General features: G+C 41.4%; 3 protein-coding genes and 3 long non-coding RNA genes across 6 annotated transcripts in view; 5 read left to right on the forward strand and 1 right to left on the reverse strand.

Annotated features, from left to right (window-relative positions):
* LOC138963580 (threonine-rich protein-like) overlaps positions 1–4,591 on the forward strand; it is an 18,448-nt gene extending 13,857 nt beyond the window's left edge. The window contains exons 4-5 of the mRNA XM_070335433.1: positions 3,807–3,853; positions 4,338–4,591. Coding sequence (XP_070191534.1) covers positions 3,807–3,853; positions 4,338–4,382 — 92 coding nt within the window. The 3' untranslated portion in view covers positions 4,383–4,591. The remainder of the gene's footprint in view (positions 1–3,806; positions 3,854–4,337) is intronic.
* An 8,033-nt stretch (positions 4,592–12,624) lies between these two features.
* LOC138964815 (uncharacterized) lies at positions 12,625–13,927 on the forward strand. The gene is made up of 2 exons (XR_011455224.1): positions 12,625–13,288; positions 13,618–13,927. It is a non-coding gene; the product is annotated as an uncharacterized lncRNA (long non-coding RNA).
* Positions 13,928–27,031: 13,104 nt separating this feature from the next.
* On the forward strand, positions 27,032–29,102 carry LOC138964816 (uncharacterized). The gene is made up of 3 exons (XR_011455225.1): positions 27,032–27,208; positions 28,354–28,528; positions 28,964–29,102. It is a non-coding gene; the product is annotated as an uncharacterized lncRNA (long non-coding RNA).
* Positions 29,103–29,206: 104 nt separating this feature from the next.
* LOC138964817 (uncharacterized) lies at positions 29,207–32,527 on the reverse strand. Its single transcript, XR_011455226.1, has 3 exons — positions 31,896–32,527; positions 31,133–31,296; positions 29,207–29,346 (listed from the first exon to the last, which is right to left on the reverse strand). It is a non-coding gene; the product is annotated as an uncharacterized lncRNA (long non-coding RNA).
* A 138-nt stretch (positions 32,528–32,665) lies between these two features.
* Positions 32,666–57,316, forward strand: LOC138963678 (sodium- and chloride-dependent glycine transporter 2-like). Its single transcript, XM_070335526.1, has 10 exons — positions 32,666–32,825; positions 34,696–34,831; positions 36,417–36,551; positions 40,892–40,995; positions 42,202–42,311; positions 51,012–51,124; positions 53,456–53,584; positions 56,114–56,213; positions 57,154–57,254; positions 57,299–57,316. Exons 1-10 carry the CDS (start codon positions 32,683–32,685, stop codon positions 57,314–57,316), a joined length of 1,089 nt encoding a protein of 362 aa, XP_070191627.1. The 5' UTR covers positions 32,666–32,682.
* A 455-nt stretch (positions 57,317–57,771) lies between these two features.
* On the forward strand, positions 57,772–60,575 carry LOC138964821 (uncharacterized). Its single transcript, XM_070336857.1, has 4 exons — positions 57,772–57,949; positions 58,522–58,842; positions 59,464–59,562; positions 60,095–60,575. Exons 1-4 carry the CDS (start codon positions 57,785–57,787, stop codon positions 60,293–60,295), a joined length of 786 nt encoding a protein of 261 aa, XP_070192958.1. The 5' UTR covers positions 57,772–57,784; the 3' UTR covers positions 60,296–60,575.
* Positions 60,576–66,430: the final 5,855 nt, after the last annotated feature.

The following is a 66,430-nucleotide window of genomic DNA, read 5'->3' on the forward strand; positions in this document are numbered from 1 at the left end:
TCTCTCTCTCTCTCTCTCACTTATTTCTTTCACACTCAAGCATGTGCGCGCGCACGCACACACACACACACACACACACACACACACACACACACACACTACTCCACTCTCGTTAAACAGATCATGGCAGGTGTCAAGCGACTTGAGGGCTACTTGCCCAGGGAGCGGTGAAGTGTGACGATGGGGTGACCCAGGGCGCTCCATATTGTCTGTGAGGAGCAGGGTAGCCAGGTGCATAGTACATGGGAGGTGGGTAAGGGAATGGAGTATAGTAGGGATTATACATTGATGAGAAAGGCATATGTGGTGATGGGGGCATGTGCTGAGTGTGTCTCACAGGTTCATCACTCATTGCTTGATGTTGCAACCACATGGGGAGTGGCGGCTGTCCGGTTGACGGGTGTCGCTGTGGTGCCTGCTGCATCCGCTCCTGGGTATGCAGAGTCTGCCACGGGGCCGGACGAGCAGCAGGCTTCTGGTTGCGCTGGTCCTGGTCGCTGTGCTGTCGCTCGTCTGCCATGTTAGAAGGGGCGACTTGGGATGGTTGCTGCAGGCCTTGTTCAGATGGCGACGTTCTTGTGTTCTGTTTGGTCACACTGGCGTAGGATGCGTGTTCCTTTTTAGTGTCAGTGCTTGCTTCATAAAGCACCGCTTTTGCGTCTCGCAGCAACAATGACAGTCCTCTCGCGGAATAATGGACTTTGTCCGCAAGAAGGCCAGGGTTTATCTTCCCTTGTTGGTCTCTTTTCCAAACGGACTTCAGAGACAGAAAGGATACGTTCTCTCCACAAATGTTTGCCAGTTCACTGTTTATCTTGGAGATTTTTTCATTCCTTTTGTGGTGACTCTGCGGTGGGATGGCTGCGACAAACGTTGTGGCTGTGGGGAAATGGGTGGCAATGGCTTCTAATAGCTTTTTGTACTCCTGTACAATGTCAACATCTTGAGCCCCATAGTCATTAGTGCCAACATTTAGGAGAAGTTTCCCTACTTGTGGGAAGATAGCTCCTGTACAAATAATCTGTGTTAGCTGTGCTATGTTTACTCCTCTAAATGTTCTAATCTGTGTTTGGCCTGATCTGTCTAGCCGTCTCCTGTCTATGTGTTTCAGGTTTGAGTCTCCTATCAGTAATGTCTTACATGACGGGGGGAGACGCAATGTCGGTGTATGGGGCACATAGTCTTTCTCTGACAGAAGAGCATTGTAAACTCTTTCCTGCTTCGGGGAGGTGGGCGGCGACCCAGTATCAGACACTGTCCGGTCCAAGGATACAGTTGGCACGGTGGAGCGACCCGAGGGTTGAGCGTAGCGCCCATTGTTGATCAATGTCTGAATTGGCTTCGCATCAGATTGCCCGGAGACGTCACGGTCGTCTGCTTGCGGGTGGTTGGGCGAAGTTTCATTACGGATGGACTTTTTATCCAAACGTTTAAGTTCTTTGATTTTGTCTTCAAGTGACTGACATCGTTTGCGGAGAGAATCTGTCTCTTTGTCACTGGCCTCTTGACGTTCTTGCAAATCCAGCAGCTTTCGTTCATGCTGCTGTTCAATGACACGGAACTCGCGTGACACTTGCACTTTGTAGTCACGGAATTCGGTGACCAGTGCGTCTAGTGTGTCCCGTAGATGCAGAAGTGATGACGTGTCCGTTTCGTTGTTGTTGAGGTTGGTGTTGGTACTGTCAGTGGTACCCGTGGAAGCTTCGTCATCAATAGCAGCGCTGTCAGCACAGCTGACCCCTGGATCGGCACTGCCGTTGGTGATAGCAGCCGCCCCGACACCACTGACACTAGTAGTACTGGTACCGTCCTCGCTACTGACAGTGGGGGCTGTGCTGAAAGCGGAGGTGTCAGTTTCAGCATTGCAGTTGTCGGTGTTGGTACCGCTGTCCCCAGCAGTAAGTGGAGGGGGGACAAGGGTGTTGGTACTGTCAGTGGTACCCGTGGAAGCTTCGTCATCAATAGCAGCGCTGTCAGGACTGCTGACCCCTGGATCGGCACTGCCGTTGGTGATAGCAGCCGCCCCGACACCACTGACACTAGTAGTACTAGTACCGTCCTCGCTACTGACAGTGGGGGCTGTGCTGAAAGCGGAGGTGTCAGTTTCAGCATTGCAGTTGTCGGTGTTGGTACCGCTGTCCCCAGCAGTAAGTGGAGGGGGGACAAGGGTGTTGGTACTGTCAGTGGTACCCGTGGAAGCTTCGTCATCAATATCAGCGCTGTCAGGACTGCTGACCCCTGGATCGGCACTGCCGTTGGTGATAGCAGCCGCCCCGACACCACTGACACTAGTAGTACTAGTACCGTCCTCGCTACTGACAGTGGGGGCTGTGCTGAAAGCGGAGGTGTCAGTTTCAGCATTGCAGTTGTCGGTGTTGGTACCGCTGTCCCCAGCAGTAAGTGGAGGGGGGACAAGGGTGACGTCCTTGAAAGCTGTGGTCACGGCCTCAGTGGTGACGGAGGACAGCTCGGCCATAATGTGGACAACAGCCTGCAGGCGTTGGAACTCGTCCTTCACCCACGCGATGCACTGCTTTCCCTGTACCAGTATTGTGTTTGTGGCGTAGATGTGTATCACAAGTAGCTTGTGACCACCACTGTACAGACGCACTGTCGTCTGCACAACATCTGGAGGGAAGGACACCACAGTTAGTGACTCGGAATCGTCGTAGTCATGATGGACTGGGTGTAGTTTCTTTTCAATCCTTGAGAAATCCTCCCAGGTTGCTTCATAGCCCTGGGATCGTAAACTAACAAGGTATCTGTGTCGCAGCACAGCTTTCCAAACTGGAAGAAGCTTGCTGTCGCTTTTAAAAGTTATTTCATTAGGGTCTCTTTTCAGTTCAATCACTTCAAGTGATTTGTGCATGCGAGACCTAGTAATAACGCTAGTCATCTTGGCCGGCACGTTGTTCCCTATCCCATACTTAATTAAACATCTCGTGTCGAGTTCTGAATTGGGTCGGTAGTACGAATAAGTTTTGCATTGTTCTCCATGCTGACAACTGCAGCAGAGGATGCCGCAATTCAAGTTGTCGGTTCAGCACACATTAGCACTTGTACACACTACACAGTACAACACCACAGACATAAAAAGGGTAGACCGCGCGTGCTAGCCTCTCGCTAAAGAAACTGACTGCCATCTTTGGCACCGGGGGACAGAATAGCGGAGCGAAAGGCTTGTAGCGCGCGTGTTGCGCTTATCTGATCACGGTGCTTGAGTGGAATGTGGCTCGCACCACTTGTTCCCTCCGACTACTAGTGGTAGTATAGACCCTCAAGCAGTAGGATCCAGGTAGAATAAGCACTTTATCTCACAAATCACACAATGTTGCCATATGTATCGTTCACATTTAGATAATGTGCACAATAAGGAACTTTTAGCATCAAAATACACTGTTGTACATATCCTAGAAACACAAGCAATCCATTTTGAAGCGGAGAGCAACCTAGGCACGTCCGTACCGGTTGGTCGTTGGCGAGAGAGAGAGAGAGAGAGAGAGAGAGAGAGAAACTGTAACTGATCTCGTGAGAACGGTAATAAAACGAGACATGTCAGCTCTCCGAATGCCTTGCAATAGATGACCGCTCCTGCGGCCATCAAAAAATAAAATACAGAATACATACATTAAAATCTGTCCGTCTGCACCGCTGGCTGGCTTTTTGTCTCTTTTTTGTACAGTATGTCTCAGCATGTGCACGCGTGGGATGTCTGTAGATGTGAATCTAATTTATATGTGTGTTCGCCCGCTCTCTCCTCCGGCAAGGCTTTGCTTGTTGATTATCTGTCTTATTGTATTTTTCAGAAATTCCCCTGAAGTATTTCGACAGCCTTATGAACTTCATTTTGGCGGTAAGTGACGGCATTCACAAATAGATAAAATATTTTAAAAAAAGCTTTACATTTACACACAAAAGGCAGTGTCACACGCACATTCCGCAAATCAACACATAATAAGATATAATACCGACACATGCACAGCCCACCGGTGACCTTAACCTTCACCGTGCTTCGTGGGTCGTGCTTTTGAATTGTGCCAAAGTTTATACAATACTAGACGATTAAGAGCAATAACTCTGTTGGTATCCAAAGGCCTGCGTAAGAGTTGCGCAGCTTGATTCCGAAGCAAACATAGGCCTATCTAATGGACTTTTTCATAACTGGCGTGTGAATCCACAAATTCAATTTTTGGGGGCATGAATCAGTGTTTTCCGTCAAATCTATTTTGAGATTTTTCAGTTTGCCTCGAGCTCGGGTGAAAGCGAGGTAACTTCGTCAAACAGTGTTGAATACGCTTGATCTCTGATCAACATCAATATTCTAAATTTTGTTGCAGAGTATTCAACGAGAAAAGAGCATCAACGCTGCTATGACATCATAGAAACAAACTTCAGATGCATGTGCATACACCGGGCATCGTTTTCTGATTGCCTCGTCGACACTTTGCGAAATGAAGTCATCAGGATTTGTGTATTTCATAAAAATTTAAAAAATAAACCGCATATTCATCGTTTTCTCCTGACGTAGGCCATCTAATCAACCGTGAAAATTCATCGAATATTTATTATGAGTGTTGTTTGTATACCTCTGGCAATAAAGTATTACCAATCCAAGTGTGTGTTCCTTGCATGGTCTTATTTGCGTTGTGATTTTTCTGACGTCCTCATCTGATATGAGTAGGGGAAGGTTGCATGCCTATGGCCAATAAAAAATATATGTTGGTGTTGGGTAATGTGATCAAAACAGATAGAGTCGGTAGGTCGGCTTTTTTTTTAAATTTTTTTTATTTTTTATTCAGTCTATTTTAAAGGAGGTTACTTCCCTTAGTCTCGGTATGGTTCGTAAAATGTGCCAAAAGTTGTGAATTATTTTTAGAAATGAAAAAAAGTTTATGGGTCGGCGGGAAAAAATAGGGTCGGTCGGGTTACCCGAAAACAACATATATTTGTATTTGGCCTAATATTGACCGGCGCCTAATATGGACCACCTCCGGTTCTGACAAACTGACGGTGCCCTAGCGCTCAAAACAATTCCATTCGCTGTATTTACCCTCTCCGGAAACCTTGCACAAGTCAAAACAGTTGCAGAAACACAAACCACAAAACCGTCAGGCTTTTTCTCTTTTTATAATGATAATAATAACGGGTATTTATATAGCGCCTTATCCGAAGTTCAAAGCGCGTATGCCGTGTGAGATGGAATTTTTTTTACACAATATATCACGCATTCACATCGACCAGTAGATCAACAGCCTATAGGCGCTGCATCCACCTTTCACGGCCTATTATTCCAAGTCACACGGGTATTTTGGTGGGCATTTTTTATCTACGCCTATACAAGTTTGCCAGGAAAGACCCTTTTGTCAATCGTGGGATCTTTAACGTACATACCCCAATGTAGTGTACACGAAGGGACCTCGGTTTATCGTCTCGTCCGAAAGACTAGCACTTGAACCCACCACCTAGGTTAGGAAAGGGGGCAGCGTTCACTCTAAATGTGACTCAACGGACTAGTTTCTGTCCACATCCAAAGCTGTTATCACACACAAATTGCTATATGTATGACAGCTAGTACTGTATTTGTTACATTTTAGCGGTGTTGACCCCGAGTTTCTACTGCAAACAAAAAATAATAGCAAAATCTCAAAGTATGTGTATGTCCCCTAATATGGCGAAAAAAAAAGACAAGCTAAACGCTGGTTTCATTAATTCATTATGTCTGAGCGAACGACGAAGAAGAAGAAGAATTAATTCATTAAGAAGCTTGCTAAAAGCAACCTATAACTAGCCCTCGAGCTTTCACAAAATATGACAAACAGTCTTCTTTTCGTGGAAATATGACAGCTAAGACCGCATTTGTTACATTCTAGCAGTGTTGACCCCCTGTTTCTACTGCAAACAAAAAACAATAGCAACATTTCAAAGTATGTATGTGTCCCCTTATATGGTCCACCTTCAACAAATCCAAGAAAATAAAAGCTAAAGGCTATTTTCATTAATTCATTAACAAGCTTGCTGAATGTAACCTATAACTAGCCCTCGAGATTTCAAAAATATATACCAAATAGTCTTCTTTTCGTGGTAGTTGATAATTTCACTTATTTTCCCTCTTTTTATATTTAGTCAAGTTTTGACTAAATATTTTAACATCGAGGGGGAATCGAAACGAGGGTCGTGGTGTATGTGCGTGCGTGTGTGCGTGTGTGTGTGCGTGTGTGTGAGTGTGTGTGTGTGTAGAGCGATTCAGACTAAACTACTGGACCGATCTTTATGAAATTTGACATGAGAGTTCCTGGGTATGAAATCCCCGAACGTTTTTTTCATTTTTTTGATAAATGTCTTTGATGACGTCATATCCGGCTTTTCGTGAAAGTTGAGGCGGCACTGTCACGCCCTCATTTTTCAACCAAATTGGTTGAAATTTTGGTCAAGTACTCTTCGACGAAGCCCGGGGTTCGGTATTGCATTTCAGCTTGGTGGCTTAAAAATTAATTAATGACTTTGGTCATTAAAAATCTGAAAATTGTAAAAAAAAAATTTTTTTATAAAACGATCCAAATTTACGTTTATCTTATTCTCCATCATTTGCTGATTCCAAAAACATATAAATATGTTATATTCGGATTAAAAACAAGCTCTGAAAATTAAATATATAAAAATTATTACCAAATTTTTTTTTTCGAAATCAATTTAAAAACACTTTCATCTTATTCCTTGTCGGTTCCTGATTCCAAAAATATATAGATATGATATGTTTGGATTAAAAACACGCTCAGAAAGTTAAAACGAAGAGAGGTACAGAAAAGCGTGCTATCCTTCTCAGCGCAACTACTACCCCGCTCTTCTTGTCAATTCCACGTGCACTGCCTTTGCCACGGGCGGTGGAGTGACGATGCTACGAGTATACGGTCTTGCTGCGTTGCGTTGCGTTCAGTTTCATTCTGTGAGTTCGACAGCTACTTGACTAAATATTGTATTTTTGCCTTACGCGACTTGTTATATTTAGTCAAGTTTTGACTAAATAGGGGAATCGAAACGAGGGTCGTGGTGTATGTGTGTGCGTGCGTGTAGAGCGATTCAGACCAAACTACTGGACCGATCTTTATGAAATTTGACATGAGAGTTCCTGGGTATGATATCCCCATACGTTTTTTTCATTTTTTTGATAAATGTCTTTGATGACGTCATATCCGGCTTTTCGTGAAAGTTGAGGCGGCACTGTCACGCCCTCATTTTTCAACCAAATTGGTTGAAATTTTGGTCAAGTAATCTTCGACGAAGCCCGGACTTCGGTATTGCATTTCAGCTTGGTGGCTTAAAAATTAATTAATGACTTTGGTCATTAAAAATCTGAAAATTGTAAAAAAAAAAAAAAATTTTTTTAAACGATCCAAATTTACGTTTATCTTATTCTCCATCATTTGCTGATTCCAAAAACATATAAATATGTTATATTCGGATTAAAAACAAGCTCTGAAAATTAAATATATAAAAATTATTATCAAAATTAAATTGTCCAAATCAATTTAAAAACACTTTCATCTTATTCCTTGTCGGTTCCTGATTCCAAAAACATATAGATATGATATGTTTGGATTAAAAACACGCTCAGAAAGTTAAAACAAAGAGAGGTACAGAAAAGCGTGCTATCCTTCTTAGCGCAACTACTACCCCGCTCTTCTTGTCAATACGGAGATTTAATAAACGAAACGTCGGGACGTTTCGTTTTGAAGTCGTGGTAAACGTCATCATTTCGGGAGTCTCTCGCTGGAAAGGTGAAGGTCAACTGAAACGGAACGTGGAACGTCAAAACGCAGTCACGTTTTCCACCCCCAAAAAACGAACAATATTTCGTCAACTTTTGTGAGTATTTTTGCACACTAACAGTTTTATTTGTTGGCCATTTTATGCATTGCTAGATTCATCAACCCTTTCACAGTCTTTCAGCGCTGAGAATGTGTTCATTGGAGGTAGACAACTGTTGTGAACTGAAATATTTTGAAGGGTGCTGATCCTGGTACATTTATCCAACTTCATGGTGAAGAAAGCAAATGGTGAAGCAGAAGTAGGTCATCGCATCGAATTTTTATTCTGGCTTCGTATGTGATTTTGTATAAACAAAGTCTGTGTGATTTATTTGGACTGAAAATAATCAAAGTATGCCCGATTCTGGACCACCTCCTAGGGTTTTTTTTCCCCATTCTGATCGAGGACAGACGTGATAATTTCACTTGAAGATTTATCGCCCTTCCTTCATTCCGAAACGAAACGTGAATACATCTAAATCTTGTCTGTGGCCTATGCCGTCTCGTTTCACGTTCCGTTTCGCGGGGTGACTCATTCACCAAACGAAACGAGCTGCAAAACGAAACGTGCTGTCTTTTGAATCTCCCTAATTTCACTGCCTTTGCCATGAGCGGTGGACTGACGATGCTACGAGTATACGGTCTTGCTGAAAAATGGCATTGCGTTCAGTTTCATTCTGTGAGTTCGACAGCTACTTGACTAAATATTGTATTTTCGCCTTACGCGACTTGTTACATTTAGTCAAGTTTTGACTAAATGTTTTAACATAGAGGGGGGAATCGAGACGAGGGTCGTGGTGTATGTGTGTGTGTGTGTCTGTCTGTCTGTGTGTGTGTAGAGCGATTCAGACTAAACTACTGGATCGATCTTTATGAAATTTGACATGAGAGTTCCTGGGTATGATATCCTCAGACGTTTTGTTCATTTTTTTGATAAATGTCTTTGATGACGTCATATCCGGCTTTTCGTGAAAGTTGAGGCGGCACTGTCATGCTCTCATTTTTCAACCAAATTGGTTGAAATTTTGGTCAAGTAATCTCCGACGAAGCCCGGACTTCGGTATTGCATTTCAGCTTGGTGGCTTAAAAATGAATTCATGACTTTGGTCATAAAAAATCTGAAAATTGTAAAAACATTATTTTTTTATAAAACGATCAAAATTTACGTTCATCTTATTCTCCATCATTTTCTGATTCCAAAAACATATAAATATGTTATATTTGGATTAAAAACAAGCTCTGAAAATTAAAAATATAAAAATTATGATCAAAATAAAATTTTCCAAATCAATTTAAAAACACTTTCATCTTATTCCTTGTCGGTTCCTGATTCCAAAAACATATAGATATGATCAAGTTTTGACTTAATGTTTTAACATAGAGGGGGGAATCGAGACAAGGGTCGTGGTGTATGTGTGTCTGCCTGTCTGTCTGTCTGTCTGTGTGTGTGTAGAGCGATTCAGACTAAACTACTGGACCGATCTTTATGAAATTTGACATGAGAGTTCCTTGGTATGATATCCTCAGACGTTTTTTTCATTATTTTGATAAATGTCTTTGATGACGTCATATCCGGCTTTTCGTGAAAGTTGAGGCGGCACTGTCACGCTCTCATTTTTCAACCAAATTGGTTGAAATTTTGGTCAAGTAATCTCCGACGAAGCCCGGACTTCGGTATTGCATTTCAGCTTGGTGGCTTAAAAATTAATTATTTGTATTTTCGCCTTAAGCGACTTGTTTGTTTTTGTGTTTGCTTGCTTGTTTTTGTTTGTTTGTTTGTTGTTTTCTTTGATTGTTTTCTTTGTTTGTTTCTCTGAGTGTCAATGGTAAAAAGTATATGGAATTGAGAGCACGTCAAAAGACATACCGACGTGGTTGTTTTTCAACTTGCACATTCACCCATGCACGCGCGCACGCACGCACGCCTGCCGTTATTGTTTGCGACTTAGCAGTGATAATACACCAGTTAACAGTGTCGGCGTTTACATGGAACGAAGAATGAAAGCGGAAGAGGAAGAAGTACAAAGCGGAAGAGGAAGAAGTACAAACACACTCGCAAAAGCGATCTGCGCACGCGTTCAAATCAAAGGAGAGAAAAAGGAAAATCGCGTGTTTGTATACCCGATGTAATCCTTAGAACCTTTACACTTTTTCTTCGAACACTCAAAAGCAACTTCTAATGGAAGGGCGCTGGTTCTGTGCGACGCTTATTTTTCGAGAAAGGTGTGACTGACGAAATACAGGACGTCACATTCCAAATAAGCACAACTATAATTATTGCAGGTGGAAGCCGCTGAGATTGCATTTCTTCGGGAGGTTTCCGCAAAAATAGATATTACGCCGCTAGTGCAAAAGGCAGTGAAAGTGACGAGCCTGTTTGGCGCGGTAGCGGTTGCGCTGTGCTTCATAGCACGCTTTACTGTACCTCTCTTCGTTTTAACTTTCTGGGCGTGTTTTTAATCCAAACATATCATATCTATATGTTTTTGGAATCAGGAACTGACAAGGAATAAGATGAAAGTGTTTTTAAATTGATTTCGAAAATTTTATTTTGATCATAATTTTTAATTTTCAGAGCTTGATTTTAATCCAAATATAACATATTTATATGTTTTTAGAATCAGGAAATGATGAAGAAAAAGATGAACGTAAATTTTGATCGTTTTATAATTTTTATGTTTTTTTACAATTTTCAGATTTTTAATGACCAAAGTCATTAATTAATTTTTAAGCCACCAAGCTGAAATGCAATACCGAAGTCCGGCCGTTGTCGAAGATTGCTTGGCCAAAATTTCAATCAATTTGATTGAAAAATGAGGGTGTGACAGTGCCGCCTCAACTTTTACAAAAAGCCGGATATGACGTCATCAAAGACATTTATCGAAAAAAAAATGTCCGGGGATATCATCCCCAGGAACTCTCAGGTAAAATTTCATAAAGATCGGTCCAGTAGTTTAGTCTGAATCGCTCTACATACACACACGCACAGACAGACAGACAGACAGACAGACAGACACACACACACACACACACACACACACACACACACACACACACACACACACACACACACACACACACACACACATACACCACGACCCTCGTCTCGATTCCGCCTCTACGTTAAAACATTTAGTCAAAACTTGACTAAATGTAAAGATAGCAAATTGTCAAAGTATGTGTGAGTCCCCTAATATGGACCACCTTCAACAAATCGAAGAAATTAAAAGCTAAAGGCTGTTTTCATTAATTCATTAAGAAGCTTGCTGAAAATAACCTATAACTAGCCCTCGAGATTTAAAAAAAAACATAACAAATAGATTTATTTTTGTGGAAGTTGATAATTTCACTTATTTTCACTCTGATTTTGATAAGCTTCTTTAGTTTCCTGATGTGCTCCAAATAATGCTCTCATCAACCCGAAACAGATCAATCTAAAGCATCTTTTAATTAGTCTGACTTGCACACTAAGTTGTAGCATGTAATTTTGAACTATAGGGGGCTTTTTACAGTGATTCGTGAAGGCCGCTTCACTTGTCCATATTAGGAGCCTCGGCCCCTAATATGGACCATTTGTGATTTTTTCTGTATTTAATTTTTGCTGAATGTCTATCAAAGCTATTTTACTCTCATTAGGCCCAACGGTTAACCAAAGAGAGAAGGACTACCAAACACAAAATGAAACTTCTTCGCAAGAAAACAAGCCAGATATCAGCATGAAACAAAAAGTGGTCCATATTAGGAGCCCTTCCCCTATGTATTTTTCAAATGGTTGTGAAATAAGTCTTGTCTTTATCACCGTACTCAGGCCCTGTTCTGTTTTTCGTCACACATAAAACCGTTATTTCTTGTGAGCGACGCAGCATTATTCAGGGCTGGAAGACTACAAAATACACCGATTAACAGTTCCGCGGCCATTTTAGATTCGCACATGCGCACATCTTTTTCTACAAGCACTTTTGCTCCTTCTTCCTCTTCCAGTTTCCTGTTTTTGAGAAAATGCGCATCCGCAGACAGTTTTTTCGAAAGTTTTTTCTTCTTCTTCCTGTTCCGATTGATTTGAGAAAGCGTAGATTCAGTCGACAAAAAGTGCCATTTTGTAGTCTTCCAGCCCTGAAGTTGCTTTTGAGTGTTCGAAGAAAGAGTGTAATTAGGTTCTAAGGATTACATCGGGCACACAAACACGCGATTATCCTTTTTTTCCCCTTTGATTTGAACGCGTGCGCAGATCGTTTTTTGCGAGTATGTTTGTACTTCTTCCTCTTCCGCTTTCCTTCTTCGTTCCATGTAAACGCCGAAACTGTTAACTGGTGTATACACCAGTTAACAGTTCCGCGGCCATTTTAGATCTCGCACATGCGCACTTCTTTAATCGCGAGTAGATTCGACCCATTTCCTTTTCCGGGTGATGCGCATATCGTTTTTCGGCATGTTTATGTATTTTTCCTTTTCCGGTTGATTTCACCGCATGCGCAGATCGTGTTATTCGCCCACGTTTCTACACAAGGGACACTACTCCGGCGCACTACTCCACCCGTTGAAAGGGGAAAACATTTTCTTCAGTAAAAGTAGTCTTTATGAATAATCAATTAACAAGAAGGACGTTGTAAATTCATTCAATGCAGGTAAAATAAGAAAGGCACCCGTTTAATGAACCAAAAGAAGAGATGGTTCTACCAAAAAAATAGATGCTTTCACCCAAAGAAAAGATGGCTTGAGTGACAAAGAATTAAAGTAGGCTACCGAAAAAAAATATGATCCGCCAAAAGAATTGCTATCTGAACAAAAAATAAAATAAACTGGCAAAAGCAAATATACTCCGTGTTGCGAAAATGTACGCAAGCTATTCAGGTCCATACAAATACCGAGCACCGTCAGGCACCTATGGTCTATTTAATTAGGTGATGCAGCAAGTGCCTATGAATCGTCGGGAAAACCGAAGTATAATTACGTCAAAGTTTTGCTATCAGTTGACGTCATTTTGTTTGTCGTCAAGGAGTTGTCGTATTTCTTGAAGGAGTTTCCTTCAAAGCTTATTCTTTTACTTTCGATGTGATCGTCAGTTTACTTTGTTCATTAGTATTGGGAACATAAGGAGTTAGATAATAAATGAGGTTATTATTAGGTACGAAATTCTTGATCGCTATTTTCGCGAATAGACAAGAGTTTCCATTGGTCTAGGTTAGCTAACAACGCAAAGATGAGTTTCGGTTAGCGATTAAGGAGTTTGCGCAGAGAGAGAAAAGAATAACGATCGAAAAGAAAAGGCAACGGAAAGTGGAAGAAAAGGAGCGAAAGCATGAGAGGACCACAACAACACCGTTCTATGCCCATGCCTAGAAGCAAAACCCATCGCCAAGGGCGAACGAAGTTGGCAAGAGCTTACACAGAGGAGACACCCTATCTTTCACGGAGCGACCAGAGATCTGGCAGTGAGCGACAGCGGTAGCCGGTAACCGTCAGGGTGATGGAATCTTTTCTCGGTAAATATGTTTTTTAGATCCAAGTTGATTTTCCCAAGGTTACCAAGTTAATTTTTATGAGCACTGTATTGGTCACGGTATCACAAGTGTGATCAAATACCAAGATTTTATGTGATCACTGTAGATCAAACGTAATACATTGTATGAACGTTGAGCAGCATGAGGAACGAATGTGGATAATTAATTGTTTATAAAGTGCTGTAATGAATGATATAGTTGGATCTCCATTTGAATAACAAGATGTGTTTTTATCACACAGGTCTCAGGGGAAACGGTTTGTATGATGATAGAATAATTCCCAGTTCTGAGACTTGTCATTATTTCGACAGATATGTTGGTGTTTCGAGTTACGACTACGAGTTTCCAGTTCGAGATCTGAGGGACGAGTTTTTTTCACGATCAACCCTCTAACTTCGTGCGATGTTTTCCTGATCATCAATGATGAACTTTATATAACCGTTCGACGATAACCAGCCTGGACCACACGACGTTCCGACTGTCAACATCATCACTGCGTATTTTCAAGATGAGTGACTTTTAGAATTAGATCCAGGATATATGAACGATACAGAAATGAAGAATAACCCGTCGACCACGGAACAAGCCAGTAAATAAAAGTTGAATCTATAAATTTACAAATACGTCTTGTGTGTTTTGTGCATGAATCTGCAATAATGGTGTGATAGAATTTTTTTTAGAAACAAAATTCATTCTTGTTCTGATTTATAACGTAAAAGGTGAGGTCTTCGTACCCTCCGAGTACGCAACAGACAGGATCCGCAACATTTGGGGGCTCGTCCGGGATAGTTCCAAGACATTCTTGGTTTTGGGATTATTTCCAAAGACACGAGCCAAAATTCTAAATTTTTTAGTTGGGTATCACACCATTGTGCAGGTTTGTCACAAAACTCATTCGGAGGTCTGGCTATGGTAATTCATTTTTGTATTTGTACATTTTGCACGACTGCATGTGCATGAATAGGTCAGTTGGATAGGTATGTTGTAACACGTAGATTTTTGTTTCACATACGAACTGTCAGTATTTGTGAATACAGTAGGTGATACCAGTAGAAGTGTATGAGTGAAAGAATTGTGATTGGTTTCCTTGGGAAAATTATCTTGGACGCGAGGTAGGTTTTCTTGAGATAGCCAATTTACGAATTCTAAAAGAAAAGGGAAACATTGTAAACCGAACTGAAACATCAACATATATTCTTTTGTGCGAAGGCACTATTCCATTTTAGTCAAGCAATACTTGAATGTAAGCGCACGCTTGGACTAAAATCGTCCATGACTTTGTATTTCTTGGTGGCATAAGAAATATAGTTGTCATAGATTAAAGTAAAGTAATTCAACTCAGGGAAGCTGAGTTTTGAATGAAGATTCACCGGAACTATTGTAAGAAGTGCAGTAGGGTCTGATGAGAGTTTGGATGATAGGTAGAGAATTAGCATGGTATTGCTGAACCTATAAAACTCGAGTTTACCTAGTAAAGCTTAACTTGGATGGATAGACATATAAAAGCATTATGGTTGTTTTTGTCTAGGTTCTGAAAGTCAGAATTGTAAAATCCAGTTAGCCGATTTCCAATTTCGAAAGTCGATATTGGTTTAGTATAGTTGGGTCAATGTGACACTATACTGAGACTAGGTAAGGAAAATAATCTTGTTGTGATAGATTATTTTAGTGAAGCTGGTGTGTTTCCTGTGTCAGTAGTGACTAGGTTTTGTGCTATTGAATTAGTGTCAAGGTCACTCGGAAGCCAGATCACGTTGTGGTGATTGTGTTATCAGTTGTTATAACCCTTCACAAGGAAGTTTGATATAGCAGTTAACTCGGGAGTCGAGTAGGTCTAGGTTAAAGACATAACTACTATAGTCAGTCGGTGTTCTAATCTGGTAGTGATTAGAGGTGTGCTCTTATATTCCTTACTTTTGTATACCAGGGTTACGTGTAGACAAATTAGGATTGAGGAACTGAGTCTTTAGTGTGTTTTGGCAAAATAACTGAGACTAGTTGTTGCACCGACAAGTTAAGAAAATGCCGAGACGGCAGGTTATGGAGGCGGATTCTCCGCTGTTGGCATTCAAGCAGGATGGGATTATCCTGGGTCTGTCAGGTATAGAGTTGGCAGACTATATCGAAAAGCGACGTCTGGAAGAGATAAATCGAGAGGAAAAGAAACGGGATGCGGAAGAAGAAGACAGAAGGGAGGAAAGAAGGGCGCGAGAAAGACGTGAAGAGATAGAAACGCAACAAGAATTCGAACTGAGGAAAATGCGGGAAATGGTTGACCTAGGTTTAAATCAGAATGTAAACCAAAATAATCATCATATGCCCAGAGAGTCAAGTAGCAAGATACATATCAATCTGCCAATTTTGGATGACAAAGATGATATAGAAGCCTACTTCAAACAGTTTGAACGCATTGCAAAACTATCAGATTGGGATGAAGATGAGTGGGCAATTCGATTGTCAGGGCAATTGCGAGGTCAAGCACGACAGGTGTACATCGAATTGTCTGATGAGGAGTCAGTAAACTATGACGAGGTGAAAACAGCGATCTTGCAGCGTTTTCAGCTGACTGCTGAATCTTACAGGAAGAGATTCAAAGAGGTTAAGTGGGAAAAGGAAGAGAGCATCAAAGAATGCCGAAAACGCATGAAAACCTATCTAGATAGATGGAAGGAGTTGTCCGAAAAGGAAGGGAAGTCGGGTGACTTGGAGGATTTAATTCTCACAGACAAACTGTTGGATGTCCTAACTCCGGACCAAAACAGATTCGTTAGGGAAAGAAATACGACAACTCCTTGACGACAAACAAAATGACGTCAACTGATAGCAAAACTTTGACGTAATTATACTTCGGTTTTCCCGACGATTCATAGGCACTTGCTGCATCACCTAATTAAATAGACCATAGGTGCCTGACGGTGCTCGGTATTTGTATGGACCTGAATAGCTTGCGTACATTTTCGCAACACTCCGGCAAAAAAATATATAATCAGGCAAAAGATTAACTACTTCGGGCAAAACATAATATAGTTTCAACAAAAGAATGGATAGTCATTCTCCAACACAGTGAAACACAGTGTGAGTGGTGGTCATTGTTTTGACTCACTGATTTCGCTTAAGCAGAGGTGATTTGTGATCACAAATTCAGCTGAATCAAGCAAGAACACAGATTCTGTCAGTTGAAAATGGAGTTTGAAGGTGGAGAGATGGATTTTGAGAGGATCGATCCAGTGAGATTTGATAATGATACGTCGGAGTCTGACAGTGAGCCACCAGCTACAAGACGACGGGGAATTGGAAAGCAGTGGACCAAAGACCGAGAATTCACATCGTGTGAAGAATCAGCAATGTACATGAAGGAGGTATGTTTTCGGTTTTTGTTGTTGTCACGTGTCTGTATATCCGTCCATATAGCAGTCCATTTAGCCTCTTACTGAATACATTGTGCCTGCTTGTTTATCTGGTTCTTCTGTAACTGTTTTTGTGTGTGTTGTTCTTGTTACTTGCGCTCATATTCATAATTATGACAAGTTACTCAGATTTTAAAAAATAAAATCTGTTTTTCATACAGGGTGGCAGATGGAAAGTGTACACTACAACGAAGACTACAGATGGACGGAAGGTCTACTACCAGTGCAATGAGGGCGCGTGTCGAGCTGAAGTTTTTGTTCTGTACAAGGCAGAAAATGACGCCGTTTTTCTCTACTCATCAGGAGAACATGACCACTCTCTTTGGACGTACAATGGTGCGGGCATTCAAGTGACACTATTTTGTCTCTGAAAGTACACTAAACTTGGTATGTTTTGCTGACAGTAGCTATTTTGTTGTTGAAATAATTCGTTTTTTTGTTGAGAATTCTTTTGCACGTCTCATTTCTTTTTTTGGTAGACCCAATCGTTTTTTTGCTAGAAGCATCTATTTTGTGGGTGGAAACATCCGATTTTTTGTTGGAATATCTTTTGCTAACTAAGCAATTCTTTTGGTGAAAGCATCTATTCTTTTGATGATTTAATTTATTGCCAATAAGAAATATGTTTGACGAACTTGTTCTGTTCTTATTCAAATGACAAAATATGTGAAGATCGAGAGATGTTATTAAAAAAACCGTGTTCCAGGCAACTCGCAAACAGATAACCGCTGTGTATTTCACCACAACCCAACGCAAAGGAAACATGACACACTACTATTTGGCATACCTTTTTGCATTCATTGAACTTTCCCCAATAAATTCGGCTCACATCAGTCGTACTAAAAGTTTGTCAAAACACGACACACAGGCGATAACAAATGCCCACCTGAACTTGTGGTTCGCAACCACACACTAACGACCGTCGAGGCACGTAATGAATTTTGCAATCTTCCGACCACCATTTTTTTTAAGTCGGTTACTCCCATTACTGCAACCAATAACACAGCATGTTGACGCCATCGCTAATTTGGATGTAACGTCAGGTTTTTGTTATAACGTAGAGGAAAACACACCGTCCCGTTCAATTGCTTCCATCACGTTGAGCAGACGATGCAGCGGTTGCTCGTCGAAATTTCTCGTCCAACCAGAATCGCTTTGGGTATCACGTGAGTTTTCCTTCTTTGTACCATGTAAGTGCCGAAACTGTTAACTGGTGTCTACATCACGTGAGTTTTCCTTCTTTGTACCATGTAAATACACCTGAGGCCATATTTCAAAGTGGTTAGGCAGTTTTAAAGGTTTGTTTTAGCGAACGACGAAGAAGAAGAAGAAAGGTTTGTTTTTATGTTAGTTCAGTGTTTTGTTTATCAGGAAAAAACAAAATGAATAGAGCTTGTCGCGCAACATTTTGAGATAGCGACTGAAGTTTGAGCATAGGTATGAGATTTTTTCACGCAAACCCTACTGAAGAATTTGTGATATTGTATTGTTAATATGTTAACAAAAATACAATCAGATGATCACAAACTGAAGAAGAGAAATAGGGTAGCAAAATAGAACATCAAACATAGTGATTTTACAGGTGAATTTGGAAAAAACCCACTTATGTATCCATTTTTGAAGCCCAATTTGAAGCATGGAACACAGTCAAACATAAATTAAAAGTGTTAAAGTGGTTACAGTGTTCAGAAATAGTGTTAAATAACAAGTTGAGTTATCCCTCTTCACAAATTTTAAAAGAAATACACCTCTTGTCGCGCAAAACTTTGAACTGTGATGCTTTTACTACCCCCACCCCCTACTCATTTTTCAGAAAAGAGTGCATATTATCTTCCAAATAGACAAGCAAGGTAGTCAGATGATCAAAACTTAAGAACAGAAATAGGGAAGCAAAATAGAACATGCAACATAGTGATTTAACTGGTGAATTCAGAAAAAACTCACTTTTTTACTCATTTTATTAGCTGAATTTAAAGCTTGGAAGACAGAAATAAATAAATTAAAAGTGCAAAACTGGTTACAGTGTTCAGAAATAGTGTTAGATACCAAGTTGAGTTATCCCTCTTCATCACAGTTAAAAGAAACGCACCTCTTGTCGCGCAAAATCTTGAACTGTGGTGCTTTTACTACCTCTACCCCCCACCCATTCTTCAGAAAAGAGTGCATATTATCTTCCAAATAGAAAGGCAAGGTAATCAGATGATCAAAAACTTCAAAACAGAAATAGGGAAGCAAAAAAGAACACCCAACAGAGTGATTTAACTGGTGAATTCAGAAAAAAACACTTTTTTACTCATTTTATAAGCTGAATTTAAAGCTTGGATGCCAGAAACAAATAAATTAAAAGTGCTAAAAGTGGTTACAGTGTTCAGAAATAGTGTTAGATACCAAGTTTAGTTATCCCTCTTCATCACAGTTAAAAGAAACACACTTCTTGTCGTGCAAAATCTTGAACTGTGATGCTTTTACTTCCCCTACCCCCTACCCGTTTTTCAGAAAAGAGTGCATATTATCTTCCAAATAGAAAAGCAAGGTAGTCAGATTATCAAAAACTTCAGAACAGAAATAGGGAAGCAAAATAGAACATCCAACATAGTAATTTAACTGTTGAATTCAGAAAAAAAACCACTTTTTTACTCATTTTATTAGCTGAGTTTAAAGCTTGGAAGACAGAAACAAAATTAAAAGTGCTAAAAGTGGTTACAGTGTTCAGAAATAGTGTTAGATACCAAGTTCAGTTATCCCTCTTCATCACAGTTAAAAGAAACACACCTCTTGTCGCGCAAAATCTTGAACTTTGATGCTTTTACTACCCCGGCCCACACCCTACCTATTTTTCAGAAAAGAGTGCATATTATCTTCCAAATAGAAAAGCAAGGTAATCAGATGATCAAAAACTTAAGAAGATAAATAGGGAAGCAAAATAGAATATCTAACATAGTAATTTAACTGTTGAATTAAAAAAACACCTTTTTGTCTCATTTTTGAAGCTGAATTAGATGTTTGGAAGACAGAACAAATAAATTAAAAGTGCTAAAATGGTTACAGTGGTTACAGTGTTCAGAAATAGTGTTAGATACCAAGTTGAGTTTTCGCTCTTTATCACAGTTAAAAGAAACACACCTCTTGTCGCGCACAATCTTGAACTGTGATCCTTTTACTACCCCCGCCCCCTACCCATTTGAACACAAAAGAGTGTATATTCTCTTCCAATTAGAAAAATAAGTAATTTTAAGCAACTGGACATTTTTAAAATACATATGTTCTGTCAGTCCAAGGATTGCTTAGTCCATTAAAAACAAACAGACTAGGATTTAGCGCACCCATTTTAAGAAAAAGTTAAAATGATAATTGATATATCAGACTTTTTTTATGCAATTACTACTGAAGATTCCAGACCAGGTAAAACAATCATTTTATATTCTTTGTCACATTTTTTTTTTAAATCTATCTGTAGCGAGTCTTGTCTCTTTGTGTCATTTAGTTATTTTCAAGAATTCTATCCTGGCAAAAAAATTTACAAATCCCTACCTACCTACCCTATTTTGTTTACCCATGTTATTAGAAACAGACAATTTATTTTTATTGGCCTAAAGATCTTGAAACATTTGCTTTAATAGCGAAATAACAAGTACAGCCCTTAGCTGTGTCACTCGAATTTCTTTGTCAGGCTGAAACTTAGCTGTTGCGTTGAAGTCTGCTGTGTGTGTCTGGGTCCAAAGTAACTTTCACATTCTCATCTACACATTCTCATCTACACACTCACGTTACTCACACAATTCTACAATTCTACCCACAGAGGCGTTCGGGGATGGGGGTCTCGCACTCGGGCGAATCACACCACAAAATACAAAGTATAACGTACACAGATTTTTCTATTGAACCAAAAAGCAAATTAAATCATGAATAAATCAATCAAGCAAAACTTCCACACAATGACACACTCACTCTCGGTTCACACTGCGCTCTGGGCGTGCACACTTGGCAGCACGTATACCGTTCCGACGCCGTTTGTCTTCCTGCAAGTCCAGCACAGGCACACGATTGTCCAAGAATCACAATAATCCTCGTGAATGTCACAGCAGGCATAGTAAGGTTACGTAGAAAAGTCCAAAAGGGTGCGTTAATGGTGGTAATCCGGCACACACACACACACACACACACACACACACACACACACACACACACACAGTGACACTCACACACACACACACACACACACAGTGACACTCACACACACACACACACACTCCGGTTTGGTAAGTTACCTGATAAATAATGTAGCCTGTAGATTTAACGGGGAGACTGATCAGACAGGAAGAATACTTTCACATTTCCGATGTTCAGCGATAAACTTGTTTTCTTCTAGAGTTCGATCGTCGTGCGATTCTGGCACGTTGTCACCAAGAACGTTAAAAAAACACAGGATATCATCATGATGCCTCTCTACAAAAACCAGGTCTAGGAACTCTTCATCTAAAGTCAGTCAGTATTAACCTCCTCAACACAATCCTCATCTTGTCCCATAGTGATTTCTGCCGCCAAAGAACATGTGGTTCTCAACTCAAAAGACCGATTTGTCGTCTTCCGGCATTGCGAAATTCAGATCTACCCAAACTACGTGCATTGATCTGAGCAATAAAATGTAGATGCGATATTCTGCAAACATCTCTTCAACACAATCTGCATCTTGTCCCATCGTGATTTCTGTCGGCAAAGAACATGTGGTTCTCAACTCACAAGACCAATTTGTCATCTTCCAGTGTGAAATTCTGATCTGCCCCAAGTACGTGCAATAAAATGTAGAAGCGATAATCTGAAAAAATTCTTTTCGCGTGAACGCTGCCACGTTGTCATCAGTCCGATGTCTTTTATCCAGAGCAGGGACGAACACACTTTTTCATCAGCAGTTTGTTATGTTTATCCGCAGACTGCTTTCCATTACTTGTCTGTTTTAGATTGACTTGTATGGTTCTTCAGCCAGGCAAGAAGTGCTTGTTTACAGTGACACATTCTCACGCACGACATGTCGTAATTGCAAGTTATAACGATTGTTTTTTATGGCACTGATAGAGAATGTCGATAGTTGTAAACTTCTGCCATTTCCTGATGTTTATTTCATTATTTTGCATACGGATATGGCTAATAAGGCCACAAAAAAAGGTTTGTTTACGGTAACATAGGCCAAAAAAATAGGGTCGGTAGGTCGGGATTTTTTTTTTCTCCCAAAAACCATATTTTTACGTTATTTTGCAAAAAACCCAGATTTTTTTTTTTTTTTTAAATTAGGGTCGGTCGGGTTACCGTAAACAGACTTTTTTTTGTGTGGCCTAAGTGGATAATCTGTAATGACACGAAACGCGTTCTAAATCCGGGAAGGGAGGCTACTCCAGCGTACTTTCAGGTGTATCCTACTGCCTTAACTGGTGTATTGCACTTTCTGCTGACAGAATCTACTACGCGTTCTCAAATCAACCGGAACAGGAAGAAGAAGGAAAAAAACTCTCGAATAAACGATCTGCGGATGCGCATTTTCCCCCAAAAAAAGGAAATCGGAAGAGGAAGAAAAAGCAAAAGTTCTCGTAAAAAAAAATGTGCGCAACGAATCGATTTCTTCACCACCCACTTTCGTCTTGGCAGGCCGAGATTGAAAAAGAAATTTGAAAGCAGCCTGACGTCATCATATGAGGCATTTGCTTTAGTACGTCATGTTTTCACACGTCATACTATTCTACCTTGCAGTCAAAAGAATGTTCTTCGTGGACAGGTCTTGCCTGTCTCTTTACAAAACAACTCAAAAGGATATATTCACAAAATCAAATCACGCATAACTGGTATGTGCAAAATGACCGCAGGTGACAAAGAGTCTTCATTTGAACCCAGTGGAGGCGGTCATTCTTCGACTAATACATTGAAAGCAAGGTCATCAAAAAGATGGGTCCGCCAAGTCATCCTGCTAAACCAGCTGATTTGGGTAATACATGAAGATGTAGATATTGCTTTTTGGTAGTTCTCGTTCATTTTCACACTAGTTTCGACTTTCGGGCGATATTGTCGGATTTTTGTTTCTTTCATTTCTTCTTCTTTTTTTTTTTTTTAACACATTTCATAGCAGTTTGGAGAGTCTTCAAATGTCTGAGCACATGCGCACACACACACACACACACACACACACACACATACACACACACACACAAACACACTAACACGCAAACACTCACACACACAAAGACAGATGAACAGACCAACAGAGACGATTTAGGGAGTTCACAGTAGTATAGCCTACTTATTTCATGCTCGCGCGCGCGCGCGTGTGTGTGTGTGTGGCCTGGGATATCTTTGTACTTACCATCTTTGTGTGTGTGTGTGTGTGTGTGTGTGTGTGTGTGTGTGTGTGTGTGTTGTGTGTGTGTGTGTGTGCGCTTGCGTGCGTGTGTCTGTGTGTGTGTGTGCGTGTGTGCGCGCTTGCTTGCGTCTGTGTGTATGTGTCTGTTTCTGTGTGCATTTCTACTTTACATCTACTCGTTCTCTCTTCCACTCTCTCTCACATCCCTTACACCCCACACCCTAAAAAAAAAACCTCCGAAAATCTAGCGAGGGAGCTCCAGTCGTCACGCAAATCCCGAGGACAATGACAGCGAACGAGGCTACTGGAAAAACCGTCTGGAGTACATCACGGCTCTGGTGGCGGCCGTGGTGGGGCTGGGCAATGTCTTCAGGTTCCCTTACGTCGTTCAAGACTACGGGCGAGGGGCTTTCCTCCTAGTCTACTTGATCAGCAACTTCTTCGTGGGCGCGCCCCTCCTCTATCTTCAGGTGTTTATAGGTCAGTTCAGCAGCAGGGGCCCTGCTGAGTGCTTCTCCGCCGTGCCACTCTTTCGAGGTGAGCGTGTGTGTGGTTAGGGGGGGGGGGGGTGTGTGTGTGTGTGTGTGTGTGTGTGTGTGTGTGTGTGTGTGTGTGTGTGTGTGTGTGTGTGTGTGTGTGTGTGATATGTTGGTTCGTATCATTGCGTCTTCGTCGACTTGGCTTTGGGCTTGCATCGTCAGAAAACCGTGATGCAACATGGTGACGAGGACGACGACGACGACGACGACGATAATGATGGTGATGATGATGATGATGGTGATGGTGATGGTGATGGTGATGGCTTTGGGCTTGCATAGTCAGACAACCGTGATGCAACATGGTGACGAGGACGACGGTGATGATGATGATGATGATGATGATGATGACGACGACGATGATGATGATGATGATGACGACGATGACGATGATGGTGATGACGATGACGACGTCGATAATGACGACGATGATGGTGATGACGACGTCGACAATGACGACGATGATGATAATGTCGACGACGATGATGATGATGATGACGATGATGATGACAGGTGTGGGGCTGTGTACCGTGCTCTGGACCTTCTTACTTGGCGTGTCCTACGCCTCCGTGTCGGCCTACATCGGTTTCTACATCTACGCTTCCTTCGCCACCCCGCTACCCTGGGCCAGCTGCGGACCGGACTGGTACACCGACAACACGAGTACGTTTTAACCCCGGCCTCAATTGAGCACGAAGTCGACTTGGCGAAGCGTCGCGAGGGCTTTATACCGAAAACCCACAGCTACGGCAAAGTACTTTGTACCCTACTTCGCTTCGCAAGTTTTGACTTGCGAAGCTACGCCGTAGCTATGCGACGAAGTTGGTTTTTCTGACAGAAGAGTGCTTTTTGATTCAAGATAGACGTAGAAATCACACTCGAAAGAGCAGAGCGCATTCCCTTGGATCTATTGGAGTGGTGGCGGGGTGATCTTGAAGGGGAGGGGTGGGGTTGGGTTTTTTTTTAAAGGGAGGGAGTCTTCTATTGGGGGAGGGGGGTTTGTAGACGAGGAACCAAATCGGAAAAAGACGCTTAGTTAAGGAGTTTAAGGCACGGGAGGTACTCCCGAGCAAATTCGGTTTCATTTGACAGACAAATGCATATTGTCTCTGAAACAACTTTTCTTGGTACCCAAAAGTGGCAGCTGCTATACACAATTTTCAGGCAAAGTGGCCCAGGTTTTTTTGGAAAATGCACTTCAGAAAAAAACACTTTCTTGCAAAAATCGGTAATATCAGCTTAACCGCAGGCAGCAGAGTAACTATTTTTGAGTGAACGATCAAGTAATTGGAAGGTGTTAAACAGCAAGTAAAAAGATTGTTTGCGTGCAACACATAGCGGCACCAGGCGGCCTTGCATTTCAGAAATTGTGTTACGTCACGTCATTTTCACTTTTCTGGATAATGTCAAATATCATATGAGACGTTTTGTAAGCCACAATCTAATGAAATACATATCAGAGGGAAGTGCATTCATTGGGCTTTTAGTTGCAAGTACCTCCGATGAGATAGCTTATAAACACTAAGTGTGAGAGTTCATTTCCGAAGCGCACCCCCTAATTTTGTAAGTCAAAGTTATGTCATGAAAGGATTTTGAGAGGCACTATGACAGGTAAGGGTGGAGTGTAATGGACTTAACATGCACGTTAATGCACTGTTTTGATCTTATTCATTTAAACACACACACACACACACACACACACACACACACACACACACACACACACACACCACGAAGAGAGAGAGAGAGAGAGAGAGAGAGAGAGAGAGAAGAGAGAGAGAGAGAGAGAGAGAGAGAGAGAGAGAGAGAGAGAGAGAGAGAGAGAGAGAGAGAGAGAGAGAGAGAGAGAGAGAGAGAACGAACGAACGAACGAACGAACGAACCAACTTTAGTTTTCGAGGGTAATGGAGTAGATACATCAAAGATCTTTTTTCATCCAGCCTTCGCCCAAGAGGGAATTAACTAAGCAGTGCATAATATTAAAGCAGAAGAAGAAGCAAAACAAAAACATAAAAACATGGTTATTAAATCAGACAAAGAGAAAAAAAAAGAGAGAGAGAGAGAGAGAGAGAGAGAGAGAGAGAGAGAGAGAGAGAGAGAGAGATTCCAAGTGAATGTACAACTTATCCTGAAAATAACTCGCTTAAGCCGAACTGGAGAGTAATTTCTCGGGAAAGGTTTGGCTTATCCGAACTCGGATATGCACAAACTCGGATAAGCGAAACGATGTTTCATTCCCCGGGCGAGTTCGGCTTAAGCGTGTTTGACTGTATATGGAATAAATTGTACTTCTTTATTCTATGTAAATCATGTTACCCAGAGAGTTTTGTATAACACACTAAATTCCGTTTTTCCTTCAGTGAAACGTAAAACCGCCCAAAACGGTATGCACCCGATTTTGTCAGTGAATGTTCAATAAAAATGACGCACATTGTCAATCACAGTTAGATTCTATCTTCTTACTTTATATTGACGGGCATTTTTGAGGATCAAATGCAACTCTTATGAAAACCACCACTGCCTAAACATTTAAGGAAAAGCAATTAAAGGCGTTGTTTCACACTAAATGAGACTCAGCACACAGTTAACGTCTCGCGCATACATTTCTTCACAGGTATCTTTATATATTTTGCACCTACGCTTAGAGCAGGCATTTTTCTATTTATTAACGTGCATGTTAAGTCCATTACACCTGTCATAGTGCCTCTCAAAAGCCTTTCATGACATAACTTTGACTTACAAAATCAGGGGGTGTGCTTCGGAAATGAACTCTCACACTTAGTGTTTATAAGCTATCTCATTAGAGGTACTTGCAACTAAAAGCCCAATAAATGCACTTCCCTCTGATATGTATTTCATTAGATTGTGGCTTACAAAACGTCTCATATGAGATTTGACATTATCCAGAAAAGTGAAAAGGACGTGACGTAACACAATTTCTGAAATGCAAGGCCTCCTGGTGCCGCTATGTGTTGCACGCAAACAATCTTTTTACTTGCTGTTTAACACCTTCCAATTTCTTGATCGTTCACTCAAAAATAGTTACTCTGCTGCCTGCGGTTAAGCTGATATTACCGATTTTTGCAACATGTTTTTTTCTGAAGTGCATTTTTCAAAAAACCTGGGCCACTTTGCCTGGAAATTGCGTATAGCAGCTGCCACTTTTGGGTACCAAGAAAAGTTGTTTCAGAGACAATATGCATTTGTCTGTCAAATGAAACCAAATTTGCTCGGGAGTACCCCCGTGCCTTAAAGGAAAAGTCCAAGGTTTTGGGTCACTTTTGATATGTTGACCCTCTTAATTCATCAACCACAAATGCGTGTGTAAAAATGAACACAGAAATCCAAAAAGTATACTTTGATTCGTTTTTGGTTGTTCTGAATCGTTCCATCGCGCGCGCAGTCTTGGCTCATGACCTTGTGCACATACGTGTGCTACGTCACGAGCCTTGAACAACAAACATGGCCGACTCAAGCAGTGAGGAAGACAAGTGGAATACGGACCGGTTTTCAGCCAGCCTGAGGTTTTAGCGTGCCCGTTTAAGCCTCTTCGTCGTCAAAATGCTGGCGAGGCCACAAGGAACAGAGCCAGCATAAGCGGCAATACGAAATGGTATGTGATTCTCTTTGTTGTGATGTTGACACACTACTACTACTAGTCCGTAGTCGCTACCTCTTGCATGCTAGATCGAAGTCAGGTGTGTTTTTCACAGATCAGTTGATGTGCTTCCACAGATCTGTAAGCATGTAAAGATAATTGATTTATGCTATTATTTCAGGCATCTGGTGTTGTTTATTTTCCTATCTTTAATCAAGGATTTCGTCCTTGAACTGCCCAGTTTAGAATAAATGTTTCCCGGCACAGTGATGTTCACACACGACTAAGCTATCCTTATTTTCTCTTGGAATTCTGAGTAATTCTTCAGTCACACAACTAAACATGTAGACAGCAAGTTAACATTGCGCAAAGCCTGTTTCTTGCGGACAAAACTGCAATTATCCTGGTATTTTTATTTGCGACAGTAAGACACTACATGACATCGACACCATTAAACAGTGAAACTTTTTGAAATGGCAGTGGGCTGCTTTCATGTGCTAATACTAATAGTGATCCTGACATTTTTCTTGCGAAACGGTCAAAGGGAAGTAATAAATGAATTTCGTTTGTTAAACGAGCACACGTGATTTCCGATCTCAAACTAGATCTGAAATCATAAGATTTTCTGAGCAGTGGCGAAACGCTGATGGCTAGTAGTAGTGATATCGCAAGCCGTTTTGGAAGCAAATAAGCACTGTCAGACATATGCTGAAACACGATTACAGCAGTTCAAACTTTTTGATCATTGATTTTTAGGAGTACGCAATATCGGACAGTCACACTACAAAAAGACAATGCGTTAGTGCATAGATCGGTATTCTCAAACGTCACGAACAGACAGTACGTTGCTACTATATTATTTTACTGTATTAACAAAACCTCACAGTCCCATTAAAAATGTGTGGTGTGTGCCGAAAAACAACCATATGAGATTCAGTCAGTGGGACCCTGAATCTACCTGGGGTTAAATCGGGTTATAGACTCTCATTGCATGAATTTTTAAACTGAATATACATTACATGTACTACTGTTCGTGTTGTTTTTGTGATCCAGTGCAATTTCTGTGTATACCTTAGAATCTCAAGGTAATTTTTGAACGGGGCATACAGATGATACATGTTGCCATGATCACAGAGTGATACGTGTATTTTGCTTATCAGGTGTCAGTGCAGAAACTCCAAGAGGGAACGAAATTCAAATATCTGAAAAACCTGGATGAGGAGATAGACAGCCTAACAGCACATCTTCCTATGTTTGCTCGGACATATACTACCTTCAAACTGCATACTATGCGTACACACAGGAATATGGACGACCCAACCTTGATCAAAATGGGTAAGTAACACAACACAAACAGATGATTTCCATTATGATAGATTTATTTATCTGAAAGTAAAATTGACAACAGAGTGTACAATTTGTTTTCAAATACGAAAATATCACATTGGGTTAAAAAAAAAAACACCACACCATCATATATCATTAAAACTATTCTTTATTTCTAAACACAAACATATCATCATAGTTTATTCATGTAAACATCCTCATTTCGGTTCCCAGTCTATCTGAAATCAAGGTAAGATATGCCAACAAAAATAGCGATCACACAGTGCTTCAGCATGAATTTGAAAACCTGCTCTACGTCACATAGACACAGCATGTCTTATGATTCTATCCACCCTCTCCAAACAAACACGTACACGTTTTCTCTTGTACGAATGTCTTAAAAGCTCAAACTAAGCTGCTGTTTTATTCTGTCTTGCTTTGCAGGAAATACAGGCACGTCGCTTACCCATAACAGGCAGCTGGTGCGCTAGCGAGTGGGGTTTCTCGGCAGAAGCATCAGAGTACCATTACCAACCTGTGCAGTCAAAACAATCAGAAATACTTTCCCAAACGGATGAAGAGTGGGGTTCAAACTCCCTGAGCTACAGAAGGCTGAAATATACTTTTACAAATCGTGTGACTGTGTTGAACAGATTCCTGCATGGTTTGAAGATGATACTGGGTTGTCACGTGGTCCGGTACATGGTTCACATTCTGCAACATTTTGTTCCAGACTTTTTTCACTGTTGGTCTACTCCTGCATCAGGTAGTCAGTCCATGAGCCGGTCAGCATAGCCTGTGTCCAGTATTGTCCGTTTGCCTGTTGCCTGAAACATGGTTGTTTGGAAGTAACTAACGATCTCTGCACACATTTTAACAGAAAAAGTTTGTCAAAAGTATACATAGTTTAATTTGCATTTACTTCAAGGCCAGACTTTCTTCTCGTTCATTATTTCTTCATAAAGATTCTGGAAATTAACAAAATGTTTCCCCTATCAAGGCCTCCTAACTTTTTTTTTAAATGCAGGTCGGTTTGTTGTCATCTGTGCATTACTACCTCTTGCCACCCGTGCGGTCATTGCCACCAGGTATCTCAACAATCAAACCGTCTATACAGGCTTAAAGGCACGTCCTTTTTCAAAACAGGATTGCTCACTACACAGATCTGCGAAGACTTTTACATAGAAAAAAAATCTCTTGACTTGAACATATACCAGGAATAAACATCCTGACTGGTTTTTGGAGCTGGATTTTTTTAGGGAATGTTTTACACGTGTGGCGTTAAAGAAATTAATTCATAAAATTCTACATTCGCAAAGAGAGTACCCATACAGAGTGTTCAGTTCTGGTATTTTTCAAAACGGAAGGATGGCCATATCCCACGTAAAAGCCTGGTAAGATTTGAGATTTTGAACCCAATCGTTTACACGGGAAGGGCTGTCCATTTAAGAGGACGCATCCATGCCTGGATGAGAAATACACTGATAACACAGAAAAAGCACGAGTTTAACCTGCATATTCACAAAACTGGTTCAGAGGCCCGGTAAAGGGAACACATGTTAGTTATTTTAAGAGAACATCATGAAGACCTAATTATTAAATTAAAGCTTTTCTGCACGAATGTACATCTTCTATGAATTATATTCTAAAACGCCACATGTGTAATTCATTCCACACACAAAATCCAGCTCCAAGAAACAGTGAGGCTGTTGATTATTGGTATGTGACATTGTGTTCAAGTCGACAGATGATTTTTCCTGTGTAAACTGAGCCTTGGCAGATCTGATATAGTGAGCAAAGACCTGCATTTTTTTAAACGTGTTCAGAGGCCTTGAAATGGTTAAACATTTTGTTTATAAATTTAAAGTAGTCTTTATGAAGAAAAAATTAACAATAAGGAAGGCAAATGGGTTGAAATGCAAATTAGATTCCTTTTGACGAACTTTTTATGTTCTTCTTCACGTGTTACATTATGCGTACGTATAGATCACAAGATATTTTCGAAAAAAATTCATAGATAAGCCAATCTGCAAACGGACAAAAATTCACAATGTTTGTGAAGCCAATAAATTTGACTCAAGAACAAAGCTTATGTGTTTGAGGTGATGTGCATGGGTATGAATGTTGAATGAGTCCGTCAAAGATACCCTCCATGTCGCCTTACAGTGGAACCTACCATTAAAATTATACCACCTTAAATTACCTTGCTCTTTCAAATGTACTGCTTAAAGGTAAACTTCTTGAACATGCAACTCTTGCTGTCTACCATAAAGACCATCAGGTCAACAACATACTCGTGAATGTTTCGTGATGGTCTATAATTAAAAATTTCAGAAAATACCCTTTTTTATATTTTTTATTCGGAAGCATACTAACTTTATTTGAAACTACTTCGACAGATATAGTTTTGCATGTTGACGGGAGGTGAGTTACGAAAGAAATTCAATCCATATGTCGCTCAGCACAGAAAGCATAAACGATTAACATGAGTAGAAATGAACTTGTACTTGTTTTCATAATGTATTATTTGGATGGTATCTGTCAAAGACACTTTCTCGTTTTTTGCAAAGCTAGAATAAGGCACTCATTTTCAAAACAAAACAAAAATCTTACGATGAATGGCACGTTGGTTTTCTCCTGTGGTGATTCTGGACGGTAGGAACAGGACTGGTCAACAGTTGCGTTGTGATCACGGAGAACCGGGAAATCTGGAATGGTCACGGTGTCTGTGTCTAGTGACCTGTTCTGACCAGTGGCCGTGAGTGATGATGAAAGGTCTGGAAGTAAAAGAAGAGAGAAAATGAGTGTGAGTATAAATCAATTCGAAAGTATGCTTCTGATCTATACAGTACACTGAACATTTAGACACCCTCTGGAAGTCGTCTGGATGTGTATCCATGTTGTAGCAATTAGACTGGTTTTGCGTCTCTCAGTCAATGCAGAAAGATTAATTCCCTGCACAATTCGTAATCTTCTTGTCTCTAGCATGCAGGTGTCTGTTTACCTTACCGGTTGCACATCCACCAAAAGTTTAGATCTGGTAAAAATAGCATTAAACCATGATTCCAGCAAACGCTGCCAATTTCATGAATTGATATCAGGGGATAGTTTGTGACTGAATGGAATAGATAACGTGACACACGCATTGTCTTACGTGTCCACAACCCTGACTACTTTTTACATTTAGTCAAGTTTTGTTACTCTTACTCTTAGCTCAGCTCAGACCGTTCTGTAACTCTGTAGATCTAGCCTGTGGCGCATCTGTACTCCAGCGAATATCAGCCGGACCCAGACACACTGTTCTGCACCAATTCGTATTCGCTGCGCAGCAAAACAATGTTTACGTATGCATGAAAATAAAAGCATGTACTCTGACCTTCAACGCATTCCTTCTTGTGAGATAATCCGCTGTTCGTATGTCGCCTCGGGGTTTCGATGGCTCGTCGTAATACTGCCCTCTCCGGACTTTTATGAAGGGAAGACACTGCCAGTGGTCAACACATTTGTTTCAGGGATGAAACGCCAACTTTTGTGCTGCAGAAAAATGGCGAAATCTGTGTCCAGAAAGTGCCCGACACTTTGAAATCTGCACGCTTGTGCTGCACACATCTCTTCCATTTCCACAAGAGACTCAGAGTTTTATGAAGGAAAAAGTGCTATGAAATGCCTGGGGACATTGACGAGTTGTTGCAGTTTGCGGCTGCTCTCCACCGAGGCATTCTTTTCGGGCATACAGTGGTGACTTTTCTGTGTGAAAATCAAGCTGGTACTAGTGGTAGAATCAACACAATAACTTGTGACGTCACAGTGCACCGACGTCACAGTGCACCGAAAACCACGTGACCACTACTTGACCCCAGGCGACTTGTCTTGGTTAGCCCCGCAACACTAAATCTTCAACTACAACAACAACAATTTTTTTTCAATTTTTAAAATATTTTTCCAGAGATGTTTGTAACATTTGGCATTCGATTTTCAAGTTTTTGGAGATACTTAAAAACCTTGGACTTTTTCTTTAAAATCGGCCTTAGAGCCACGGCATGTTTATTATTCGTTTGTTGGGGATCCACTGTAATGGGTCATGCCGAAGGCGAGTCGTATTATTATTTGCTTTTCTTGTTTTTGTTATCACAACAACAGTTTGCGTAGAGGCTGCTCCGGAGATGTGCAATCCACAGAAGGCGTACGTCCGTCACCTCAACGGCTCGTGCCTCAGCAACAACACTGTGGTGGGCGTCTGGAACTTCTCCCTCTTCCAACAGCACACGGGCAAGAAGCCCGTCTTGGCAGAGACTTTTTACCTCGAGTGAGTGCAAATCGATGTCATCGTAACATTTTGGTGTAACTCGATTTTGGGCGATTTGGATTTTTTGTTGTTGCTTTAGACTAAGTAAATCATTCTCCATGAACAAATTCTCTTAAACTTGATTGACAACGCATGATTTAACGTTCTTGCATCTTTACAAGGAACATATATAAACACTATTTCATAATAAAAAAATATTCTGTTTTGCCCTTCACATGAAAAGCTTTTTAAAACGTCAAAATCTCATGTAGGAAACTAAGGAGTTGTAAGTGGGAGCATCTCGTTACTCCCCCGTATCGTTACTCCCCCGGCTTGTTACTAACCCTAACCCTAACCCTAACCCTAAGGGGGAGTAACGAGCCGGGGGAGTAACGAGCCGGGCGAGTAACGAGCTGATCCCGTTGTAAGTTATGTTGTCAGATTGTCAAAACACGCATCTTTTTGCAACGATAGAAAAGCCTTACCTCACACACGGCAAAGAATGCAATTTTCGGTTAAGCTAAGCGATAAAATTTAAAAGTGTGGATCCTGTATGAACCCTTCTATGACTCGACCTTTGTTGCTCGGCCTTTATGTTTTCTCCGAGAAGGAATGCCTTCTCATAGCATGTCCCACGGTAGAAACGCAAGGCAAGGCAATGCAACATTTTTTTTAAACTAAGGTTACATAAAATAAGTAAAATACCACAAAACCACAAATGAAACCAAGTCCCAACTCTTCACAATTATCGACAATAAATAACTCAAATTAAACTGCTAGATAATTTCCTGTTAAAATACGTGTTTACACGACGGGCAAAATACAAATCAAGGAAGTATTCAAAATGTGTTTATATGATTTAAGAATGTTTGTGTTACAATCTGTCAATTTATTACTAAGATTTTAAAAATTAGTTCTAGTGCCAAAACAAGGCGGCCGATTGTGTTACTCATTTCAGCCATTTTTTGCGGCAGTTGCATCTTGGGTGTTGCGATTTCTCTGGCTGTAGTTTAGCTAGAGCAATAATTTTTTGTGCAGTTTGTGCAGAATATAACATTCTGGGGGGATTACGAAAGGATTTTGTTGCCAATGTATTACAGTCATAACCAGATTATTTCAACAAATAATTTTGCAGGGGTTACCCTAAAGTTTGACGGTTGTAACAAAGAAATGTCCCTAACTCCAAATATAAATATAATAATCAAAATCTGCTTCGTAATCCCTTAGAGCATACCCAGAAAGATAAAATATAACAATAATTAGAAGTGTGACAATCATATCTGCTGAAATATCATATCCCCCCTGCACTCCACTTTTGTATGTATTTGACTGTTTTTGTCGCGTAAAACACAAACCAGCAACCCAAAATACAAAAAGTGACTATCATTTGTCATTGTTTATTCATTTCTTTCATAAAATAACATTCAAACATTCAAATAAAAAAAAAAAACATAGTGAACTGGCCCACCTGCCCTTAAATGCTATTGCAAGTGTGTTCGATAAGGTTAGAACTGCTTCTTTCAGAAATCGTTCTGTATTTGAGACAAACTAGGGCTTAAAAGAGTTCGAGTAGCCACTTGACCACTCTTTAGATCAGTCCACGAAACATCAGTACATTTCTTTAAAATCATCTTGTGAGTCCACGTTTACAACAGAGATCTGTAGCTACAACATCGAGTAAGTCCGCAGCACAGTAATTTCCGATTTTTTCATTGGTTGAAAAAAGTTGGTTGCGAAGGGACTGCGATCGTGCTTGTCAAAGGGGAAATAACTATTTCATGATTTATTTCGAAACTTTAAGTCAATATTACTTACAAAAAGCGAAGAGTAAAACTTGGGAGCATTTGAATTTCCATTAGAGACTACGTGTTGTGGCCTTTTTCTCTTGCAGGTCTGAGGTTGCAGGACAAATCGGGGTGACACGCGACACCATGAGTGACATGCAGTTGCACCTTCTGCTGAGTTTATTCATCGTTTGGTTCATCATTTGCCTTGGCCTCATCGTAGACCTGCGGGGCATCATCCATGTGAGACGGGATGGGTTTGGGTATTTTTACGCCGCCTTTATATGGCGGTGTTTAGGATTCGCTGTCTGTCTGTTTTTTTGTCTGTCTGTCTACCATATATCTCTCAGGGGCGGATCCAGGGGGGGTTCCGGGGTTTCCGCCCCCCCCCCTCCCCTACCCCCGGCCTAAAAAAAAAAAATGTGTGAAAATAAAGAAAAACTGATGGCTCAGATTGCACCACATAGCTCCATTTTCCTTGATTGTTATCAAAATTTCACGGGGAGGGGGGGGGGCCGGGGGGCATGCCCCCCTTAGGAGCAGACCTTTGTCTTATACGTGACAATTTGGGAAAGTAGTTGGGTAATGTGTTGGCTCAGGTTGCACCTGATCAGTGAATTGTCCTTGTTTTGATCCAAATTTGTCTTCTTAGATTTACTATTTGGAAGTGAAGTTTCTTCGCTCAGATTGCACCCGATTGCTCCATTTTCTTTGTTTTTATCAACATTTTTCAGGGAGGGGGGGGGGGGGGCATGCCCCCTTAACCCCCCAAGGAGGTTCGAACGCTTCGCGCCCTCGACTAAACGCTACGCGTCGTCGAATTGTCCATAAAAGAAATTTGGAAACCCCCCCTTAAAAAATATGTGATCCGCCCCTGTCTCTGGTAGTTATGGGTCGATTGAGCTGAAATTTGGTGTGTAGCTTGGAATTGTAGGAGATACAGTGTATGCCAATACGGTAGTAGTAAAACGGGAGATATGAGCTTTTATTATCTTTTACTTCCTGTATTCCAGTGCCTCTTTGGAGACATGGCCTCCGCAAGTTGAATAGCTCTGGGAGGTGGTATTTTTATCTTCTGCTTCCTGATTTTTCTCTATGGCAAACCGTTTGTACAGAAATTAAGTGGTTGTTTTTGTGATCTAAATAATGCAATATTTAAGTAAATAATTCATTATTTAATTAGATAATGCAGTATTTACTTGAATAATGCATTTTTGACACAAATGTAACAAATGCAATTTTCTAAAATTATATAATTCTTTTTTTTACGACAAATAACTCATATTTACCAAAAACAGATTGTATTCACAAACTCTGTTAAATAATTGATTATCTATATAAATAAAATTTAAAAAAGAGCTTTATTTATTAAATAATGAATCTCTACAGCACTGTCTGTAAAATAATGCGTTATTTGATATGTATTATTAATAATATAGTGCAGTTTTCATTACATAATGCATTAGGTATATAAAACATTACTTTTATGTAATGCATTTTTACCCGCCAACGGTAAATAATGCAAATCCCTCTGATACTAACGGAGTAAGACTGTGTGTGTGTGTGTGTGTGTGTGTGTGTGTGTGTGTGTGTGTATGTGTGTGTGTGTGTGTGTGTGCGTGCGTGTGCGTGCGTGTGTGTGTGTGTGTGTGCGTACGTGCGTGCGTGTGTGTGTGTGTGTGGTGTGTGTGTGTGTGTGTGTGTGTGCATGCGTGCGTGTGTTTGTCCGTGCGTGCGCGCGTGCATTGGTGTGTGCGTGCGTGTGTGTGTGTCTGCGTGCGTGCGTGTGTGCGTGCGTATGTGCGTGCGTGTGGTGAATATGTTTCAGTGTATTATCATCCCGGTAGTCTTTCCGTTCTTCGTATTGCTCTTCCTGTTGATCAGAAGCTTCACCCTTTTAGACACAGACATGGTGGTCAACCACTATCTCCGGCCTCAGCTTCAACAGTTCGCCATTCCCGAGGTAAATATTGTACATCCCCATCAATAATGTGAAAATAAACACAACTTACACTCACATTTATTCCTACCATTTTGATGAATTCGAACACTAGGTAAATATAAACACACATTACACTCACATTTATTATTACCATATTGGTAAATACACAAAACACACGTTTATTATTAACCATTTTGGTGAATTCGCAAAACACTGGGTAAATATCAACACTGTGTGTGTGAGTCTTGTTATCAGAATGTGTATTGATTATTAGTTTTGGAACGTGTCCATAAGCAGTCTGCTTGTTAACGTTCTTAATGTTGTTACTGTATATAACATGTATACAAAAAATTAATAAAAACACGCTTAAACCAAATAATTATTAACACACATTACACTCACATTTATTATCAACATTTTGGTAAATTCGCAAAACACGAGGTAAATATTGCACATCCCCAAATGTGAATATAAACACACATTACACTTACATTTTTTTATTAACCATTTTGGTGACTTCACAAAACACACATTTATTATTACCATTTTGGTGAATTCGCAAAACACTTGGTAAAAATATTGCACATCCCCTTCAATAATGTGAACATAAACTCGCATTACACTCACATTTATTATCAGAGACATAGATTCAATGTGTGTCTCTGTTAATATTAACCATTTTAGTGAAATCGCAAAACTCGAGGTAAATACAGGCTTGCGCTTGAAAGTGGCGAGTAATTTATAGAAATGTTCATTTACTCACCAAATGCGAGTAAAGTTGCTGAAATAAATTGTTTGTTTGGCTAGTAAAGTTTGCTCTCTGGCTAGTAGATTTTCAGAATCACTAACCAAAGGCGAGTACACCATTTGTTGAAATATTGCACATCCTCATCAATAATGTGAACTCTAAACAACAAAGTGACTGTGGTGAGAGGAGCAAAGTTTAACAAAAAGAAAATATATCTGTACTCACCGATACAAGAACAGCACTAGACAGTATGATTTTTCGCTTATGTGAGCTTCATTAGGAACAAACAAACACAAAAGGCAACAAAAAGCAGACGCAACACAGAACGAACAAGGTTTGAAAAGAATATGGAGGGGAAACACGAAAACGTCCCTAGAGTTCCTTCCCTTTTTACATTTCAACTCAACTCAACTCAACTCAATTTTATTAATCCATATGGAAATTAAATTGTAGCAATACTCATTTCCAATCAAAAGAATAAGAATGCATAATAAAAATAAAAACATCATAAGAAAATAAGTGAGTATGATTATTATGAGTATGATCACAGTCTCACTAACGCAAACAGTCATCCGTCAAGTCAAGTCTGCCAACACACAACTCACTCACACAACAACAACAGCAACAGCAATACAATTTAACAAAAACCATAATTCCGATAACAAAAAGACGTCCAAGTTTTGACTAAATGTTTTAACATAGAGGGGGAATCGAGACGAGGGTCGTGGTGTATATGTGTGTGTGTGTGTGTGTGTGTGTGTGTGTGTGTGTGTGTGTGTGTGTGTGTGTGTGTGTGTATGTGTGTGTGTGTGTGTGTGTCTGTGCGTGTGTGTGTGGTGTGTGTGTGTGTGTGTGTGTGTAGAGCGATTCAGAGTAAACTACTGGACCGATCTTTATGAAATTTTACATGAGAGTTCCTGGGTATGATATCCCCAGACTTTTTTTTTCATTTGTTCGATAAATGTCTTGTATGACGTCATATCCGGCTTTTTGTAAAAGTTAAGGCGGCACTGTCACACCTTCATTTTTCAATCAAATTGATTGAAATTTTGGCCAAGCAATCTTCGACGAAGGCCGGACTTTGGTATTGCATTTCAGCATGGAGGCCTAAACATTAATTGATGACTTTGGTCTTTAAAAATCTGAAAATTGTAAATAAAAAACGCTCGCGCTGGACCCGAGTACTCTTCCGACTGGCTCGCTCCCCCAGTATGAAAGTTGTTGTCTTGTGCACGTTTAAGACCAAGTGATTGCTCTGTGTGAATTACAGGCATTCCCTTTGCTATATAACTACATTGCATGCGAGCCGAGGATGTGCGTGGTGACCGGCCATTCTCTTTTATTTGATCACAGTGAAAAATATACTGCCGACCCTCTTCATAACTGGTGAACTGGTGGCCCACGAAGTTCTTTTACTGTCCTGGCTCGCGGATTCTTGCATTTATCACGCCCCAGGTAGTTTTACCAAATTCTTTAATGTAAAGTGAAGGTAAAAGACTGAAACATATGTAAACAAAGTAAACCATAAGAAAAAATACAAATTAATATGAAAAGAATCAAAACACAAAATCGCGACCTCTAAACCACCGCAGTCGCGACCGAGCAACCAACGCTTGGTAGAAAATGGGGTACACAAAAAATCAAATTATTCAAACACACAACGCGCAAAGCCTGGCAAATCGTCTCGCATGCGATACGCATGCTTTTTACGACGCTACATTTCTCGTCACTGTGTGACGCGTTCGGCTGTTCTATCAGCTCAATGGCTGGCTGTTGCTCCGTCTGAATTCGTCCCACCGCCAAGTCGTTTTTGTGGTTTATTTCGCATTTAGGTCCCAGGTAACATTATGAAGTTTTAATACGATCAATCGGACCTATTATCAAGTTAGTGTATCAACTTTTGAACGAACTGCGCCCAGTAGTTTCCCAGCAATAAGCTGTTAAGTGGAGAAAGACACACACACACACACACACACACACGATTAAAGTCTGCTGAACCCAAGTACTAGCGTACTCGGGGATAAAATTATTTTTTTATAAAACGATCCAAAATTACGTTTATTTTATTCTTCATCATGTTCTGATTCCAAAAACATATAAATATGTTATATTCGGATTAAAAACAAGCTCTGAAAATTAAAAATATAAAAATTATGATTAAAAATAAATTTCCGAAATCGTTTTAAAAACAATTTCATCTTATTCCTTGTCGATTCCTGATTCCAAAAACATAATAGATATGATATGTTTGGATTAAAAACACGCTCAGAAAGTTAAAACGAAGAGAGGTCCAGTAAAGCGTGCTATGCAGCACATCGCAACCACTACCGCGCTAAACAGGCTCGTCACTTTCACTGCCTTTTGCACTAGCGGCGTACTACGGTCATTGTGAAAAAAATGCAGTGCGTTCAGTTTCATTCTGTGAGTTCCACAGCTTGACTAAATGAAGTAATTTCGCCCTACGCCTTACTTGTTACTAACATAGAGGGGGAATCGAGACGAGGGTCGTGGTGTATGTGTGTGTGTGTGTGTGTGTGTCCGTCTGTCTGTCTGTGTGTGTGTGTGTGTAGAGCGATTCAAAGTAAACTACTGGACCGATCTTTGTGAAATTTTTGCATGAAAGTTCCTGGGTATGATATCCCCAGACATATTTTTCATTTTTTCGATAAATGTCTTTGATGACGTCATATCCGGCTTTTTGTAAAAGTTAAGGCGGCACTGTCACACCTTCATTTTTCAATCAAATTGATGGAAATTTTGGCCAAGAAATCTTCGACAAAGGCCAGACTTTGGTATTGCATTTCAGCTTGGAGGCTTAAAAATGAATTCATGACTTTGGTCATTAAAAATCTGAAAATTGTAATTAAAATTATTTCTTTTATAAATTAATCCAAAATTACGTTCATCTTATTCTTTATTATTTTCTGATTCCAAAAACATATAAATATGTTATATTCGGATTAAAAACAAGCTCTGAAAATTAAAAATATAAAAATCATAATTAAAATAAAATTTCCGAAATCGATTTAAAAACAATTTCATCTTATTCCTTGTCGGTTCCTGATTCCAAAAACATATAGATATGATATGTGTGGATTAAAAACACGCTCAGAAAGTTAAAACGAAGAGAGGTACAGAAAAAGCGTGCTATGCAGCACAGCGCAACCACTACCGCGCTAAACAGGCTCGTTAATTTCACTGCCTTTTGCACTAGCGGCGGACTACGGTCATTGTGAAAAAATGCAGTGCGTTCAGTTTCATTCTGTGAGTTCCACAGCTTGGCTAAATGTCGTAATTTCGCCTTACGCGACTTGTTTGTGTTTAATGTTAAATGATCAGGCAGGGACCCTTTGTGTTTATCACTCTAAAAATAACGAAGACTAACTAATATTTTGAATTAAAAATGTTTGGGGGACTTTTATTTGTAAAAGAATGACATCTTTTGTTTTTAACAATAAAGCACTTTATAAAAAATACCAAAAAGCCAATGTTGGTGGCGGAAGTGGGTTCGCAAAAAGACAAGGCGTCACCAACTTTACTTCTTAGAACGCCATGCAGGTCAACTTTGTCGTTTACTTCTTCGCTCAATGCTTGTTGTCCTTACTTGTTGCAGATGTGGTGCCATGTTATTCAACATAATATATTTTCGCTGAGTTTAGATTCTGGAACAATCATTGCCTTATCAAGCTACAACAGGTTTCATGACACACTGTTTAGGTGAGTGTTTCGAAAACAACCCTTTTTGACTCACATGCGAAGCAAAAGTGAGTCTATGTACTCACCCGAGTCGTCCGTCCGTCCGTCCGTCCGTCCGTCCGGACGTCCGGAAAACTTTAACGTTGGATATTTCTTGGACACTATTCAGTCTATCAGTACCAAATTTGGCAAGATGGTGTATGATGACAAGGCCCCAAAAAACATACATAGCATCTTGACCTTGCTTCAAGGTCAAGGTCGCAGGGGCCATAAATGTTGCCTAAAAAACAGCTATTTTTCACATTTTTCCCATTTTCTCGGAAGTTTTTGAGATTCAATACCTCATCTATATATGATATATAGGGCAAAGTAAGCCCCATCTTTTGATACCAGTTTGGTTTACCTTGCTTCAAGGTCAAGATCACAGGAGCTCTTCAAAGTTGGATTGTATACATATTTTGAAGTGACCTTGACCCTAAACTATGGAAGATAACTGTTTCAAACTTAAAAATTATGTGGGGTACATGTTATGCTTTCATCATGAGACACATTTGGTCACATATGATCAAGGTCAAGGTCACTTTGACCCTAATGAAATGTGACCAAAATAAGGTAGTGAACCACTAAAAGTGACCATATCTCATGGTAGAAAGAGCCAATAAGCACCATTGTACTTCCTATGTCTTGAATTAACAGCTTTGTGTTGCATGACCTTGGATGACCTTGACCTTGGGTCAAGGTCACATGTATTTTGGTAGGAAAAATGTGTAAAGCAGTTCTTAGTGTATGATGTCATTGCTAGGTTTAGTTATTTGACCTTGACCCTGAAGGTCAAGGTCATGTAAAGGTCAAGGTCAAGCATGTGAGTCGTATGGGCTTTGCCCTTCTTGTTAAGATAATTGATTAATTAAGTATCTAATAAACACATGGAAGTATAAGCACTCTTAATGCATGCGACATGTGTAATAGAGTAAGTGAGAGTTATTTGGAACCTGCCTCCTGGCACCTGAGAGAATAACAAGCATTGCATTCATCAAGCGACTTTCATCCTCTAAGTAATCAAGTTCTAATTAATTAATTAATTAATTAATTAATTATTAATAAATTAAATGCTTGGAATATTACATTTGTAATGATTGAATTAATGGATAAATGAATTAATAAATAAATCATAACTTGAAAAAATGAATGAATTATTTGATATTCTCTCTCGTTGTCTCTTGCCAGGCCAGTTATAATCACAGTATGTGTGGATGCTTGCACAAGCTTTGTTGCTGCATTTATTGTCTTTGCACAACTGGATGAGATCGATTTCATCCAAAGTTCAATCAAAAGCGGTGAGTGTCTTTTGTCGAAATTGTGTTTGTTTGTTTGGTTGGTTGGTTGGTTTAACCAAGACTTGATTCAATGTTTTATCATGACATAAACCGAATATCGCTTTTATGATTACTAACTCAAGCATAATGCTTATTTTGAGCAATCCTAGTAAATGCATAACAGTGGTGCATGGTATTTGTTTGTTTGTCCCATACACGCTTGTTTGATGCCAGGCATTGTAACTTACATGAATTTATTACGTACACAGTTAGTCATGCTGTTTTTATGGATGTTTAATTCTCAACAAATTGTGCGAACTGTGGGGCTAGTGGTAATTAAAAATGGGCAGTGTCGTTGTTATCGGATTACTTGACATTGTCCGGTGTAACACGAGAAAATGACTCCCACGATTTTTACTCCGGAGTAAACATTTCGTACGAAAATGTTACTCCCTTTACGAAAAAAGTACTCTCCCATTACACGAGAAAATTACTCCCCACGACAGGTGAGTTCCGAGTAAATATTTCGTACAAAAATGTTATCCCCGAGTTCGCAGTACTAGGGTCCAGCAGACTTTAATTGTGTGTCTGTCTGTCTCGACTTAACAGCTTATTGCTGGAAAACTACTGGGCGCAGTTCGTTCAAAAGTTGATACACTAACTTGATAATAGGTCCGATTGATCGTATTAAAACTTCATAATGTTACCTGGGACCTAAATGCCCCAAAAAACACAAAAGTTCTTGACGGTTGGACGAATTCAATCGGAGCGACAGCCAGCCATTGAGCTGATAGAACAGCGAAACACGTCACCCAGCAGAACGTAACCAACCGTGACTTACCCTCTGACCGTCGTCCAGCTGCCCTGTGTTTGCTGAAAGCGGAAAGAGTCATCAGCAGTTTTGCTACAGTGTCTGTGTTTCATGTGGATGTTGGTCCTCTGTGTCACTGTGCTGTAGTGTAGTTGTTGTGTTTCTGTGGTGTTTGTGTGATCCTGGAGATATTGTCTCATGTCTCGCACAGTCGCTAAAGCCAAGAGAGATTACTGGGACCAGTTTGTAAAGGAGGAAGTAAATAACCCACAGGATACTGGAAAAATTTGGAAAAAGATAACTAAAATCAAACACAGGTATAAACTCCCAGAAAAACCTCTAATAGTTGACAATAAACTTACCACAAACAACCTTGAAAAGGCTGAGCTTTTGGCTGCAACTTTTGCCAGGGCCAGTCAGACTGAACACCTTGAAGCAGACAGGCGGGAATACAGAGAAGAACACCAAAAGACTTACACCCACCCAGCTGAAGATAACACCCTACCAATAAATCATCCTCTTACCAAAAAGGAACTAAAGAAAGCAATAAAAAGCATAAAGACTGGAAACAAGTCCACTGGCAAAGATCCAATCTCATATAAAATGATACAGCAGTTCCCTGACTGCCTCCTTGACATACTGCTAAAGTTTTTCCAATCCTGTTATGAAAGCAACACAATTCCTAAGGCGTGGAAAGAAGCGCTGGTGATAGCAATCCCAAAAGACGGAAAACCAAAGCAGTTAGCATCTAGTTACAGGCCCATATCTCTCACGCCCCATATTGGAAAGATCTATGAACGAATTATCAAAAATAGGCTGGAACACTACTTAGACAAACATGGCATCATCCCAACGTGCCAGGCCGGCTTCAGAAAATCCAGGTCCTGTACAGATAACATTGTTAAACTAGCTGCCCACATTAAAAAAAACTCGAGCAAGAAATAAAACCATGTTTGCCACCTTCTTTGACATTAAACGCGCCTACGATTCAGTCTGGCACACCAAACTATTGGAAAAACTGAAAAACATTGGTATATCAGGAAGACTGTACAACTTCGTGAAGGAATTTATAAACGAAAGGACGCTAGAAGTTCGAGTAGGCAGAGATGTATCCACAGCACACAAAGTTAACATGGGAGTCCCTCAGGGCAGTGTCATTGCCCCGACATTGTTTAGCATCATGCTGCATGACATTCACAAAGTCAAGACGGATGGAACCGTGATTTCACTGTATGCGGACGACCTGGCTCTGTGGTCAAATCACAAACCAGGAGAAACTCAACACAGAACTAACCTGAAGAGATATCAAAACGCAGTAGACAACATAGTCAAGTATTTATACACAAACGGCTTCGAAATCGCCGCCGAAAAGACAACATTCATGGTTGTCACCAGAAAGAAGGTACACGAAAAATCCACCATTATCGTCAACAATACACCCCTGGAGCCTAAAAACCAAGTCAAATTCCTTGGCGTTACCTTCACCCCGAACCTAACATGGGGGCCACACATCAAAAACCTTGTCGGCAAAGCCAAGAAAGCACTTAGTCTCCTCAAAGTGTTAAAACGAGAGACCTGGGCCTCAAATAAAGACAGCCTGCTTCACATTACGAAAGCCATTATAAGATCCCGTTTAACCTATGGTCAAGAAGCATTTTTTGCTGCATCAAAATCGAATCTAAAACTATTGGAAAGAGCCGAAATGGCTGCACTCAAAATCATCTTTGATCTCCCAAAACACTCCATAAACAAACTAGTGTATCAAGAGGCTGGCTGGCTGCCCCTCGATGAAGAAAGAAGACTAAAGTCGGCCCAGTACGTATCAAGAGCCAGTACAGTTGATAATGCTGTGAACGAAGAGCTCACTGCTGAGTTCGACACAATTACCTCGGCCCCTTACCAAAACCTAAAAAGAAAAACACCCACAATATACGAAGCAACGATCCCACTAGCAGACTATGTTCAACCGATATTTCAAGAAAGTGGGGTAAACCCAGGTAGGATGGCCCACATTCCCATTCACCCCTTCCCCTTTTGGTTCATGGAATCTCCCATTATCATCCCTGATCATGATCTGGGTGTAACAAAAAAAGATAACCCTGTACTTGTCTCATCACTAGTAAGAGAAATAATCTCAAACAGTTACAAAGATCACCTACAGATATTTACTGACGGCTCAAAACTAAATGATGACCAAACTGGCTGTGCTTTTGTCATTCCTGACCTCAAAATAACTAAAAAATTTAAACTCAATAAGGATGTGTCCATTTTCACTGCAGAAATGTACGCCATCTTAAGAGCATGCCACTATGTCAATGACCTCCCTCGACCCCCAACAAGAGTCGTCATTCTCTCCGACTCAAAATCAGCTCTGACTGCTCTCCAAAATGGTTCCAGAAACCGGGAAGAGCTTCAGACGGAAATATTGTTCCTCTGTCACCAGATCATTGCCTCTGGGACAGAATTGACCCTTATGTACATCCCCTCACACACAGGGATCAGAGGCAATGATATGGCTGACAGAGCAGCAAAAGAGGCTGTCACAGATCAAGCAGCATTTCATGACCTAAAATTAACAAAGACGGAAGCAAAACACAAAATGGCCAAAGTTGCCTGGTGTCACTGGGAAACAGAATTAAAAACAGAAGGCAATGCCCATGGTTGGCTTATTCTGCCCCGACAAACAAAACAAAACAGGCCTACACTCCCCAACCCCCTCCTTAAAATACTTCGCAGAATTCGCACGGATGGATGCGCTTACAAGTTCTTTCCCCGTCTCTGTGAATGTGGACAGTTGCTATCTTTTTTACACCTCTTTGACCGCTGCCAATCACTCCAACAAGATTTCCGCAACCTACACACCCTTGTCAACGAACACAAACTGAAACCCCATGAGTTTTTAGATAAACATTGCACGCTTCAATGGAAGCCAGCATACACCCTGTGTCTCTCAATATATAAGGCTGAAATAGGACATCTGTTCTGAAAACCTCATCCCCTTTCCTCCTTCCCACCCCTCAGTCCTCTCTCCCACCGACCCCTTACCCCCCCCCCCCCCCTCCCACGCCCAACAACTAAAGCGTCTAAAACACAAAGCATAGCTATACTCAATTGATCAAACAAGGCTTAAGCACATACTGCCCTCCTACCTGAACTTAAGTTCCCCATTCTGATATATTTTTTAGCAAGTTGCTTCAACATTTTCCTTTGGCCAAAAATTAATTTTAATTTTAATTTTTTTTTTGTTTTATTTATTTAATTTTTTTTTATTTATTTAATTTTTTTATTTTTTTATTTATTTATTTATTTATTTTTTTATTTTTTTATTTTTATTTTTTTAATTTATTCAGCCACACATACAAACATATTCTACATACATAAAAAGCAAATAAGCCTACAAAACCGCTCCAGTCCAACCACATTCCGCGTACACAATCATTATAGTTTAGTGGCTAGAAGCGCTGACCAACAAGTGTTCAGATATTTTTCTAATTGTTGTTTCTAGATAGTAAAATATGTGCTGAAAACGGTCAGCTATCGCACCATCAAGAAATCGGTTCCCTAGTACCCCTTTAAGGCTCTGGAACCACCCCGGGTGGCAATATCGGGTCGCAACAAAGAGTGTTCCCCATAGCCGGAAAGAGCCTCAACCGTGAAAGATAGAAAGAAAGGTATTGAACAAAAAAGACGCACAACACCAATGTAAACCATTTGTGTTATCATACTTATATTAAAATATTGATGACCATGGAATAAATGGGTTATATTTTAGATTTCTGACAAAAAATCGCGAAAAACATGACAAATTGTTTTTTTTATAGCCTAAACTATGAAAGATTTAAAGACAAGTATTGAACACAAAAGATCGCAATGGATAATGGCAACAACATTTGCTCTCATTGTTGTAAAAAATTGTTGATTGTTTTTTAATACTTTTCCGTTTTTGTGGATTTCACAAAGCATACCAATTAAACGGCAGTCCAGGTAACTCGTCCGAATTTTTGCGGCTAAGAGCCTCAACATTTGAAGATAGAAAGACTATCATTGAACAAAAACTATGGTAAACACTAATGTTAATAACTTTTGATCTCACACTGATATTGAAATATTGATGACCATACAATTAATGGGCTATTTTCAGATTTGTGGGTACAAAATCGCCCAAATCATGACAAATTGTCTTTTTTCTAGCCTAAACTATGAAAGATTTAAAGACAAGTATTGAATATAAAAGATTGCACGAGATAATAGCAACAACATTTGCACTCATTGTTGTACAAAATTGTTGATTGTTCTTGAATATTTTCCGTTTTTGTGGATTTCACAAAGCGTACCGATTAATCGGCAACCCGTGTCAATCATCCGAATTATTTCATGCTGCGCCAAAACGATTGAAAATGGATGGAATATTAGTGTTTGAAGACAAAAGGTGCACATTGTCATGTTAAGCATATCTTGTTACACCGTATACACATCAAAATCGTGATAGCTCTTGGTTTGAATGTTACAATGTTTGATTTTGTGCAAGTTACACACATTGATACTGACAAAATGTAATGATATTCCAGGACAATATATCCAGCGCGCTCTTTGGGTCCCCAAAAAACTGTACATGGTGAGTCCCATTGTGGTGCCAAAGTAGAAAATAATTATATTCACTTTAGCGATAGTCCGCAGTAGACGACATCAAATGACACAGACTGTAATGATAACTCAAAACTCGTCATCGCTTTCAGAGTAGGGCAAAACTCCAAAACTCGTGCTTTAAAAAATCGTGGACAGCGCGTTAATTAAAGTCTGCAACAATACCCAGTGTTGAAACTGCTGCTGTCATTGTGTCGGTGTCGCTATGTGCTGCACGTGGAAGTTATGTTCCACTGACCCAGATCATACCGAGTGTTAACCAGCAGGTAAAGTCAATGATTTTTTTTTTTTTAAAGGAAACAGAAAAGAAAAGTAGGGCAATCGAACTTCGAGCGTTGGTTTGTGTTCGTTCTAGGCCACTGGCCACCACGCTTTCACCCCCCCCAGCCACTAGATTGCCAATTTTAAAGTCTTAGGTATGACCCGGCCGGGGTTCGAACCCACGACCTCCCGATCACGGGGCGGACGCCTTACCACTAGGCCAACCGTGCCGGTCCTTATAAGGGTGTGTGTTTGAGTGTAAGTGGGCGTCGTTGTGTTTCTGACTGTCATGTGCATGTGCGAATGTGTGTATGTGTGTATATGTGTGTGTGTGTTTGTATGTCTGTCTGCTTGTCTGTATGTCTGTCTGTCTGTGTAAATGGGCGACGCCATGTGTGTGCGAGTGTGTGTGTGTGTGTGTGTGCGTGCGTGTGTGTGTGTGTGTGTGTCTGTCTGTCTGTCTGTGTGTGTGTTTGTGGGTGTGCGTGTGTGCGTGCGTACGCGCATGCCTTTATGTGTGTACCCAAACCTAGCCTTCAACTCAAATGAATTGGACGGAGCTTTACTTTATGGTCGTTTACAAAGTCTTTATGAAACAAAACATTCTTGCTAGGCAGTTTTACTAACCAAAACTAAACAACCTCCTCCCCCCCTCACCACACACACATGATACACGTGTGCATTGGGTTACCAAGCAGACTTGATCTGTTCCCAGGAAAAGGTTACTGTTATGCTGAATTTTCAGTCTTTTTGAACATACGCTTCTTGGGAGTATTTTGGTCGAGATGACATTTCTAAATTTAGCTTGGGTCGTCCTTGCGTGCTTCATGGTTTGCTGTGATATCGCAGAGCCCTTGGAACGGGTCACCCGATTTATTTAATTTTAGTCAAGCAACCACACAACTAAAAAATGTGGTTTATGCGCCAGGATATAGGAAAATGCTGTAAGAGGAGGTCTCATACTTTATTTGAATGGTTCATATTTAGATTTTAAAGTAATATGAGATACGTTGCCTTCACGTATAAAAACTGTTTTGTACGTGATCGCGCCCGTATCAGAAGCACGCACAGCGATCGACAGTGGGAATACCCGCAGTGATAGGGGTGTAGTATGCACGTAACGTGGTATCTAACGCTCAGAAGTTGTCAAAAAGAAGGTCACAGTGTTCACGTATTATCGAAACACCGACACATTTGCACTAAAATCCATTCTTGGGGAGCTTTTCCATTATTTTTTCAACCGTAGGGATTGAATTCATTCCACTGAACAGATTTAACTACAAAATACATTTGAACGAGCGGTATTTTGCTTTCTGTGTCTGCTTTTCGAAGTGAATCGAGGCGAGCACACTCAATAGGCCCACAGAAGGATACGCGACGTAAGTCTCAGCGCCTTGCCGTTCGTGGGGTCATGCTCTTGACACATCAGCGACTACGATGTATACAAACCAGAATTATGAAATATGGACTGAAGCGTGAAGGAAAGATTCCAGAAAATATTGAGCATCCTTACACCCTTCTCGGATGGTTGGACTTGATCAAATCTGACATACGTTGCGCTGACGTATGGAAGGGTTTGCTACGTGAACACCTACCTAATCACCACACGCAGCGCGACCCGCATGTGAGAAAGGTGTCCTGGTAGGTGACGTAGCTGATAGGGACGCAGTTTCTAAACCTCCCTATTGGCATTATCCCTTCACCCGCATCCCATTTTCGCGTACGAGATTTTTACTGGAAGTACAAAAAAATGGGGAGTAAAAATTTCGTGGAGGGAGTAATTTTTTGTGCCTTGGGGAGTTCTTTTCTCGTACGAAATGTGTACTCGGAGTAAGAATTTCGTACGAAATTTTTACTCCGGAGTAAATTTTTCGTGGAGTAAAAATTTCGTGTTACACCGGGACACAACACTTCATTTTTTTGTTTTCTTCTCTTTTTTTCTTTCTTTTTTTATATTTAGTCAAGTTTTGACTAAATATTTTAACATCGAGGGGGAATCGAAACGAGGGTATGGTGTATGTGTGTCTGTCTGTCTGTCTGTCTGTCTGTGCGTGTGTGTGTGTGTGTGTGTAGAGCGATTCAGACTAAACTACTGGACCGATCTTTATGAAATTTGACATGAGAGTTCCTGGGTATGAAATCCCCGAACGTTTTTTTCATTTTTTTGATAAATGTCTTTGATGACGTCATATCCGGCTTTTCGTGAAAGTTGAGGCGGCACTGTCACGCCCTCATTTTTCAACCAAATTGGTTGAAATTTTGGTCAAGTAATCTTCGACGAAGCCCGGGGTTCGGTATTGCATTTCAGCTTGGTGGCTTAAAAATTAATTAATGACTTTGGTCATTAAAAATCTGAAAATTGTAAAAAAAAATAAAAATTTATAAAACGATCCAAATTTACGTTTATCTTATTCTCCATCATTTGCTGATTCAAAAAACATATAAATATGTTATATTCGGATTAAAAACAAGCTCTGAAAATTAAATATATAAAAATTATTATCAAATTTTTTTTTTCGAAATCGTTTTAAAAACACTTTCATCTTATTTCTTGTCGGTTCCTGATTCCAAAAACATATAGATATGATATGTTTGGATTAAAAACACGCTCAGAAAGTTAAAACGAAGAGAGGTACAGAAAAGCGTGCTATGCAGCATAGCGTAACCACTACCCCGCTCTTCTTGTCAATTTCACTGCCTATGCCGTGAGCGATGGACCACGAGTATACGGTCTTGCTGCGTTGCATTGCGTTCAGTTTCATTCTGTGAGTTCGACAGCTACTTGACTAAATATTGTATTTTCGCCTTACGCGACTTGTTTCTTCTTTTTTTGTAACATGTTGACTATAAACTTTACAGAATGAGACGCAGACAAGGAAATAACATCACAAAATGAGAACACACGTTGGACAAATACAAAACACAAGGGCGGGGGGGGGGGGGGGGAGGGGTAACACAACTCGCTGTTGTATTTATTTTTCTTTTTTTTTCTGTTTTTCTTCCAGGGTACTCGATTGCCTTCGAAATGTATACACGATCGGTGACCTACCACAAGGATGCGTCATTTCTATCGATTGTTTTCTTCCTTGCCATGTTTTTAATGGCGTTAACTGCAATTGTAAGTATCCATTTCCCTGCCTCTTTGTTTGGCTTTGCTGCTTGGCCGAACCATTAGTTGTTTATTGAGCGTCATCCCCTCTCTCTCTCTCTCTCTCTCTCTCTCTCTCTCTCTCTCTCTCTCTCTCTCTCTCTCTCTCTCTCTCTCTCTCTCTCTCTCTCTCTCTCTCTCTCTCTCTCTCTCTCTCTCTCTCTCTCTCTCTCTCTCTCTCTCTCTCTCTCTCTCTCTCTCTTCCACACAGCATTAATAAACCTTCTTGAAAACTTGCTTAGCAGCATTAACAATAATGAACTCTGTGGTGTCCTATTTGTCGATTTTGCAAAAGCATTCATAAGAAAATTAGATGAGTATAGATTGTCACCCCAAACCCTATGTCTCCTCTCATCTTTCTTAGCCGGGCGAGAGCAGTCCGTCTGCGTGAATTCCACTATGTCAAGTAAAAGACCTGTGTTATATGGAGTCCCCCATGGTTCTGTCCTTGGGCCACTTCTCTTCTCCCTGTATATTAACGATCTTCCTTTTAGTGTTAATGATGATTGTGAACTCTTTGCTGATGCTACGACCATACACACTTCTGATAAAAAATTAGACAAAGTTTATTTATCATTGCAGAACAGTGCAGATGATCTCATAAATTGGACGGAGTATAACCACATGAGTCTTCACTCCAAAAAGACCAAATTAATACATGTTAATTACAACAAGGCAAAAAAGATAAAACATCAAGAATAATCCTCATTCCTTACTAATTGGCAACGACGCAATAGCGGAAGTAGGAGATCACAAAGTTTTGGGAGTAAATATCGATAATAATTTATCTTGGGCCCATCATGTTAGGTCGTTGTGTAAAACCATGTCAAGGAAAATATATCTGTTGAACAGAATAAAACACTTTCTTGATCCACACTCAAGGTTATTATTTTGTAATGCATACATACAAACCATCACGGGTTATTGTTCGACCATCTGGGACTTTACCAGTGCAAATATTTTAAAACCACTGTATTTTGACATTAGATGTAATGAGAGTTGTTTTTTTAAAGTATTGAGACTCGTTGGGACTCGAACTGATTCCGGGAGAGACGAGCACTGAAATCAATTCTATTAAAACAAAGTCCAGTCTCGTTTTAGATGATTATAAGAAACTTAAGATTTTGCCCTTCGTAATCTCATCAAGACTCTGTGTGTGCAAAATACAAATCAGTGAATAAGTATAGAATTTGCCCTCAAATTTCCGGGAATAAGTATATTCCTTAGGAATTTTAGGGAATATACATAGTCACTTGTTGAAACAGGGACTATATATATTCACTGATTTGTTCAGAGAATATACATATTCCCTAAATATACATTATCACTGTAACATATATAGTTCTGTGAATGTTTTTCTGCCTTTTTATTTTTTAATTTTTTACTGTCATGCTTATCTTTTGTAATTGTTTTATGTTTGTATATATATATATATATATATATGTATTTAAGATTAGAATAGTCCCTCTCTGGGCGAGGGCTGGTTGAAAAGAAGCTCGTTTATATTGCTTATGCCACAACCCTCGTAAAATAAAATTTGATTTGATTTGATTTGATTTGATCTCTCTCTCTCTTTCTCTCTCTCTAGGAGTGGTGTCCCTTGGCTTGAGAGATGGCTCGCTTTCAGCACAGCTCTGTCAATTTCGTTCACTAAATTCGCCAAAATGACCATTGCTGGACTACCAGCACACATGTAGACTATTCTGACCACTCTCCTTGCGGAACCCTAAGTCAAGTCTTGAAAAGTTGCTGGAGATGAAGCGGACACGGTTTTCATCCTTGGCCTGAAGCCTGTCATTACCTGGGCAAAGTCTTCGACGGGAAGTATACTTCGCGAAGCTGAACGCACGAAGCTTTAGCACTGAGTTTTCGGTAAATGACTTCGCGAAGTATTCGAGACCACTGGCACTGTCCATTTGTCCACTGTATGATGTTTCAGATGTCCAGAGTGAGTCAGAGTGAGTCCACTGTATGATGTTTCAGATTGCCATGTCCAGAGTGAGTCCACTGTATGATGTTTCAGATTGCCATGTCCAGAGTGAGTCCACTGTATGATGTTTCAAATGCCCAGAATGAGTCCACTGTATGATGTTTGAGATGTCCAAAGTGAGTCCACTGTATGATGTTTCAGATGTCCAGAGTGAGTCCACTGTATGATGTTTCAGCTGTCCAGAGTGATTCCACTGTATGATGTTTCAGATGTCCAGAGTGAGTCCACTGTATGATGTTTCAGATGTCCAGAGTGAGTCCACTGTATGATGTTTCAGATGTCCAGAGTGAGTCCACTGTATGATGTTTCAGGTCGAGAACTGCAGGTCGATTTTGATCGCTATGACTGATCAGTGGCCCTCGCTGGTTAGAAGGCAGATACCCGCGGCTGTACTTTTCTGCATCGTCTGCTTCCTCTTGGGTCTCCCTTTCGTCACAAGAGTGAGCAGCTTTTCACACTGTACCATCCTTAGTTAAGCACGGAGTTTCATCGACAATAAGGCTTGGTCCATTTGTGTGTATGTATCAACATTTTTTTTTCGACCTCAGTTGCATGCAGGTTGCTACTACAGTTGTTTTTTGCCTTCTCTCTCTCTTTATTTTTCTTGGGGGGGGGGGGGGGGGGGGTGCTAGGAGCGATCCTTCTTCATAGGTCTTTTTCTTTCCTCAATCAAATTTGTACATTTTTAAATCAACAAACTTTATCAATAGACTAATATTTTAGGAAAAAAATCATAACATAAATGTACTCCTAATGTTCTACTCAGTTTCCTTTTTTTCTCCAAAATGTCCTAATATACAGTTCTTTTTCCAATATGATTAACAGCTATTGTGTTTTCAGCGTAGCAATAGGGTCCGATATTTAGACGAGACAAGTATAATGCCGACGAGTCGAAGACGAGTCGCATTATACTTGTTCGAGTCTAAATATCGGACCCTATTGCTACGCTGAAAATACAATAGCGATTATATAGCTGTTCTGACCTTGATTTGTTGTTCCAAACTTACAAAATGACAGTTTTTGCGTCGATGCGTTGATCTCAGGTTTTGATAGCAGACGCCGTTTCTTATGCGCATTATTTTTGCGCAGGCGCCACACTGACTTGGGAAAAAAACTCGATTTGACAACACAGCTGTTAAACAGCTTTTTATTAGTTCATTCGTATACAACAAAAAGAAGTTTGAGTTTTTTAAATTTTGAACAAGACTACTTATGAAGAAGACCAAAACACAACATCAACGGAAAACTAAAAACAACTGAAGAACTAGGATGCAACAAGGGGAGGAGAAGAGAACAGCTAATCCGTACAACGCGAGCAGACGGCAGCGAAGTTTTCAGTTTGGGTGAATGGCATTTATACTTGTCTCGTCATGAAGCGAATTTTTTAACCTCAGTTATAAACGACTACATGAATGTTAGTGCCATGGGTTGTACATCAATACTTCAGAGGGGAAGTGGGGTATTTAGTGTGGAGTTACGAGATAAGAAAAGCCGAATGCGAAAGTTTGTGTCAGTCGGCAACGGCTGAGCTCACACAGGCACACAAAAACGGCTGTTCCGTTTTACTCCCCTGTTTGTACTACATCTTTCGACTTTGGGCATTTTGTGGTGTTTAGGGACAGAAAATAATTGGTTTTGTCCTGTTTCATCGGGAAGTTAGCAGAAAATGGTATGCTACCGACATTTGTAAAGCTGAAAAACATTCCCGAGAAGAATTTCAAGTTGTCAGTGTATGCTGTTGTCAATAGTGAAACATCGTGTGGTACAGATGGGTAAACCGGAACCATGCGTCTTTGTTATTGCCAATATGCTTTTGGATATTGGCAAAAATGGCCGACTTCCGTAGCATTATGCTTTGATGATCGGAAGAGACCATCCAATCACAGCCCCCGAATTCTCCCACGTGTCCATCAGAATAGCTATATATTCAAATCATATCTCTCACCATATTTATATTTACCTATGCACATTTTGGCAATCAAAATTATATGATTAATTATTTTGTTTTGTATCAAAATATATTAGTAAACTGCTGTATGTGGGGGGGTGTGCGGAGTTGATAACTGACCCAATCAGTTCGGAAAGCACACTCAAGTAGCATTAATTCCAAGTGTGTTCGACATTATATTGGCAGTGCAGCTCCGATATAGAATGCATTCAACAATCGCCGAAAGGCGCTGATGTTAGTTCATGAAAGGATATCCCTACCCAGAATTTTAACCTGTTTTTGGAGATTTTGAAGATTTCGTTCGGGACGACGACGCTCTGTGGACGATTTATTATATAGAGGGGAAGCAAGCGGTAACACATAGACGTCGACAGAGCCACTGAAGGGGGATGATACTGTGACGTTTTTTTGTGTTTTTTTAAACGTGAATCATGAGGAATTTTCCCTTCTCTTTTTGTGTGTGTGTGTGCACATGTCAATAAAGGATCTTGATCTTAAAAATTAGATAGAATAAAAAAATTAAAAGGCTGGTCCCTGGTGGCAAAACCATTGACGATCTTGCTCAAGTGACAGAATGTCCGCACTTGAATGTATCGCTAGGGAGAATGCGAAAGATCACCACGTTCTTTGTAAATTTATGTTTGGTTTAATTTTTTGGCTACGAAATAGCACCAGAATTAGTTATGTGGAAGTGTTCTTTGGAGTCATCAGCAATTATCAAACAGATCTCTCTGAGCTTGTGTGTGTGTGTGTGTGTGTGTATGTGTGTCTGTGTGTGTGTGTCTGTGTGTGTGTGTGTGTGTCTGTGTGTGTCTGTGTCTGTGTGTGTCTGTGTCTGTGTTTATGTGTGTGTGTGTGCTGAGTATCACGTTTGGCACGGCGTCATAGTTGCGGTTGCGAAGGTGTATATGTCTTCTTATCCTTAATGTGTGCTGACCGATCTTGCAGTGGTCAGTTTGACTAGCTCCAGGGTTACTGGTCAGTAGCTGAAGCGAGGAATTGTCTGTATTCCACTCAACAGGGGGGCATGTTGCTGGGAAAACTTGCTGACGACTACATGCTCACTTTTTCTCCCAACCTCACCACGCTTCTTACGCTTATTGCATTCACCCTCATATACGGTAAGATACGCTTGTGTTTTTCTGTGCGTTTGTTTGTTTGTTTGTTTGTTTGTTTGTTTGTTTGTTTGTTTGCTTAACGCCCAGCCGACCACGAAGGGCCATATCAGGGCGGTGCTGCTTTGACATATAACGTGCGCCACACACAAGACAGAAGTCGCAGCACAGGCTTCACTGTCTCACCCAGTCACATTATTCTGACACCGGACCAACCAGTCCTAGCACTAATCCCATAATGCCAGACGCCAGGCGGAGCAGCCACTAGATTGCCAATTTTAAAGTCTTAGGTATGACCCGGCCGGGGTTAAATGTGCGTGCGTGCGTGTTTCTTGTTCTTGTTGCCGTTGGTGTTGGTGTTGTTGTTGTTGGTGGTGGTGGTGTTTTTGTTGTTGTCTTTGCATTCATTTTACGGTAAGAAACGCTTGTGTTTTTCTGTGTGTGTGTTTGTTGTTGTTGTTGTTTTTGTTCCTGTTGTTGTTGTTTGTTGTTCGTCAGATTTCGGGAAAGGGTCCACAATATGGACCACTTTTTGTTTTTTGCTGATGACTAGCTTGTTTTCTCGCGAAGGTTTGTCTTTCTTATCTTGATAGTTGTGTGTGTGTGTGTGTGTGTGTGTGTGTGTGTGTGTGTGTGTGTGTGTGTGTGTGTGTGTGTGTAGGTGTGTGTGCATGAGTGTGTATAGGTGTGTGTGTGTGTGTGTGTGTGCATGAGTGTGTGAGTGCTTGTGCGCGCAGTTATGTATGTGTGCGCATGCGTGTGTGTGTGTGTGTGTGTGCTGTGTGTGTGTGCGTGTGTGTGTGTGTGTGTGCGTGCGTGCGCGCTCGCGCGCGTGTGTGTGTGTGTGTGTGTGTGTACGTGTTGGTTTATTCGTGATTGTTTACATGCTCGTTTACACTCCGTGTATGCATCACTTTCTCTCTGCATGTCTGTCTTCCTGAGGCAGGTACTGACAGACTGTACAGGGACTTAAAGCTGATGACAGGAAATCCACCGTCTCTCTTCTGGAAATACGTCTGGTGGGCGCTCATCCCAGTCCTATTCTCAGTCAGTACAATCTCTTCACTTCACTTTTTTGTTTTCACCTCAAGCTCACCTGCGTTCGTTAACGTTACAATTTTCCCCCCAACCCCGTTACCCCCGCCTCCCCCCTCCCCTATCCCTACCACTCCGCCCCCCCCCCCCCCCCCCTTTGTTTTCTTTTTTTCTTCAGGAACCTAACGAAAATGTCTGTTTGCCTAAAACTATTCGGAGGTTCTTTGAGACCTAGTTGTTGTTGTTGTTGTTGTTGTTGTTGTTGTTGTTGTTGTTGTTGTTGTTGTTGTTGTTGTTGTTGTTGTTGTTGTTGTTGTTCACATACACACGCACGCACGCACGCACACACACACACACACACACACACACACACACACACACACACACACACACACACACACACACACACATATATATATACACACACAACACATACAATCACGTACACACACTCACATTAAAACAAAGTTCATAGGGAAAGCACAATCAGTTAACGTTACTAATGTGTTTCTATCCGGCAGACTGCCGTACTGTCCTGGACCATGCAATTGAAAACAACGGAGGTTGAGCCACTGACCAAGGAACTGTACAGCGGCTACGGGTGGAAGATTCTGCTCAACCTTATGAAGCTTGGTCCTCCCAGCAGCATCGTTATCGTCATGTTAATTTCATTGCTCAAGAGACCGCGGCCCGAAACGTGTCTTGAGGTAAAGAAAAGAAACAAGTTGCTTGAAGTGATATCAAAACATTTGATCAATTTGCGGGCCTAAAAAGCAAAGTAAACTAAAAAGTCTTCAACCAGACTGCGGACACATGCATACACGCGCGAGTACACTCACACACACACACACACACACACACACACACACACACACACACACACACACACACACAAAATAACACGTACACACACTCACACACACACACACACACACACACACACAAAATAACACACACACACACACACACACACACAAAATAACACGCACACACACTCACACACACACACACAAGTTGACCAAGTCATTGATGGTCACGGCAGCGTCATTTGTGGTTCATGAAATGAAAAGTTACCATTTTCTTTAACATCTTTGAAGCTAGAGCTTTGGAACTTCACATACTATCCATGGTTTGATGGCCTCGAAATGTATTGTTTTTTTGTTTAAAAATTAAAACGAATACTTGTAACGGTTGTTTCATTGGTGGTTTTTTTTGGTTTTTTGATTTTATCTGCAACTACCTTTATTATCAATTCTGTTTCCCTATGAAACCATGACAGAAAATCCAAGCCTTGATGTCACCGGAAGATAGTTGGGGGCCAGCTCTGGTCAAACACCGGATAATGGTCAACTATGTCAGCGGTTTTGTGCTGGACCCCAGTAGTATGAACAGCGATGGCAGCTATGACAACCCCAAAAAGGACCAGAAAAGGACCAAGCCGCACACATTCGGCACGCGCATTGGCAGTAGTGCGGAGAATAAAAACACCGGTTTGGCGAGCAGCTCATCTAGTTCCGATAACACCTCGTCGGACATTTCCTGCAGCTCTGACTTCGGAAAAAGCCGTTCCGAACGCACAACGCGCAGCAGTTCTCGTGAGGTAACTATACGTGTTACACCGGAGTTTCCACTGTGTTACATTGCCTCATACTCGTGTGAACCTCCCTGGATTGACAAACGATAACGGTCTAGATTACTACTACCTCTTAGTATTTCATACTGATACCGATGATGAAGACTGGTCTTTAATGTCACGTGGGAAAGGTTGCTAAAGATAAAGAAGATGATAGCGATGATGAAGACTGGCCTATGATGTCACGTGGGAAAGATTGCTGAAGATGATGCCGATTGTGATGATGCAAAAGATGATGATGCAGAAGATGATGACGCAAAAGATGATGACGCAGAAGATGATGATGATGATGGTGATGACTGGCCTATAATGTCACGTGGAGAAATTTGCTGAAGATGAAGAATGTTATACCGATAATGATGACGACGACGCCGATGATTATGATAATGATGATGAGGAGGAGGAGGAGGATGATGAGGAGGATGAAGACGATGATGATGATGATGATGATGATGATGATGATGATGGTGATGATGATGATGATGATGGTGATGATGATGGTGATGGTGATGATGATGATGATGATGCAGAACATGCTTGCGGTAATACCAGTGTTGAGTAACGTGTCTCCGTGGCGATTTGTTGCAGGGGGAACAAGCAGACAACGAGCTTCTGTCAACCAACAATGCTAGGTCCGCCATTGCTCTGTCAAAGCAGGGCAGTATTATCAAAGACCCTTCTGAAAAGGTTTCTGGCTATTTGCAATTGTATTTCTTCTGATTCATTGCTACGTTTCTGTGTGTCTGCCTGTTATTTGCATTCCGGTTCCGATGGAGCCTCTCTTTCTCTCTGTCTCTGTCGGCCTGTACCTCCTCTGTCTGTCTGTCTCTCTGTCTGTTTGTCTCTTTCTATTTATATTCTCTCTCTCTCTCTCTCTCTCTCTCTCTCTCTCTCTCACACACACACACACACACACACACACACAAACACACACACACACACACATGACACACACACACACACCATTTTTTGTTTTGTGTTTTTAAATGTGACTCGGACACACACACACACACACACACACACACACACACACACACACACACACACACACACACACACACACACACACACTAACACAGACACACACACACACACAAATAAAAAAAACAGCAACAACACATCAACCACATTACGTCAACAGCACCACAGCAACAACAACATAACCAGTCCTACACGTTTCCGCAAACAACAAAGGGCTGACACTCTTTTCTTCCCCCAGAGGGGCTCAACATACGCACCGAAGAAGGTCGTCAGCCTGAACCTAGGTGGAAAGTCCAACGTAGTACTGCCAGGAACAACATCTGTGGACAAGGTACACTCTCGTGGCACCATCGGGAGCACTGACAGTGATTACATGTTCGGTGACAGCAGACCCCCCACCAAGGGACACAACCCTCAGACTGGCTTGTCAGGAGACTAACGTCCCTTGACTCATGTGTCAATTTTCTGATGTTCTGGCTCGCTTCTCGAAAAGAACGGACAGAAAAAGTGTCCAGGACCAATGGCAAAAGGGAAAAGAATTCTGTATTTTTCCTGATCGTAATACGATGCTTGCACGAGTGTTGCACCACACTTTGAAGTAATCCCACACTTTGAAGTAAATTACTTCAAAGTGTGGGGATGTGCCCCACACTTTGAAGTAAACCCATATTTTACTTCAAGGTGTGGGGGGATCTTCCCACACTTTGAAGTAAACTCAGTTTTTGACTCACATGCGAAGCAAAAGTGAGTCTATGTACTCACCCGAGTCGTCCGTCCGTCCGTCCGTCCGGACGTCCGGACGTCCGTCCGGAAAACTTTAACGTTGGATATTTCTTGGACACTATTCAGTCTATCAGTACCAAATTTGGCAAGATGGTGTATGATGACAAGGCCCCAAAAAACATACATAGCATCTTGACCTTGCTTCAAGGTCAAGGTCGCAGGGGCCATAAATGTTGCCTAAAAAACAGCTATTTTTCATATTTTTCAAATTTTCTCTGAAGTTTTTGAGATTGAATACCTCACCTATATATGATATATAGGGCAAAGTAAGCCCCATCTTTTGATACCAGTTTGGTTTACCTTGCTTCAAGGTCAAGGTCACAGGAGCTCTTCAAAGTTGGATTGTATACATATTTTGAAGTGACCTTGACCCTGAACTATGGAAGATAACTGTTTCAAACTTAACAATTATGTGGGGCACATGTTATGCTTTCATCATGAGACACATTTGGTCACATATGATCAAGGTCAAGGTCACTTTGACCCTTATGAAATGTGACCAAAATAAGGTAGTGAACCACTAAAAGTGACCATATCTCATGGTAGAAAGAGCCAATAAGCACCATTGTACTTCCTATGTCTTGAATTAACAGCTTTGTGTTGCATGACCTTGGATGACCTTGACCTTGGGTCAAGGTCACATGTATTTTGGTAGGAAAATGTGTAAAGCAGTTCTTAGTGTATGATGTCATTGCTAGGTTTAGTTATTTGACCTTGACCCTGAAGGTCAAGGTCATGTAAAGGTCAAGGTCAAGCATGTGAGTCGTATGGGCTTTGCCCTTCTTGTTACTTCAATGTGTGTGGGGATCTTCCCACACTTTGAAGTAACTTACTTCAAAGCGTGGGACTTTTGCATCGCCTGTTTGAGCCTGATAATTTTGTCCAAAAAAATGGCAAAGTCTTTTGGATGAGTGAACAGAAAAAGTGAGCGAGCCAAGAAACACAGTGATGTTTATTATCAACCCAAAGCAATGACCTATTGTTGAGTGTGACGAAAACACGTGGTGACGATTTTAGAACCTGTGGGGTCACGCGGAGACTATCTGAGAACACTCGGGCTCATTCGGCACGATTTTACAAGCATGGGCTCCCTGGAACATGTCCCCACTACGACAACTCCCCCACCAAATGTCCCCACTGTCGCAATTTCCCGCCAAATGTCTGCATCTGCGATAATTCTTCTCCAAATATACCAACTGCGATAATTCCCCGCCGAATATCCCAACTGCGACAATTCCCCGCGAAATGTTGCCACTCGCCCTGGAAAATGTCCCCACCACGACAGTTCACCGCCAAATGCCCCCACTACGACAACTACCCGCCAAATGACCTCCCCTGCGACAATTCCCCACCAAGTGTCTCCCACTGCGACATTTCCCCGCCAAAATGTCCCCACTACGACAATTTCACACCAAGTGTCTCCCACTGCGACATTTCCCCGCCAAATGTTCCCACTACGACAATTCCCCGCCAAATGGCCTCCACTGCGACAATTCCCCGCCCAACGTCCCCACTACGACAATTCGTCTTCAAATGTTCCCAGTACGACAATTCCCCGCCAAATGTCCCCACTACGACAATTCCCCGCAAAATATCCCCACTGCAACAACTCCCCACCAAGTGTCCTCCGCTGCGACAATTACCCGCCAAATGTCCCCACTACGACAATTCGTCGCCAAACGGCCCCACTACGACAATTAGTCGCCAAATGTCCCCACTACGACAGTTCGTCGCCAAACGGCCCCACTACGACAATTAGTCGCCAAATGGCCCCACTACGACAATTCCCCGGCAAATGTCTCCCCCTTCGACAATTACTCGTCAAAAATCCCCACTGCGACAATTCCCCACGAAGTGTCCCCCACTGCGACAATTCCCCGCCAAATGTCCCCACTGCGACAATCCTCCCTGGAAATGTCCCAACTGCGACAATCCTCCCCCCCCCCCCCCCCCTCCCCAACGTCCCCACTACGACAATTCGTCTTCAAATGTTCACAGTACGACAATTCCCCGCCAAATGTCCCCACCACGACAGTTCCCCGCCAAATGCCTCCCACTACGACAATTCCCCTCCAAACGGCCCCACTACGACAATTCGTCGCCAATTTTCCGCAACTGCAGTAATTCCCCGCCAAATGTTCAACACTACGACAATTCCCCGCCAAATGTCCCAACTGCGACAATTTTCCCTTGAAATGCCCTTACTACGACAATTCCCCCGCAAAATGACCTCCCCTGCGACAATTCCCCCCCGGCCCAAACGGCCCCACTACGACAGTTCGTCGCCAAATGTTTGCAACTGCGGTAATTCCCCGCCAAATGTCCCAACTAAGCCAATTCCCCGCCATATGCCTCCCACTGCGACAATTCCCCGCCAAACGTCTCCATTACGACAATTCGTCGCAAAATGTCCACAACTGCAGTAATTACCCGCCAAATATCCACACTACGACAATTGCCCGCCAAATGCCTCCCACTACGACAATTCCACGCCAAATGTCTCCACTACGACAATTTCTTCGCCAATTGTCCGCAACTGCAGTAATTCCCCGCCAAATGTTCAACACTACGACAATTCCCCGCCAAATGTCCCCACTGCGTTAGTTGTCGCAGTGGGGATATTTGGCGAGTAATTGTCGAAGTGGGATACAGTTGGCGGGAACTGTCGTAGTGGAGACATTTGGCGGGGAATTGTCGTAGTGGGGCCGTTGGGCTGGGAATTGTTGTAGTGGGGACATTTTCCAGGGAGAATTGTCTTAGTGTGGACATTTGTTGGGGAATTGTTGCAGTGGGGGACACTTGGCGGGGAATTGTCGTAGTGGGGACATTTTCCAGGGAGAATTGTCGTAGTGTGGACATTTGGCGGGGAATTGTCGCAATGGGGAACACTTGGTGGGGGTGTTGTCGTAGTGGGGACATTTGGCGGGGAATTGTCGTAGTGGGGGACACTTGGTGGGGAATTGCCGAAGTGGGGACATTTGGCGGGGAATTGTCGTAGTGGGGACATTTGGCGACGAATTGTCGTAGTGGGGCCGTTTGCCTGGGAATTGTTGTAGTGGGGACATTTTCCAGGGAGAATTGTCTTAGTGTGGACATTTGTTGGGGAATTGTCGCAGTGGGGGACACTTGGCGGGGAATTGTCGTAGTGGGGACATTTTCCAGGGAGAATTGTCGTAGTGTGGACATTTGGCGGGGAATTGTCGCAATGGGGAACACTTGGTGGGGTGTTGTCGTAGTGGGGACATTTGGCGGGGAATTGTCGTAGTGGGGCCGTTTGGCGGGGAATTGTCGCAGTGGGGACATTTTCCAGGGAGAATTGGCGTAGTGGGGAAATTTGGCGGGGAATTGCGGCAGTGGGGGACACTAGGCTGGGAACTGTTGTAGTGGGGACATTTGGCGGGGAATTGTCGTAGTGGGGCCGTTTGGCGGGGAATTGTCGCAGTGGGGACATTTTCCAGGGAGAATTGGCGTAGTGGGGAAATTTGGCGGGGAATTGCCGCAGTGGGGGACACTAGGCGAGGAATTGTCGCAGTGGAGGACACTAGGCGGGAAATTGTCGCAGTGGGGAGATTTTCCAGGGAGAATTGGCGTGGTGGGGAACACTAGGCGGGGAATTGTCGTAGTGGGGACATTTGGCGGGAAATTGTCACATTGGGGGACACTAGGCGGGGAATTGTCGCAGTGGGTCAGTTTGGCGGGGAATTGTCGCAGTGGGGACATTTTCCGGGGAGAATTGGCGTAATGGGGACATTTGGCGGGGAATTGTCGTAGTGGGGCCGTTTGGCGGGGAATTGTCGCAGTGGGGACATTTTCCAGGGAGAATTGGCGTAGTGGGGACATTTGGCGGGGAATCGTCGCAGTGGGGGACACTAGGCGGGGAATTGTCGTAGTGGGGTCATTTGGCGGGAAATTGTCGCATTGGGGGACACTAGGCCGGGAATTGTCGTAGTGGGTCAGTTTGGCGGGGAATTGTCGTAGTAGGGACATTTTCCAGGGAGAATTGGCGTAATGGGGACATTTGGCGGGGAATTGTCGTAGTGGGGCCGTTTGGCGGGGAATTGTCGCAGTGGGGACATTTTCCAGGGAGTTTGGCGTAGTGGGGACATTTGGCGGGGAATTGTTGCAGTGGGGGACACTATGCGGGGAATTGTCGCAGTGGGCAACACTGGGCGGGGAATTGTCATAGTGGGGACATTTGGCGACGAATCGTCGTAGATGGGCTGTTTGGCGGGGAATTGTCGCAGTGGAGGCCATTTTGCAGGAAATGTCGTAGTGGGGACATTATGGTGGGAATTATCGTAGCTGGAACATCTGGCGGGGAGTTGTCGCAGTTGGAATATTTGGCGGGAAATTATCGCAGTTGCGGACATTTGGCGGGAAATTGTGACAGTGGGGACATTTTGTGGAGAAATGTCGTAGGGGGGGCTTTTTACAGTGAGCCCATGCTTGTAAAATCGTGCCGAATTAGCCCAAATGTTCCCAGATAGTCTCTGCATGACCCAACATGTTTTAAAATCGTCACCACGAGTTTTCGTCACACTCAACAATGGGACATTGCTTAAAGCCTGATAACAAACATCACTATGTTTCTTGGCTCGCTCACTTTTTCTGTTCACTCATCCAAAAGACTTTGCCATTTTTTTTTGACAAAATCATCAGGCTCAAACAGGCGATGCAAAAGTCCCACGCTTTGAAGTAAGTTACTTCAAAGTGTGGGAAGATCCCCCCACACTTTGAAGTAAAAACTGAGTTTACTTCAAAGTGTGGGAAGATCCCCCCACACTTTGAAGTAAAAAATGGGTTTACTTCAAAGTGTGGGGCACATCCCCACACTTTGAAGTAATTTACTTCAAAGTGTGGGATTACTTCAAATTGTGGTGCAACAGACGAGTTTAAGCTGACTCGCCTCTAAGATGCAACTGAGACGAGCAGGTGACAGACTTTAAAGGGCCAGTCTGCCTCATTGCATGACTTGCTTCCGGACTCCCTTTTATAAAATTTTCAAAACCTCGAGTTGTACTGATCTTGTCTTGATGAAAAAAGAAATCTTTTATGATTTAAGAATGTTTGTGTTACAAGTTGTCGGTTTATTATTTAGATTTTAAAAGTTAGTTCTAGCGTCAAAACTAGGCGTCCGGTTGTGATACAGACAATCCGGCTGGCCGCGCAAATAAATTCTTTGAAAAATGCTCGCTCTTTACGCAGGGCACCCAGGATGTTCTCAAGCGGTGAGTGTTTAAAGGCCAACATCCACAAGAATTTTTCTCCTGGAGCGACCTAAACTTGAACCCGAGGCAGTTCGCCAAAAAGAACCGCCGATCACGAGAAAAGCATGCGTATTGCGCAGCAGCGGGTGGGGATTTGGTCTCGGCAAAGAAACAAACAATGCAGTGTTTGATCTCGGTGAGACTGAAAGAGAGACAGAGAGCACGAGAGAGAGCGACAGGGACACAGTGATTCAAGGCGCACAACTCTAGTAAAGTTGTCGTAGCACGTCCGCCTATGGCCAAAGTGATCCGGGTTCGATTCCCGGCATGTGTGGTCTATGTTTTTTGTTGTTGTTTTTTTTTTTTAATTCTTGTTTACTATTGTTTATTATTTTACTCTAATATTTTTTTTAATTGTGTAAAATAAATTAAATTTTTTTTTAAAATCCACATGCACAAGACAAACACCTTCATACTGGGGGAGCGAGCCAGTCTGAAGAGTACTCGGGTCCAGTGCCAGCGTTTTTACATTTAGTCAAGTTTTGACTAAATGTTTTAACGTAGAGGGGGGAATCGAGACGAGG

The sequence above is a fragment of the Littorina saxatilis genome, linkage group LG4 (assembly GCF_037325665.1).
Source record: "Littorina saxatilis isolate snail1 linkage group LG4, US_GU_Lsax_2.0, whole genome shotgun sequence".
Classification (NCBI taxonomy): Eukaryota; Metazoa; Mollusca; class Gastropoda; order Littorinimorpha; family Littorinidae; genus Littorina; species Littorina saxatilis.

What these genes read in the sequence shown, in the direction of transcription:
- LOC138964821 (XM_070336857.1), top strand. Translation starts at nt 57,785, where the DNA reads ATGCAATTGAAAACAACGGAGGTTGAGCCACTGACCAAGGAACTGTAC. An exon ending in CGCGCAGCAGTTCTCGTGAG is followed by an intron (nt 58,843 to 59,463) that starts GTAACTATACGT and finishes GATTTGTTGCAG; the next exon opens with GGGGAACAAGCAGACAACGA. An exon ending in TCAAAGACCCTTCTGAAAAG is followed by an intron (nt 59,563 to 60,094) that starts GTTTCTGGCTAT and finishes TTCTTCCCCCAG; the next exon opens with AGGGGCTCAACATACGCACC.
- LOC138963678 (XM_070335526.1), top strand. Translation starts at nt 32,683, where the DNA reads ATGTGCAATCCACAGAAGGCGTACGTCCGTCACCTCAACGGCTCGTGC. An exon ending in ACCTGCGGGGCATCATCCAT is followed by an intron (nt 34,832 to 36,416) that starts GTGAGACGGGAT and finishes AATATGTTTCAG; the next exon opens with TGTATTATCATCCCGGTAGT. An exon ending in CCAAAGTTCAATCAAAAGCG is followed by an intron (nt 42,312 to 51,011) that starts GTGAGTGTCTTT and finishes TTTTTCTTCCAG; the next exon opens with GGTACTCGATTGCCTTCGAA.